This window comes from Taudactylus pleione, unplaced genomic scaffold (assembly GCF_031769625.1).
Source record: "Taudactylus pleione unplaced genomic scaffold, aTauple2 ptg000017l, whole genome shotgun sequence".
NCBI lineage: Eukaryota > Metazoa > Chordata > Amphibia > Anura > Myobatrachidae > Taudactylus > Taudactylus pleione.
Genome location: NW_028284419.1, coordinates 15022641 through 15077500, shown reverse-complemented (window position 1 = coordinate 15077500; position 54860 = coordinate 15022641). Strand labels below are relative to the sequence as shown.

The window sequence follows — 54860 nt, the reverse complement described above, 5'->3', positions numbered from 1 at the left end:
CTAGAGGTCAAGTAGGACCTCTAGCATCTGTCTCCTCCTAGCGGCGGCCCTTTTTGGAAGGACATTTTCAGCAGATTCCATGCAGACTGCTAGCCTGCATAGAATCTGCATAAACACTGCCCCCAAAGCCACCGTGCTCCCCAAGCCACCACGCCTCCAGGCCACCGCAAAGTCTGCTAGGGCCATTGTTACCCCCCTGACCTGGGACCAGGGCATACAGGGAACAAAGTTTTAGCTACATAAGCTCAGGGGCCCCATACCAATAGGAAGCTTATATGGAGCCAACACTGGTGTTCGGGTTCTTCCCAGTGGCTGGTCCCTCCCCACAGACCAGCCTCAATATTAAATGTGATTCTGTAGGCAGCAGTAAGAAGCTCTTATCATGGCAGTCTCAGCCTCCTGTCTATCAGCCTGGAGCAGTATGCTTAGGCTGAAAGCCAGGTTGCACAGCCAGACAGTCGTAATTTCATTTTATTTAATGTGAAATCATATTGACACAATGGTAGAGATGGCCATTGACAATGGATGGTGGTTTGCTACCAATGGTAAATTGTTCTCCACCACCGATGGTGGAGGACTGATGGTTCTTTGCCATCTAAGTCAGAGATACACAAATGTTTTTTTCAAGGCCTGCATTACTTAGCCCACAGTGGCAGATGGGGAGTTTGACTGGGGCGGTACACCTATCAAACCGTAACGCAGGTGTCCTAAGGCGAGCTCAGACAGAAACCTCCCGTGGTGCAGAAGGGCAAAAGCTTAGTCACTTCCATTCCCTGATTGGCCTCAGCCTTCCCGTGACTGCCAACAGGGATGCCCATCGATGGCTTAACCCATTGATGGTTTTTCATTAATGGTTTACTGTCATTGATTTACAACATAGATGGCACCATTGGTTGAAGACCAACAATAGTAAAACTATCGATGGCCACCCTAACACAATAGTTAGCTTTGGTGCATCTCAGTGCTGGGGCCACTGGTTCTATTTCAGTTAGGACACAAGTTGTGTGGAGTTTGTATGTTATCCAGGTGACTGGTTTCCTTCAGTCAATGTTTTGTTTTTTGTTTTTACTTCTGATGAAATTACTTTTCGTGTGTGTGTGTTGAGTTTGTATGGTAGAGAATTTAAGATGTAAGCTCCACTGAGGCAGGGACTGAAGTAAATGATGAAACAATCTCTGTAAAACACAACATGATATGCTTACACCATATACATAAAGTAAAATTATATAATCTACATAAATAATATATAAAAACCGAGGTCAGTAAATAAAACATTTATTGCTACAACAACGCCTGTTGGACAGCAAAGGTTTTCACATAAACATAATTAACATTTTCTTCCCTTTGCGTCTCCTAGAGAGCAAACAAAGTGTTCATATTCCATTGATTTATTCCAATTATGGTGTGTGTTCCTGTGAGTATACATACTAGCAACACATGCAATCTGTATGCAGCACTTGACTATTTAAAAGACACGAATGTCTCATTATGCTAGAAATCCCAGGGTGCTAGTCACAAATTAGGGGAATTTCTAGCAGCAAGTTAAACATATTTTAAAAGGTGGAGTTTGTAATGGTGATTACTATTTAATTTATTATGCATCTTTATTTTATCTGTCCTATTTTCATACGACAGATAATAGGTTGATAATTACTATATTTTGAAAAGTGATTCCAATTTGAATTTCGCAATGATTGAAAGCAAATAGTAAATAGATTGTACTGACCCTGTGAAACTTCATGTTCAGTTACTTATGATATGGCCTGGTATCATATTGCCGGCCTGCAAGTACTGATGGTTATATTTACAGTATATTGCATAATTATGCTGTCTACTCTACTCGAACCTATATTGACTTAAGCATTTCTCCCAAAATTGGAGATGAGCAGATCAAGAAAGGGGCCGTGGTCATGTCACAGCGTGGGCATGTCCACATCATGTCGGTGGTACGGCCACTAATGGGACCTGGGGGCGTGCCCAGCATTGAAAACTGATAGGCTGCCCTTTATGATCCTTTCACTGCAGTATACACCAGTAGTAGGTGCACGGAACACATATTCATTGCTGCTTTGATACATGATCAGCAGTCAACTGACATACAGCTCCAAGTCATTTCAAGAAATGTTCCTAATTTCAAGTATTGGGAGAAAGGAGGAATTTGAAGGATCACTGGAGTTAACTCTATAAAAAGATATAATAATAATCAGAAATGTACATGTATCGAAAATCTTGACAAAGCCTGCTACTCTCTTCTGTTATCAGACAGATCAGTAGAATAGAGGGAATAGACTACCTTCACCTGCCTTATCGCTTTGTTTTACTCACCTTACAACTTTGAAAGTATATTATTTTATCTTTCTAGGGTTTTATTTTATCAGCACTTTTAAGCAGTGGTGGATCAAGTAGAAGACATGGAGGGGGGCAATTTAGCATAGACCAGCCCCGTCTTGCCCCCGATTCGTGGTTGACCATTGCCATCTGCCAATCACTGTGCTACAGGGGCCATTAGTTGCATGGCTGTGGCTAATATGCAAGGCAGAGGATCAGGGAGGCTCTAGGGGTGTTCGACCAGTGTGGTCAAACAGGGGCGTCACCCATAGAGGGCGCACCCTTCCCCAGCATCCCGATTTCAGCGGGACAATACTGTCCCGCTGTTCCACCCATGAGGTTGGGGATCCCCACCATTGCAGCTGTGCAGCGGTGCCAGACCCTGGGGTCTGAATGGATGTTGCGTGCATCTGTGGCAGAAAAAGCATTGGCGTCCCCCCTCCAGCCAATATTCATATAGAAACATAAAATGCGCGTCCATAATGGGGGGGTGGCCTAATGGGGAAGGAGCATGACAACTCTGATCCCATTGTACCTGTTATCCAGGTGTCACTGCCAAATTCAGTGTGAATCCAATGGTTGCAGTGATGATACACAATAATTATGCAGTATAACTCACCAGTTTGCTTGTAGTGTACATGCAGCAAATATCAGCATGTATCATCACTGCAAGCCCTAGAGCATAAGTGTGAAAGAGTCCTCAAAAATTGACAACTAAACCTTGTTGCAGTCTAAAATGTACATGTCACCTACACACAATGAGGAAGTTATTTTATGGTCTGAAGCTATAATAAGTAGGGATGTGCACCGACCCCCGTGTTTTGGTTTTGGATCTGGATCTCCCCTGGTTTTGGATCTGGATTGGTTTTGCCAAAACCTCACCTCCGTGTTTTGTTTTCTGGTTTTAGTTTTGGAGCTGGATTTTTTCTTAAAAAATCCAAAAAACTGCTAAAATCACATAAAATGGGCCTTTTTTTGTTCATACAGTATTAATAACCTCAATAACATTTATTTCCACTCGTTTCCAGTTAATTTTGACCCCCTCACAGCTCACAATATTGATTTTTTTTCATCTAGTTAAAGGGCCAGTTTTGAGCTTGCTGGCTCAAAACTGATTGATATAATTATTAATAGAGTTGAGGACTGTGCAAAGATGTTGGTTGGGATACCCTAGAGGATTGAAGAATTGATAGGTGATAGTTAGTGCAGCCCCTGGCTGTAAAATTGATAATAAATTATTTAAAAAACAATTCATTGGTGCAGCCCCTGTCTGTAAAATTGATAATAAATAAATTAAAAAACAATTCATTGGTGCAGCCCCGGGCTGAATAATTAATAATAAAAAGAAATTCATTGGTGCAGCCCCTGATGGTAAAATTGATAATAAATTAATTAAAAACTATTCATTGGTGCAGCCTCCGGCTGAATAATTAATAATAATTTAATAAAAAAAAGTAAAAAACAATTCATTGGGTGCAGCCCCAGGCTGAATAATTAATAAAAATAAATTCATTGGTGCAGCCCCTGGCTGTAAAATTGATAATAAATTAATTTAAAAACAAATCATTGGTTCTTAAACCAACCATACATTACATTTTTTTTCGGGTCCAGAACTTGAGTGCAGAGCACAGATTGATGACGACTGGAGTCGGGCAGCACTAGGTTGCAACTTGCGTTGCTGTATCTTGTGCAGCTAAGCCTAACACGCACACACAGAAAAAAAATAGACAAAAGACACTTTTTTTTTCCGAGTCCAGAACTTGGGCCCAGAGCACAGATTGATGATGACTGGAGTCGGGCAGCACTAGGTTGTGTTGCTATATCTTGTGCGGCTAAGCCTAACATGCACACACAGAAAAAAATAAAAAAACAATATATATATATTTTTCTTTTTTCAGGTCCAGAACTTGGGCCCAGATGGATGCAGCAGACAGCACGGCACCAGCCCAGATAGATCAGCACCAGCCTAGATGGACGCTGCAGACAGCACAGCACCAGCCCAGATGGACACAGCAGACAGCACAGCAGTGAGAGCACCAGATGGATCAGCAGTGCATCAGCTCAGGACACAGCAGACAGCACAGCACCAGCACAGGTAAGTACTACCTCTCCCAGCCCTACACTACGCACTCTCCCTGTTCAGTCACCACAGCCGGAGTGAAATGGCGACCGCCGCGTGGTCCCTTATATACATAGAGATGAAAGTTCGCAAGCAACGAGATTTCGTCTATATGGTTTTGCCTCAGTTTGAGATCCGGGGCCGGCGAGGGCACCGGACGCAAGTTCGGTTCTCGCCCCGGATCTCAAAATTCGGGTGGGTACGGATCTCTGAGATCCGAACCCACTCATCTCTAGTAATAAGCCTATGGCTGGGTGAGAGGGAAGAAGATCCTGTCGGCTCATAGAGGCATTGAGGTGGGGTTATCGGGGAGGCTCATGAAGACAGGGGTGGGGGGGGGTTATCTTGCCGGGTAGGGTCCCAAAATTCTATACAGGGGCTCTCCTCCATTACTGCAGACCCCCCCTTTCCCCGCACATGGCACCTGGAGCTAAATGCTTGCATTGACCCCAGGAGTTACATCACTGCTTTAGTTCCTTATCCACTAGAGTTACATTTGCATCAAAACTCATAAGGCTTAATCAGAGGTGATAAAGCATATAAATGCTGTGCTTTTGTGCATGCATCAGGAAATTGTTTCATATGCAGCTCGCAAGCGATAAGAAGCTTTTCCCGTTAATTTTAATAGTGCATTTGCAACCAGTCCCAGCATTAGATAGTCTACACTGGAAGGTGCCCTGCTGCTAGATTGACAATCAGCCTCAAGGTAGACAGCAAATGTTGTTTCCCACTAAAAGGAGACAGGGGGGCAGGGGTTCCTCTGAAATAGTGGAAACCAATTCCAGATTGACAGCACAGTCTCTATGGGACTGCTGCAATAAAATACTATAGCCCATTCACTAAGACTACCATCACTGCGGCTTATAGTCCTGTGGGTTTTTCTGGGGCCCCCGTTGAGCAGTGGAGGCCTGGGTAATAAAGAATACTGAATAGTGGTTCCAGTATAATGGGAAGGGGTCTCATTCTACTAGGCAAAATGTTTAATAATTAATATAATAAAAAGTTCATATGAATTATGAACACATCTGTATGCAATTGCAAATGTACTCATATCTCTCAGTCACGCTCCTCTAAGCTTAGAGAGGTGAGAATGGGCAATGCCAATGTAGCCCAAGTACTGTGTTTTGCATAGCCACAGGTTTGCCTGTCAGGTAGTAACACAGGAAATGTCTGTCTGTCGGCCGCAGCAGGGCATACACTGACCAATGCGGGTAACAGTTTACCTCTTAAATATCGCATCGGACGGGCATGCTGGACAATACGGCATGCCCGAACGAGCGATATTTAACCCTCGGTCGCCCGCACACACGCTACAATTATCGGGTTGATCCGTGGATATCGTGCTGATTGCTCCGATAATTGTAGCGTGTATGGCCAGCTTTATGAATAAGCAGACTTGTGAAAAGAATGGGTTTTATTTTTAAGTATGCTTTGCACTTTTGTTACAAATTACTCTAAAAAGCCTTATTAACCTAATTTTGTGCCCTCACTCCTGGAGAACCTGTCCAATCTAAAAATAGTGACAGAAAAGGTCATAACAGAGATATTGGTGCATGTTTTCTATTTTATTGCACTAAAGCAGATCATTCTATGGGCCTGATTCACTACCTTACGCAACTGCGTATGCAAAAGTGACTACGCACGCAGTTCAACGGCGATAGTATGCTAATTCATTGTGATCGCTATTCCCTTGCAGCACTACACAAGAACGTCCACTTTAATTAGCTCACATCCGTAATGCAAAGCAAGACTGCAAAACCATCGGTACAATCGAGTACCATCACAGCCTCACGCACACTTGCACAAGCCCTGACCTTACTCAGAAATTGCTAACAACCACGCACGCTATCAGGCCTCAGACTGCGTAGGCCATCGCAGTGGATAATTTATGCAGGCCCCTGCAACGGTGTTGAAACGTACTGGCACGCCTGCGTTCGCCCGACCCCTCCCCACCCGTCACCACCCACAAACGGCACTTCCTGTCAAGCTCTCTGCGATGGGTCTGCGCAGTCACTGAGATCGCAGTCCCGATCGCAATAACTAGTCCAAGCACGCGCACTGAGTGGCATATGCATGTGCAGAACGCAACAATCACCCGATTGCGTGCGTATTAGCATTCTTTGCTGTATCAGGTCCTATATGTTCTACTTCCATATTAAATTGGTTGAAATTTCCACATTCCATTTATTACTTGAATATAAAGCAGTTTAAATAAATCTACAGGATTACATTTGTCAAAAAAAGCATGTGTTAAGCTGGTGTTCATCAGAATTATATACATAAAACCGGGGGGAAATGTACATGTATAATTAGACATACAAGGTTGAATATATGTGTCGGTATAATTTGCATTCTGGTGAACTACATACATTTCGTGATTCTGATTTGGAATGTAGCAAAGATAAAATACATGCAAGGAAAGGGGCTGTGGGTTGGTGATATGCACTATGAATACAGGGGACAAATAAAAAGATTAGACGTTTTGAAATTGAGTGCTTGTTGCTAGTACAGAATCACAGAGGATATGGGGTATTTTTACTTAATCTTTATAATAATGAAAATTTTCTAATAATGAAATCTCAAGTTACATTGCACTGTAGGCTGTTTTTTTATACTCATCCCCTCGCACTTCTGCTACGATACATGTGGACCTTTTAAATACATTAAAAATAAAGAGAAAACAAATGAAACCCTCTTGTTTTTGTATCTGTAAGCAATTCTGATTACTGACCATGTTTTTGGTGATTCATCTATTCCTCGCACACACAACAATTAAAGTGTAAACAGAAAATGTGGTTGCTAAGTGAGAAATCAGCAGAAATAAGGATGTAATTAAAGGTATAATCTGTTCCATTTGAACAGTTTCTGGCTATCTCTTTTTAAAATGACAATTAATATTATTAAGCTGTTCATTTGCAAGATGTTTGCTTCATTTATCAGCCTATAAAAGACTGACTGGTGCAGCAAAAAAAAAGAGACAAAAATGTAGAAAAAAAACAAACAAAGCAAAGTAAAAATAATGACAAAAGTATATGACACAAAACAACACTTCAGCATCATTTGTTTCTTTAATTTAGTATACTGTGGTATTATACTCCTATACGACTAGCCAAATGGCTTGAGTAAAATAAGGCTTTTTTACTTTGTTAATAATGCACTAATATAATTACATATATATAATTAGTGTTTATGTATCCATTAAGAATGCAAGTGAGCAGGCTTAGACAAGACTTTTATTGCGGGCCAGAGCAGTAACTAGACATTTTGGTACCCTGTGCAAGAAAGAGCATTGGTGATTCCCCCCCCCCCCCACACCTCCCCCCAGATAGTCAGGGCATGCTTTGATTTCTAGTACTAGCATCTGCACACAGTCCTCCACTGGAGTGGTCCCTGTGTAACCTCCTCCTCATGTCCCCATATAAAGCTGCAGTATGCTCAGGGCTCTGTGCTGTACTGTAACCAGGGGTCAGGGGTGTACCTAGGGGTCCGAGCGACCCTGGCAAACTAAGGGACTGGCACCCCCCTCCAATGATTGCTCCCACTGGAAATGAAATAACACACACTGATTCATTGCCCACACAGCCAGAAATAAATAAAAACAAACATAAATTCCCTCCAGCCCCCTACAGAAGACTGAGTAATCTCACTTGCTGGGCTGTCATAGATAGCTGCAGAGATAATTGCAGTGGACAAGCCTCCAGTCGCTTCAGAAAGTCCAGTTCAGTGAGTGTCTCCCTCCAGAGAGTCGAGGCCAGGCCAGTGGGTTGGAACTTGGTCCCACTCCCTCCCTCAGCACCTGATCACCGTCCTCAGCCCCTCATCATTGTCCTCAGCCACACATCTCTGTCCCCAGCCCCTCATCGCTATCCTCAGCCCCTTATAACTGTCCTCATCCCCTCATCACCATCCTCGGACCCTAATCACCTCCCTCAGCTACTCATCACTCTCATCAGCCTCTCATCACCATCCTCAGCCCATCACCATCCTCAGCCCACATCAAATTCCTCAGCCCTCATCACCATCCTCAGCCCACATCACCTTCCTCAGCCAGCTCCATCACCTTCCTCAGCCCCATCACCTACCTCAGCCCACATCACCTACCTCAGTCCACCTCATCTTCCTCAGCCCACGTCACCAACCTCAGTCCACAACCACATCACCTTCCTCAGCCAGCCTCCAGCCCCTAACACCTTCCTCATCCAGCCCCCAGCCCCTATCACCTTCCTCAGCCAGCCCCATCACCTACCTCAATTCACAGCCACATCACCTTCCTCAGCCAGCCCCCATCACCCCATCACAGACAGATCCTAACTTCCCTGGCCCGAGTCCTCGCACTGCTGTACACTCCTCCTGCCTGCTCAGTCCTCACCCCTGAAGGTCCTGGCCGACGAAGTCAGCAGTGCAGCACGTGCCCTGACCGCTCCCTGACCCCTGCTGTGAAGGGCATCTAGATGTGTCCTCTCTATCAAAGCACGCACGGTGTGTGATGTCACACGTCACTAAGGGGTCATGCGGTCACGCAGCGCTGCCAGATCCAGACTGAGTCTGTCACTCTGTAGTGAGTGTGACAGACTCAGTGTGTATGTGTATACTAAGCGCCGGGCAGCCGGAAAATCACTGGGGAGGGCAGCAGGGATAGAACTGACTGTGGGCGGCAACGGCGCCCCCCCCTTGGCCGGTGCACCTGGCAAGAGCCATCCTGGCCAACAGGAAGATATGCCTCTGCCAGGGGATGTGAGCTCCTGCAGCTGGCTGCACCATGAAGACTATCATCAGTGCATGGTGAGCCCTGGCTGCGGGTGGCAGAGAGGGGCTGGCAGATGGGTGGTATAAGAAGGGTAGCAGATAGTGGAGGTGACAGGGAATAGAAGGAGGGTGGCAGATAATGGGGACTGGCTGGGTGTGACAAAGGGAGGGTGGCAGATCATAGTGGTGACTGGCAAGGGATGGCAGATAGTGGGGTGACTGGCAGGGGATAGAAGGAGGGTGGCAGATAATGGTGGCTGGCTGGGTGTGGCAGATAGTTGGGGAGGCAGTCCCTGGCCCTTAGTGGCACGGATTGGTAGACTGCAATTAAAGAATTGGGTGAATTTACAAAGAATTATTAACTATGGCTTCTATAGATATATCCCTGAGGACAATGTAGGTCCTACAACAGCCCACGCCCTAACAATCAGTGCATGAAACAACACATCCATCTCTGACTATCAGAGCATTCACTAGACCCGGCTGCTAATCGTATATGTGACCAGACAGATTCCCTGACAGAGTGACAGTCACACTAACTGCAGAATCATGAAGCCGCTCTGCTGCGCCCAAGTAATGGCTCCTCACTCGGCTGAGTCGACACTGTGCCTGGGGGGGGTTTCTCAGGGATACCCACCCCTCTCCTCACCATTCACCTATCCCCCCTGAAACAGAGTGGACCCCTGAGCCATGCTAGACAGTGTCCTTCTCCTCTATCACGCTCACTAACTTCTTCATGCCTCTGTCACCTGTCAGCCACTGCCCTCCCACCCCCATACCAGTGGCTGCCGCCAACCCGCTACCTTGCTCTGCTATTGGCCCAGAGATCTGTCTATCAGGGCTGGTGCTGAGCTGCACTCGTGCCCTGGCATCACCCCAATACAATGTGGGTTGGGAGGCGGAGTTCTGGGCTACATAGAAGTAGCCTGGCGGCAACCATATAGAGATTGCAGCTGCGGCAGATTCTGCCCCAGGGTATCCTGTGCACTGTGTGGCGGAACCGCTCTAGTTACGGTCCTAATGCTGGCCATACATACGCAGCCCCAATTCCCGTTAAAAATTAAACATGTTAAAAATCCCCAACTTGACAATTCCAGCCATTTGGGGAATCGAGATTGTTCAACATATTGAATAAACCTGATTCCCTGATCCTGCCATCAGTAGAGGAGAGAATTGTCTTTTAGCAGCTAGATGTATGGGTCCCTTACATTGGCAGATCCAGAGGTGTGGCTGCAGTGCAGTCCAAAATTCAAATAGGGGAATGATTCCAACTGCCACTGAGTCCTGGCTGGCAATGTTTGGCAGCAGATGGGGTGGCATTTGTTGTGGCTCCCCTATATGAATTTTGGAACGCGCTGCAGCCCCACCTCTGGAGCCGCTACTGGTCCCTTACGTTACTTATTGAACCTAAAGGTCTACAAGAAATATTATATATTAATTCATTATTATTTATATTTCTCCTACACATAAAGCAGAACTTTTCAGAAATACTATTTATTCATACACATCTATCCCTGCTCCAGTGGAGCTAACAATCCATAATCTCTGTCACATGAATACACACAATAACAGGGCTGTAATGAGGGGTGCGCAACAGGTGCCACAGCAGAGCACACAAAGATAAGGGGTCGGCCCAGTCGCTACCCCAACAGAATCCTGATATGGTGTCCTACCTTGTTGTACGTCTGCTAGACAAGCTTCAGGGCACATTCCTAGTACTAAACTGGCAGCCACTTTTCTACTTGTCCACTGCTCCCTATTGGCAGAACCTATGTTGATAGTAGTCAGCGGTGTGTGATAGAGGTCAGTGCGCATGATGAATAGCTTAACAAACGTCACTAGGGAAGAGAGCGGGATGTAGGACGGCATTCTGCTTGGAGTTACGGAGTCTCCAGGACATGGTGATTGAGTAGACAAGAATGATCTTCAGTTACAAGAAACTGGTCTTGTCTCTATATTAATAAATATTTCCTATTACAGTGTCACATAATCTGGTCACACTTCCGGCCGCCAGCTCTGCAATTTGTGTAGACATGTTCTAAAAGAATGATTTACTCAAAAGCTAGACCTCAGTGGTTTGTCTTGGAAAAAGTTAATAATGGTTATATATGAAGTACAAAATCAGGAGATAGGGCTCATGTTACAACATACCTAAAATAACAGTAATAATGTACAGACCAAAACAGTATCATATAGTATAGTAATGGGCTATAATGTAAAACACAGCTCACATGTAGTAGAAATGCTTTTTAAATCAAGGATGAATCAATACATAATAGAGTCTTACAAGTTTTCATTTTCCTTCAGTTATGCTGCAATCTGGTAGCGGTATTGATTGTTTTGTGTCAATATAACGCTGTAATAAACCTAAGTAAACAGCAGGGGAAAAAATCACTAGTGAAACTATTCTTAAATTGGCAGTTGTACATGTGTGAGCATGATAGGTACAGTATGATGTCATCTGCAGAGCTTCCTGCACTGCTCCGTGAAATTAGCCTGAGCACTTCAACTTGTACCATATGGTTTTATTGCTTGAGAGCTAACTTAATTTGAGTGCAAGAAGTAGTGCGTACAGTGCTTAATTTTAACCCCCGTAAAAAAGAGGATCATGCCTCGATTTGCACCACGTCATCGGTTACAACCCTTCAACTTTGCAGAATTAATACCAAGCTTAATACTTTCTCTCTACAATCTTCAGTCTTCTTATTACAGAAATCATGTAAAAATACAGCAAGATAATAATCAAACTGAGAGTTTAAACTACAAGCTCAGCCTTGACTCATTACAGGTCTGCATGTCCAACAAGAAATCAAAGTGCTTCACAACACAAATACCTTTCAGTGTGACACAGATTTGACATGGAAATAGAAGAAAGTGCTGTCCTCGGCCCTTATGTATTGTTCAGCATCTGTGGCGGCAGTACTGTTTTTTACTGTTTAACATGCATCCGAGGTAGTTCTAAGCTAAAATGGCATCTCAGCAACTGCTTAATTATGGCTTAATGGAAACAAATTGGTAGTTATCTACAATAAGCTTTTGCCTCATTTGGATGACCTAACAACAGGTACAAAAAATAACTACATAATGAAGGCTGTTTTATCTATAATACCTTGGTAGGGGGAAAAAAACAATTTGCATCCACTAGCAAGAGAAATATGTTTATAAAATGTTCTTACAGCTTAGAGCCACTTGATGAGAATTACGTCAGAAGTTTTAAAAGAGCATCAGTTTATTTTCATATTTTGCATACACATGTTCAAGCTGTTTTACTTGATGAATTGTTATTCATTTTTAGAAATATGTAATATCTGTGTAATACTGTTTCTCTGTGGTAAAGGCCTGAAATTAGGTATATGTCTATTTATTGCTCCCATCTAGTCAACAAAAGCAAATAAGCATTGGCAGACTGGAGCCTGAAGAGTCCACAGGGGGACTGTAACAAAAGGGTGAGGGTCCCCTACAGAGGCCAATCACCAGATAGAAGTAGCTATCTCCACTTTCTCTGAGGGGGCAATTCAGCTGTTTGCTTCCGTGGCTATTTCTATTGGGCGCCCATCTGAATTGTTGCTCTGTTCACGTGCGAATAGTCGCTGGAGTACACAATTCTGCCGGTCGTCTCCCGAGGTGGCAAGCAGAGATGTGCGATAAGTCAGCAAACAAAAGTTTGGTCACCTAAAGCAGTACTTTAGATGGGTTTAGCTGCTTTGCACAGCTATACCCGGGTGCGCACATGCAGCACTTGTGCCCTATGGAGGGAACAATTGAAGTGCTCCGATGGGCGACCCTTATGTTTGGGCACCCCCAAAAAAATGTAATCGCCTCCTGAGAGAGAGAGAGAGAGAGAGAGAGAGAGAGAGAGAGAGAGAGATAGAGATATCAGGGCCCTACAAATTTTTCTAAAATCTAACAGCCGGCATAAAAGTTTAGGAGCCAGATCATCATGCCCATTAGAACCAGCCACATGCCAATGTCTGGTGCTTTATATTATACCACTAAGTAGTGCACCCCAATTAATACCATGCAACACAGTAGGCCATCCAATTCATAACTTGCCACATAGTAAGGCCCCCAATTCACAACATGCCACACAGGTTCCCAATTCATAGCATGCCACATACTAGGTTCCTTATTTCATAGCATGCCATACAGCAGGGCCTCCAATTTGCCATGTGTGGGGGCCTTTAGGGTTAGGCACTAGACTGAGGGTTAGGGTGCGGGGAGGGGGAGGTTAGGTTTAGGGTGCGGGAAGGGGGAGGTTAGGTTTAGCACTAGGGGGAGGTTAGGTTTAGGCCAGGGAAGGGAGGATTAGGGTTAGGAGAGGGGAGGGTTAGAATACCGAACGACAGGTGTCTGTATGCTAACCCTGTTGGGATGCTGGCACCGGAATTTTGACCGCTGGTAACCCAGAACGCTGGAATCCCATACCAATCCCGTCCTATCAAACATCTAAACCTTTAGCGTTGTTACACCCTTTTTCTTTATTGTTTATAATCAGCCTCGGCTGAGTAGGCTAACACTAACCCTCCCCTCCCGCAGCCTAACCCTAACCCTCTGCTGCCGGTTTGTGCACAATGTCGACATTTCACATGACGACATTATGACCATATTGGCATTCTGTGGGTGCTGATATGTTCAATGTCTACATTTCAACTGGTGACATTATAACTACATCTCAAATCCAGTTATACCTATTTGCAGAAAACTGTAGCGTGAAGGTAAGCTTGTCTTTCTAGGCAGATAAGTAAATTATGTTTTAAACAGTTATGGTCTGATTTAATAACGAGTGATATTCTTGTTATCACTCATTACTAATCTAAAATGGTGCTCCAACCAATACAGGGGATTGGAGATCACTTTCCACCGGTTGTTTTTATTTTTATTGTATTATTGTCAATTTTGTTCAATATATGACTTTTAGGATTATACCTTTTTAGGAATCCCATTTAGGGATAATTTATCTATATGTGTATACCAATATTCAACATTAAACATTCTAATTAAAGATATATATCTCTTCATTTTCTATCTGCTGTGAGATATTAGCGCCGTCTATCAACTGTTTGAGTATAGCTCCTAACTGTCATTTTATAGGCTGTGTTTGAAAAATGACAGGAGCTGATTGGTTGGAGCACCATTTAAGATTATTATCGAGTGATAACAAGAATATCACTCGTTATTAAATGAAGCCCTAAGTGAGGTGGCATATAGGAGAGATTTGTGAGCAAACAGCAGGCAGATCCCTGTACCCCATGGTGCCGACATTCTGGCTGCCCCTTCCGGAAGGAAGCAGCCAGATCGACATGGCAGGAGTGCGTGACCAGCGCAAGGGCTGGCACTGGAATTTTGACCGCTGGTAACCCCAAACGGCGGCATCCCATACCAATCCCGTCCTATCAAACATCTAAACCTTTTGCGTTGTTATACCGCCGGGGCCGCCGGGAGGCTTGCCTGCCTTTCCGGGGGGCCAGTAGCAGTACCCGATTTTCGGTAGGCTCCTGGTCGAATCGGGAGGGTAGGCAAGTATGCTCCAATTCCCCTGTAAGAGAAGTTATTATACACGGGTGTACTAGGGTTACCACCTTCTTATTGCAGGATTTCTGGACAGAGGGTTTGCGATTGCACTTAGGGAAAAGGTACAGCTGACAGTTCAGTGAAATAATATGTGTAGTACACCATAGTAAGCAAACCTGCCACAAGACATTATAAGGCCACTATATCTAATTAACAAAAAATATGTGTCACATTAAGTTCTTCAACTCACAGACATCAATGTGTATCACGTATGTGCATCAGTTTCTCAGGTAGGCTTGCCTCACCGAAACCAGATCAATCACGATCCCTTAGGCACTGACTGACATGTTGTCAATCAATTAGAGACAGTTTTGCCCTAAAGCATCACACACCCTTTTATGACAGAGGGTTGGTATTACTAAACAACTTCCAGAGCAGTTCAAGGGGCCCCACGCCCCAAAGTTTACCCCACAATATGTTCACCCCACAAAGCATTTATAACTATATAGCAAGTCAGTTGCAGGGTGAACTTTGGGGCGTGGGGCTGGACTTCTTTGGGGCATCACCACTTAACACTTATTTTTAACACTTTACATCACTCTATGTTTGATTTTTATTTATGTTACATTTTTACACATTTATTTTTCACTTTTCTAACACTTCTAACACTAAGCAGCTACTTTCACTTACCTAACACTTCAACACTTCACTGCTATCTTTCAATTGTGTGGTGCCCTGGGGTGGTTTGGCTGGGTTGGTTTGGGGGTGCCCCACATTCCAGACATGAACCTCTATAATGTTAGAGACTTACCCGACGAGGTTACCTTGACGTTGGTGGGTAAGCTCATAACTTATGCCAAAAACCTTGTATATGATGTATAATTATTAAATGGTTGTATGGTGTACCTGCTCTCCCCGTTTTTCTATGTTGTAGTACTAAGTCTCAGCTAGGTAGCACATCCCATTACAAATAGCTAGGGTGTGCTGTCCAGCCCCCCAAAACATTATAGGACTAAAGAAAGGGAGGGTCAGTTGCCTGAATGGGGTGTCCATAGCCAGCAACAGGAATCAACCACCCCTGCCAGCTAGATTTCTGGTCCCACCACCACATAACATGACCTATTCATGTTCAGCTACAGTGTAGTCTGACTCCACCCTATCCTCCTCACTGATGTCTGTGATGGGCAGCGCAGCCACAGTGTGACTCTTTCTGAAGTCTGACCCACCCCTGAAATCCTTAATGGTGCAGGCCAGAAGAGCAGTCACTGACAGCGCCTGCTGGTCACTGGTAATCTATCAACAATTGGGCCAATGCCCTGTAGCAGTAGGGCCCACTGAAGATATCGAAGGACCCCCAACAGGCCAATCTGATGCTGCAAATAAAGCTGGATACACACCTGGGCAACTTGTCCGACGACCCCAGGATCCGCAGGCCAAGTGGCTGATTGATGAACCAATACACACTTACTAATCTGCCGCTTGATATGTCTGGACTGACATCGCATCTGGGTGGCCATTCAAATTTATCCGCGAGGTTAGGATGTCAGTGTGGCGGTCCCTGTAGCAAGTGGATCGGTGGTCGACCGGTCACCTGCACAGACAGCCAGATGCACCGATATTTTTGCCAGATGTATTGGCATCGGTTGTGCTGCAGGGCCGTACACACTTCTGTACACACTTCCAGATCCTATGCAACATGTTGTTCATCGGCAGATTTAACGACATATTGCATAGTGTGTATGCAGTATAAGACGCGTTACATCTGTTATAGCTTGTTTGTATATATGACACCATACCATATTTGCCTACCATCCAGGAATGGCCAGGATGCTCCCAAAAATTGGGTGGTGCTCCTGGCTGCCCAGAAATAAGGATGAGTCTCTCGGATGCTGGTGCCACCTGACCGCAGTCAGAAGTGCTTATTAAACTTTTCCAGTGCATCAGACCTCTACCAGTAGATGGTCACTGGAACTGCTCCTGAAGTTTCTCCCTCACAATAGTCTCAATGTCTCTATAGCTCTGCCCACAGACAACAGTTGAATGTGAGTTCATTTTAATTAACTACAGACAGGGCCATATATTAAAATGTAGGGCCTTGTGCAATTTCCATCCCTGAGAAAGGGCATGACTATCGGTACTTCCATTGTACTCTCTCACTCCCCCCCACACATACATCCTTTAATCATTCATTCTCTCTCTATTCTTTGTAACGTCATGACTTCTCTGATGCTAAAAAATGGAGCCATATCTCTGCATTTGTTTTTATTACTGTGGCTTGCATTATTATCACAATACGGGTGGTGGTACCTTAGTCCTTTATAATGGAATGGAATTGTTTTACCGGTGGCTGTTTAACCGTCGGATCAAATCACGACAGGGAGGGCCTGGCAGGACAGAATACCGACAGCGCAAGTAAGTCAGTCTAAACCCCCCCACTCCCCCTTAGTGCCTAACCCCCTCTTCCCCTAGCCTAACCCTAACCTTCCCAGGGGGTGCCTAACCCTAAGTCCCCCTGGGATGCTGTGAACCTAACTCCCCCCCCCCGCAGCTAAGTACAATGTGCGCCCGTACTTACCTCGATCGGGCCTGCATCGTTCTACTTTCCGGCGTTCGGGATTATGACAGGCGTTGGAATCTTGACGCCTGTCATAACTCCTTAGCAGGCGTACCGGCGTCGGGATTGTGAACGGTGGCCTTGCGGTATTCTCTCCGCACTCTCATTTATTGAGTTATGGTTAGTGTATTAGCGCATTAACAAAGTCAGCTCCATCTCTCTCGATGGTTTTGCAATAGGATAAAGAAAAACTGAGGAACCACTGAAACACAGGATAACATTGTTTTGATAACAGCTGCTGCTCCATCAACTTTTCTGGAAACTCAGGAGCATCTGCCTTTGGCTAAATTTCCTTTATAAGAAACATTTTAACAAAAAAAAGTAATGATAAGTTCATACTTGCCAACTCTCCCTGATTGTCAGGGAGACTCCCTGAAATAGTAGCAATCTCCCTGAAGAGTCTAGCAATCTCCCTGATTGCACCTTACATCCATTAAGTAGCTGTTATTAAATAAAAAACAACAGAGATATATAGATTCAAATTGGATAATCAGTGCAATTTCCCTGCATTGGATATAAGGCACAATGATCCCTGTGGCTGAAAAGTGTCAGTGTGTTTTCATCAACAAATAGATGTTACTAACTGATTTGGGGCTCACTTATATTTGAATATAAATCAGATTTATGACACGCCTCTCAGATGTAGCCGTACACGTCCACTTTACCGCCACGCTCATAGGTGTTGCTTTCACAATCTCCCTGAAAACCTTTTTCAAAAGTAGGCAAGTATGGATAAGTTCCCTTTAATAATACAGTGGCACCATGGTGACTATTGCAGCAAACTCAACACTGCCATGATAATCTTTTCTAGCAATCAATGGAAAGAGATAGCTGCTTCCTGGTACAGACTTTCCTGTCATATTGTCCAAGTGTTTCACTTTTCACTTTGATGTATAGTTCTATACAGTTGCTTCCAATGTGTTTGCCTGGCCCTTAAACTTCATTTAATCGAATCCACACAGTTTATTTTTGTGAGCTGTAGCTCTTTGTAACTTTGCACAGCAAGCTGTTTCATCTCAATCTAAAAGTCTGTCAGGGTTGAGTGAGAGTGTTTATGAATGCGAGCAAAAGTGCATTTGTTTACACAAAACTTACCTACTTGCCGACCACCAATGAATTCTGACAGAACTTTTGTAAACGCACTGCCAAAGTAGTGGCTGGCCTGTATCCTCCTTAATTTGAGCATGGAACCAGACTATGGTTTCTGTATTGCACCCGGAAACCACTTTCTTTGGTTCTCAGTTACCTGAATGCAGCACACTATCTAAATTCTGAGTCCTTGCCTCCTATGAAGGAGGTATGGTGGTATGAATAACTGAAGCTGGCACAACGCTTCCACTGCATACACATAACAGGGAACACATTGTTTATACTGTATAATAAATGTAGTACGACATCTTGTTAATAGAAAAGTTAAAAAAAATATTTACTGTATAAATGTAAAATAAAAAATGCCAAGTGGTGTAGGTAGTAGCCACTGTAGGGTCTTAGAGGGTGAGCCTAATGGAGTAGGCTGCTGCACCTCTTGAGTGGAACCTTGCGTACCCTTTATTTATTGCGGGCCACTGCACCAACCCTATTGTGTTTGGCTTCCATGCCTGCACTTGTTAATCCAGTGAAATGGACTAAGTAACTGAGTTCTTGGTGTCCCATGAGGCAAAACACTGCAGTAGATCTTTGGGTCTGTCTTCAAACCTCTTGGAGCCAACATCAGTCTGGGCAGGAGATCAAGAGATTAGTCCTTCTGCCTAGAGTTAGAGGAGGCTGAGCTCCCTGACAGGTGACTGCATGGGAACATACACACACCTACTGCTGCAGCAAATGTAAAGTGACCAGGGACTAAGGGCTGGTTTACACACAGATAGCTGTTTCACAAAAAAAAGTATAAAAGAAGGGCTTTTAGTCCAAGTAAAGGTTCGTCACCCCGATCGCTTTGGTAAGCATACACATTTACCAATGGGCCACTCTATATGTCTGGCCAAACATCACAACTGGGCAGGAATTTAAATTGCCCACCCGTGTAACGGGTCGGTCGGCAGGTCGCTCGTACACACAGACGGATGTACCGATATATCTGCAAGCTATATCGCCTTGTGCAGTGCTTGCAGGGCCAACGCAAAATGTCATAGAACGACGCCATTTACAGACATATCGCTATACACACAGACAGATGCACTGAGCGATAAATTGTTTGTCGGCTGTACAAAAGATACTGTACAGGTTGAGTCTCCCATATCCAAAGATTCCGAAAAATACGGAATTATTTTGGCATGACTGATATAATGAAACCTTTGAGTTTTGATGGTTCAATGTACACAAACATTGTCTAAGGTACAAAATATAAAAAAATAATGTATAAAATGACCTTCAGGCTGTGTGTATAAGGTGTATATGAAACGTAAATTAATTTCATTTCTGTACACAAACTTTGTTTGAACCACAAAACTATTGAATATATTGTATAAAATTACCTGCAGGCTGTGTGTATAAGGTGTATATAACACATAAATGCATTCTGTGTGTATATCTGGATCCTATTCCCAAGATAGTTCATTATGGTATGCAATTATTCCAAAATACGGAATATTCCGTTATCCAAATACCCCCGGTCCCAAGCATTTTAGATATGGGAGACTCGTATATTGCATAATGTGTTCCCAGTTTTAAAAAATATTTTAGGTGTTCAGTGTTTTAATCTTGAATTAGTTTGTGAAGATAATAATGCTATTTAGATGCCCTTTAAAGAAATCTACTTTTAAAAACTTTCCCCATGCTGAAAGCTCCCAGCATAATAAGCTTTCAGTGGCTCTCCGCTTCATTAATTGGTCCTCACGGGGATTATCAAGGACATGTTCTTTAAAATGTATCTTTAATAACTAATGCTAATTTCACATTAAAAGAGAACTGCAGGTAAATAAAACATTTTATCAATGATATTGGATTGCTGGGACACACATATTTCCGCACTGGTAAAAGTTGCTTTAATAGGCATAAAAGCTTGATTGTATAGCAGCAGCTTGTCCAAGCAGCTAAATTCATAATCATTAAACACAGTCATTAGACTTTAAAATGTATTCATCATTTTCTGGCCATGTGACATCAAGCTAAGTGCAGAATTTGACTCTTAAATCAGATGCCAAATCTGGCTCAGCTTATTATACCATTCTCCTACCAATGAGAAGCCTGGACACACACTACAGTTGCAATTTCCACCAATGAGGGGCCTGGACACACTATGCAGCCGCAAATTCTTACCAATTACTCCATATATGTAATGTGTAGATGTGCAAATGGTAACATACCTAGGGGCACTAATACAAATATGTATACATTACTTCATATATCTTCTCCTGTCAATAAAAATGCAGTATCATTAATTATATGAAGACTTCACTTAATATAGCTATACTGCACAGGCACCCTTTTTCCCAATACATTGCATATATATCTTTCATTATAACTACACTGAAGAGGACATCCACACTCATTGACAGCTATTCTGCACAGAGATTTCTCATTGCGGTACATACAATGCGCATGTGATGTTGAAGGTGTCTACTTTCATGGTCATCAGCACTATGACCACTTATCTGGGGCATGTAATACAGAGAATCTTTTATAGTGTGACTGACCCTAGAGGTTAAGAAGTCCAAATACTGCCAGTGGGACTCACCATGCCTGGGCCACTTCCCTTTCTTATAAGCTTTAGGGGTCTATTTACTAAGCAGTGTTGGGAAAAGTGAAGAGTGAAAAGTGATAAGGTGCCAGCCAATCAGCTCCTAACTGCCATCTCACAGGCTGTGTTTGAAAAATGACAGTTGGGAGTGGAATGGCTGGCACCTTATCACTTCTCACTTCTCCTAACACTGCTTAGTAAATAGACCCCTTAATCCAGTGCAGTGCAGTGAGTCACTACAGCTTGTTACAAGTTAGTAGCCTTAGGCAATTTTCAAACCCTAGGAGAGGGCCTCTGTTTCCTGGTATTCTGGTACTGAGAATGTCATTCATGATCCAAAACTAAACTGTCAAGCTAATGTTTTTCTCTTGTTATTGATTTGGAATCGGTATGTGCTGATCAATGTGTTTCAACAAGAACCTTGCAGTGCTGTCAGATATCACCTATTCATATCCTTAGTTGTTATCACTCAATTAGCCTGACTCAGGTCATGTGAACTGTAGACCAACAATCTGTAGATAAAAACATACATACATGATACAAAAATAAAAATATAAAAATGTAACAGAATAAAGAAAAGAGAGCTGAGCATTGGTTATTAGGACAAGTAGTGATGCATTAATCAAATGCTGGAGTAAACAGACAAGTCTTTAGGCTATTTTTAAAGATTTTTACAGAGGAGTCCCTAGATTGGATAGTGAGTAGACAGCTAACAATTGATTTTCAGCATACTCTGAGCAACTTCCCACAGTGTTCTGAAGTCTGAGTAGGGAGTAGGGACACAATCTAGTTAATAAGGTTTTGCTATCACACTAGAATATAATGATGACATTGAGAATAACCCATGGTCCTGACATTGCCCTTGGTGGAACAACTGTGTAAACTAGACCAGTTTATTGATCCATAGTAAAATTACAGTTAGGTGACCAAATGTGACCGTGATACCACTAGAGCATGATACATAATGCGACCATGTAGGAAAGCAACCTTATACACTAATTACCCTCGGTGATGCCTCTGGTTCTAAACAATTAATAGGCGGCATTATTGTGAATATGGCTGGTCCCACTCTTTGTTTGCAAAGTAGGTTCCAAAACAAAATAAACATACTAAAGAGCATACTAAAGAGCATACTAATGAACACAGTAATGAATGAAATACATTTCAGTATTCAATTATTATTACTGGATTTTGGTTGTCATTGTTTATTTTTTGGGGAATTCCATAATATTAATAGGATGAGTGCTAATGTCTTGATACATGTATGTGTACATATATCAAGACATTAGTGCTCATCCTATTAATATTATGGTTTAGTGACATTTTGTGGATTTTAGAGCTGCAGGTATATTGCTATTGTATATTTGGGAATTCTGTGTTTAGCATTCCTATTTTTGTTCACATACAGGAAAAAAAAAATGTTTCAATATAAATTTAATAGATAACCTATAGAAAAATTAAAACCTTTGATGTCTTGTTTTTATCTAGGAGTAATATAATTTATCATCATCTTAGAATAATGGAAAAGAGAGTGTGCCAGAGGAGAGTCTCAGGGTAGAGCGAGTGCTAGTTGAGAAGGGAGGGTGGCAAGGACAGCATCCTAGGAGACGGAACAGGTAGCTAGTAGATGGGTGTCAGAGGATAGGATTCCAGGGGAAAGTATATCAGGTAGCATGGTGTCCCAAGGGAGAGGCAACAGATTGGAAAGAGTCACAAGGGAAATGCTACCAAGGATGGGAAGAGGAAGCCTGGAGAGTGGTGGGTACCAGGAGAGGAGATAGGCTACCATACTGGTCGACAATGGACATCAAACTGTTCTCACTCAGTAGTGCTTGCATAGGAACCTTTGAGTCACAGGAGGCACCTTTCAGAGTTATAGGGGCCTTGCACAGAACCCAATGCTTATTTATATATTATTGTGCACAGCATTTTTATGGTAAAAATGTAATCAAGATGCAAAATATTTGATGTACCATGCCATTAGCCTTAATTACAATATAATCGCAAAGCCCTACCGTGATATGACTTTTAAAGCTCTTGTAACAAGAATGCATTCTACACTCCCATAGTGGCTGTTCTGACAACAGCTTGTGTGCAGCATAAAAGAGTCACCTATGTAATGTATTACTGATGTACAACATAGGCCATCCTTCAGTTCCACTAGCAAGAAAAGCTAAAGTCTGGTCCAAGCTTATTGTATGCAGTTGTGTGCATCCTGAGAACTGTCTGCAGACATCTGTCAAACACGGAACTGGAATGTATAGCAAGGTTTTCACAAACAATACCCTGTCAAGGGATCAGCTGTACCAGGCTGAGCATGCTTTAGGAAGCCATGCATCTATATTAGAGAGGACTGATCATTTTAAATGCTTGTGGTTGGGAAAGAAAAAGTCTGAAAATCATTCTACTAACTACTTTAGTATGCACTATTGTATATTAATAGTGCCATTAGCCCGTCTCCAATTTAGCACATCAAAGCAAAACCTTCATCTCCTGCTGGTGGATTATAAGAAAATGAGTGACATCTGTAATCTTATAGGTTTGCCATTTAGGAAATGCTTTTAAATCTTCCCATTAACTGAGTAGCAGTTCTTCAAGAACCCAGGGATATAATGGCTCATTTAAAGCGTTATCTGAACTTTGACCCTTACAACACTAAATACCTTTTTAGGATACGTACTAATTGTTACCAGTTATGTTTAGCATTCCATGCCTGTCATACAGGGTGCTGGATTTTGGCCAGTCAGAGAGCAGGATTCTCACTAATGCCCAGGAATTTTCACTAATTAGCATATGATATATGTAAGCAAAACTGAGTGCACTGATGCGGTATGGGTAGAATCTGGGATTGAAGGCTTAGTGAACGACTTAGGAGTTTAAAGAGCCTGGGCACACAAAAAGCTCTATAAAATGACTATTAAAGAAGACTACACTAGAAAATTATGCATTAAAAAATATTTTTGGTATGTTTCTTGATCACATTAAATGAATTTCAATGCTTTGTTTAAACATTAAGAAAAACGCAGGTAGCGTTCTATTTTTCATGGTCTTTTGCCCACTGAGAGGCACTGTTCTCTGGCTGTTTTTGGATGAGATTACAGTTTTATCTAGCCAATGGAATCAAGATTGTAACCCTTAATGATATTTGTAAATCCAATTATCAAAATAATTAAAAGGGACCACCTCACTCCAGTTTTGGAACATGAAAATCTACAGTAAATTCAAATGCATAGGTACGATATGTGTAGGTGTGATCATGGCCTTAGGAGTACCCCATCCATAGAGTCCTTTTTTCCGCATATCCCCTATTCTACAGTAGATGTTTGAATATTACAGACTGCCGGCATCCTCAATAAAACAGTTAAAAAATGTCCACAAACGCATTCCTCCGATTATACGACCGGTTAGCCAAGATAGAAATTCTCGCCCGCTGCCGATATCGAGCAGCCTGTGTGCATTCTCGATAATCTGCTCATATTTCCTATCACTACGTCATCCACCTTGTGGGCAGATATATGCAAAATTCGTGTGGTGTGGACAAAAATTGTTAACTTCTCCCTGTTTGTCGGCCCAATCCAAAAAAGTGTGTATCTAGCTTTGGTCCACAATAGCCATATGAAGTTTACATAACAAACAAACCAACATCAGTGGAAGCATTGCCACTTGTGGGTTCAAATTCAACATGTGGTGTTTTTGGTGCAGATTTCACCTAAAAATAAAAAAAGTTCTCTGCAAAAGGCTCAAATTTGTCTTATTTTAAATAAATTTGACTCCTGAAGTGGTGCAAATTACTGTACCATGGGGCCTGATTCAGCAGTACACGCAAGTGCACTGCTGATCGTAGATGCCAGATTATCGGGAATCTGCGAGTGTGCAGAATGGGTCCTGCGTAGTCACACGCGGCCCCTTATGTGCCTCTGCCTGATTGACAGACAGAGGCATATAAGGGGCGGTTGGCGTTCCCGGAAGTGGGGGCGTGTCCATCCAGTTTTCTGCAAGTGGCCAGCCCAGGATAAACGCAGTGTCCTGGTGGTCGATGGTCGCAGTGCTGGGATCGCAAATGCAGCAGGGGGGCCATACAGACCATATTTGCATAATAGCGAGGATCGCAATTGAAAAGCTGCCTGTGTACATACATCATATATCTATAGCCTGTGTGCAGCTTTGCAATTGCGATCCTTGCTAAATCAGGGCCATAGTTGTGAAAATGAAAAGGTAATTTCCAGGGCTATTATGTGATGTACTTCCATGCATCAGCCAAGGAGCACTGTGCAGACCCAGCACTACATCGTCTACAGCCAACTAAACATAGATTTAATGTCATGTATTGTATATTAAGTAGTCATGTTTAATAAATATGGACATACTGTATGAAGCTCGCAGATTGAGACTAGTGAGAACTGCATTTTATATAGGAATACGGGAAAATGTACTGTGTAGTTCAGTGGTTCCCAAACTCGGTCCTCAAGGCACCCTAACAGTGCAGGTTTTCAGGATATCCATACTTAAGCACAGGTGACTTAATTAGTACCTCAGTCACTTTGATTATTCCATTTATGCACATGCATGGATATCCTTAAAACCTGGTCTGTGAGGGTGCCTTGAGGACAAAGTTTGGGAACCCCAGGTGTAGTTGGTCAACGTTGAAAAACAGGGACAAACCTTTAAAATCTGTGACTTGAACTTTAAGTTAGGGATAGTTGGCAACAGTGGACTATTCATGTATTTTGTTTCTATTTGCAGCCACAGACATACAGTGATACAGAGAAGAAAATCACACAATATCACAGTGTCTGCTTTGTTGGCTAACAGTGTACTAAAATGTGTTTGTCAACTCTGCAATCTATGGGCTATAAAATCTGATTATGTGAGCCTCTGTTACACAATGTGCTGGAAAGTGTGACTGGAGGTGTCGCAAATAACCGCTGAGTTTAGCTTCCCCATGGATAAGAGGACGTTTTGGGACTTGTGTATTTGCATTACTTTGTTATGTAGGAGGAACGGCAATGATATTAAATGCAAAACACCCCTGGTTTTGCATTTATTACTATTGCTGCTTTAAATCCCACAGGCAAAACTTCCGACAACTGGCAGCTTTGAAAACCCACAGATTAGTAAAAATACCACCTAAAGTTACGTACAGTACATCTGAGAGATTGGCCTACTCTCTTTTAAAGGGACCTGTCACCTGTACAAATGAGCTATTAAACAGATAACATAATCGTACACATATTGACTGCAGAGTAGGGATCCCAGTGTCGACAGGTTCTAAATATCAGCAGATATGTCAACATGGACTTTAGGTTGACAACGTTAAATGTTGAAATGTTCATGTCGTGAACATTTAACATGTCGACAATCTGTTTAGTGTTGCATATAGGTTTAGGCTAAAATAAAAAGAAAACATGTATGTCAACATCATGAACATGTCACATTCAGAATGACAAGTCATACCACACCTGCATATTATACCCGCTCAGTTTGTGTTTTTACAGTACGGTAGCCATTTTCTGGGCTAGTATACAGTTTGTATAAAGGTTGGAATGTAATATAATGGCTAGATCTTACTTGCTGTGCTTGGAAGAATCGGTGACCTCAGAAGACTGCAATAGGATAGACACACTCCTGCTTATATCTAAATGATGACACAGGATTAGGGCCACAGAACCACACCATCCATTCATTCATTTCATTTTAACATATAGCTGGAACCACCAGACAAGAGGGATTTTCTAGCAGATTATTTTACTCAGGATTTACTATTGAAGTTTAATTGCTCAAGCCTGCATTACAAGTACAGTATATGTTACATAGCTAAAAAGCTGATCTGAGAGGTCTAGAAATGCATTTGGAAGCAGATAACTAAGCATGATCTGCTTTTCCATTTCAGCTGTTTGTTTAATCTGAAAAACGGTTAGATATATTCTGCAGACTGGCAGGTGTTACTTGGCAGCTACTGTGTTCTTTACGTCGCTTTAGCCTATTCATCTTTAACATTGTAATAGTGATATTAAAATAAGTAACGCTCATGCACATTTACATACAAAGCTTAATCTAGCAGTTGTGGTCTAACTTTTAGCTTGTGCAAGGAAGTAATTTTAAGAACTTATATGTCAGGCCAACTCGATGCCAGTGACTGTCCTCTATCCCGCAGTCCTGTGGATACATCTGGAACTTTCGAAAAGTATTTATGGTACATAAAAAGTTTCCAGCACTTTGTTACATGCATTTGTGAATGATACTTGCCATGGATACTACATCCCACTTGTCATTAAGGAAGTGGTCTGGTTTCAGTTTTGCAGCTCATGCACAGGCAGCCTGGCCACATCTATATTCAGTTTGGCCACAATTCTAGCACATTTAACTGTTTGTTTCTATGATCCACAATAAGTGTGGTTGACCAAGGACCACACACAATGTCGTATCTTAGCCGGAAACAATTACCTGCAATTTCCGCCAATCCCAACTGACATCTGATACATGCCGCAATTAGCATTCAATTAGGTTTAAAGGGGGAGACATATCAAACCTTCGAGATAAAGAGAAGTTGCAATCAGCTTCTGTCATTTTGTAGACTATGCTAGATCACAGGTTCTCAAACTCGGTCCTCAGGACCCCAAACAGTGCATGTTTTCCAGGTCTCCATACAGAATCGCAAGTGAAATAATTAGTTCCACTTGTGGATATTTTAAAATGTGTCAGTGAGTAATGAATACACCTGTGCACCTGCTGGGTGACCTGGAAAACATGACCTGTGTGGGATCCGGAGGGCAGAGTTTGAGAACCACTGAGCTAGATAAATGATATTTAGAAGATGATTGGTTGCTATGGGCACTTTTTCCACTTTACCTCTGTTAAAGGTTTGATACATTTCCCCTACAATTTCTTAACTGGCCCTTAGTGTGTATGGGTGCTTCAAGAAAGAGGTCTACTTTCTTTGCATAAAAAGTCCAAAATACCTTCCAAAGCTTGTACATATTTTTGAGGTGAGCCATATCATGTATATATGCATTAAGCCAAGATGAGTTTATGGAAAGAGATGCAGTCAAAAGGTCGACAATGATAATTTAGACATTCATAATGTTGACACCACAATATTGACTTTGTTAAAAGGTCAACATGCAACATATAGACATTATCAGAATGTCAACATTAGGGGTTAGTTAGGTACTAGGGGGAGGGTTAACAGAGAAATACGGACCAGAACGCCGGAGGATCACAGCTTTGACCCAGATGTCACATGACCACTAGGACCCAGAACCCGCACTGGACTCGCTGCAGCTGTCGGGAGCAGGTAAGTCACCGTCGGGCCACAGGTCAACATTTCATCACTATCTACATGATGAAGGTCAACATCGATATTAGGACCATGTCAACATTCTCACATCGACATGATGAATGTCAACATTATGGGCTGGATGCAGGACGCAATGCACCCGCCACCCTTCGCATGCATGCCGGCGTTAGCAACGCCGGTATACATGAAGAACGCCGCAAAGGACCGCTCTCACGTTAAGAGCGGCCCTTTGTGAGAGAGGGACTTTCGGGTCTAGGACCCAGAAGCCCCTCTGGCGTCCTTCTGCGCATGCCGCGGTGGGTGCTAGGATGGATCAGATTGGCTCTCTATCACAGCACTCTCCCGATAGAAGCCCATAGGGTAACACCCGGGGTGCATCTGAGAAATGCGGACAAACTAGCATTTTTGGGGTTTATCCACCTTTCTACCTTTGCTGCATCCCCACCCTATCACTGTCGACAAATACCACACCATATAGAAAAAACAGCTGTTGCCGGTAATGGGAATGACTATTTTACCAGCTCAAATGGAGAAATTCAAAACTGGTGCCATAAACTACAGACGTGCGCAGACCCCAGTGTGTCGGTTCTGGTTCTAAATCATTGTCCTGTTTTGGTTTAGGCAAAACCGCCCTCAAGTGTTTTGGTTTTCTTTAAAAATGGATAAATACAGCTAAAATCCTGTAACTTGGACCTGTTTTTGTTCCTATGGTATTATAAACCCCAACAACATTAAATTTCCCATCATTTCCAATCAATTCTGACCACCTCACAGCACCTAAAATCACAAGGGATGGACTTATATGCAATCCAAAATATGCAAGATCCAGCTTTTAGATCAGAGTTCCTAACTTGGCAAGAAGACCCGAGTCGGGACTTGGTTCGACTCGGAACCCCAAAGTTCGGATGATACGCTCATCTCTACCATAAACTAGTTGAGGAAGCGCAAGACCAGTTAAAAAAAAGGACATTAGAACGTTTGTCTTCTTTAGCTCTAGTTCATAACCACCTAAGAGTTCTGAGGGGTTTTCAGTACTGCATTCAAACACATATTCGGTAGGTTTAGAGATTTTGTGTGGAGAATACAAACAATGCTGTGTACAAAACCAAGATCCTGTTGTCATGGGTGTACAACTGAAAAAGTCCCTGTGCAGGCCAAACAATAGGTCATTGTGGGAGTTGCCATTTAACATCAGCTTTGGGGCATGTTACAGACCACATCAGTTAATGTATTGTTGGTGTATCCCAAGAGCAGTCCCATAACCCGCAATTCCTTTCATTAGAACTTTCAAAACCCAGTCTAACAATAGCATTTTAATCTTTTATTACTTAAATACACCATACTAGAGCAAGTCTCTGAAAATATCACAAATAAAAGATTTTCTTCAATCAGCAAGTAGGTGAAAATTTCTACACAATAGCAGATTTCTTTTCCCGTATCTTCCCCCTTTTCGCTATGGGAAGTAGCAACAATAGGACAAACAAAAACAATAAAAAATAATAAAATAATAACACATACATGCATACGTACATTGTATTTTACAGAGAGATACAATAAAAGTGTTTGTGATAAAGTACCACATTAGCTACAACTCCCCTTTATGTTCAGTTTGATTGGAGTATTCTTCCTCACAGCACGTAAAATATACAAAGAGTGAGTAGAGTGTTATCAAGGGAAAAAGGGTGCAAACGCCGGACAGTGCCCTGCTAATCGTAAATGAGAGTAATAAGCAGTTTCTGAATGCATCTTCTAATTGGTTTCATTAGTCCTCGTCATCCTCTGCTGTACTGCTCATTTTATTTTTCCAAGAGTCTCCCCCATTCGTCCAGGTTCTAGGAGTCCTGAATATGTGTCTTCAGTCATTTTCATACACCAACAAAATGTGGGAAGGAACCGAGAGGAGAAAAGGTGCAATGGCATGAAGCTGGCACGGGTGCTAGCTACAAAAGGTGACTTGTCTAGTGGAGACATATGGGATCCATCTGTGATGAACAGAACTTGAGATGAAGGCACGCATTCTGTTGTATTCGGACCTTTTAACAAACCTAGGAAGCAAGAAACAAAAAGGTTAAACACAGTTTTTCTAATGCAATCACAGTAACCAGTGCTTGAAGACAAGAGAGGGGAAGGGGATCAGTGATAAACTTTACATAAGTAAATAGGAGCACTAGTAGTGCTTTTTTATGTATGCTCTCTGCTCTAACATAGGTATCATTTTCTATACCCTTCCTGGAGAAATAGGTTAGAGGATACTACAGTCTGCAATCCTCTGGTCTATCCTATAACTTTTTACCTCTCGTCCCTTTCCCTGTATTTTTCTTTTTGACAGGACCTTACATGCGGCAGTTATAAAAACTTGATATACACTGTATGAACAGAGCCAAGCTTGCATTCAACATTTAGGGGTCTATTTACTAAGCAGTGTTCGGAGACAGAGTGAAAAGTGATAAGGTGCCAGCCAATCAGCTCCCAACTGTCATTTTTTCAAACACAGCCTGTGAGATGACAGTTGGGAGCTGATTGGCTGGCACCTTATCACTGTCTCCTAACACTGCTTAGTAAATAGACCCCTTAGTATCCCCTGTAAATCCAGACACACAACACATGCTGCATGGAGTTTGTACTGTGCGGGCATATAGCATGTTTACAAACTGACAGCACAGATGTAAAAAGCAAGAGATTATGCAGTACGTGTAAACACAACAAGAGTTACCTGGCTGATCTGTATGTACAATGTTGTTAATACAACTACCGTTTGTGTCTTATTTGTTGATATTCTGTTACAATTTCATTCAAATGTTTTCAGATAATAAAAACAGTGAATCCACAGTTCTCTATGACACGCAGTTGTGGTTAGAGTAATGTTACAATATGATGGGGGCCAATACTGGTGATTACTGTCATCACTTTCCATAATCATGCTATACAATCTCATTCTAACAATTATCTATAAAAGTTAGCCACACTTTACACAAGGAAATTATTATACACAGGAGTTTTAGGATAATGTTCTGAACTTACTAGTGGCACAGAGTTAGTAAAAGCAGAGGTCTATGAATAAGTTCAGGCTCCCACCCCCCTCCATCAGGAACACCACACTTTCAAGCTAATTAAAGTGGTGGAGAAGTGGAGCTTCAATTCCCAAGAGTTGAAGCTCAGTGTGAGAAAGGTAATTTGGCTGTCCAGAACAAAGAGATTAGAGAGCACCGAGTGAGCATATTTAATAAATGAGCATCAAATGTCCTCTGCTATGGACACAGACAACTCCAATTATATAGCAACCAGGGAATTGTTGAGTGATCTATAAACTAGATTTTTTTTCCTTAATATCCAGTAAAGTGAATGCATTCAAAACAATCCAGAAAAGATAACATAATACACTAAATGTTGATTGATGGTACAGGTGAGTTTGCTTGCAGTCACCACTTTCCACCGCCCCTTTGCCAAACACAACAAAGCACTGTTTACGCTCCTGTTAATTAAATTATTTGAGGGGTACAAATACAGGCAACAACTGTAATGTTGTGTTTAATTACTGGTCCAGAGGGTCTGTTAAGTGTCTGACTTAATATATAAAAGAGTTTTCTTGGTGCTATATAATTAAAAATAATGTTGTTTTTCATTTTTCACATTTATGTTGCAATAGGTTTTAGTTCCTTTCAAAAGCATAATGTGAATTACTGCTGAGATATTTAGAACTTTTGTTTGTACTATTTTTTTTACTTGTAGATCTTTGAAGGCGTTAAGAGAATTATAAATAAAAGAGGATTTGCAGGACCTCTCTTTACTGGCACCAATTTAGATTACATTTTATTCTTCAGCTGTACAGTACAGTAATTGGTTTTAAAAAAATATTCATATTGCATGTTGTCTATTACAAAGTTTTAGAGAAAAAAAAAAAAAAAAAGTGTACAATTTTGATGCCCAGGTGCTTATGTATGCGTTGCTTAAGGAATATGCAGCTGGCACATACACAATTTACAGCCTGTGACACTGTCCTTGGCATCATAATGTTCTAACTAAATTTAGCTCACTCAGAATGCAGTTTACCAGGTAGATATGAAGATTGGGTCAGGAAATAACTTTCATTGGCACTTCTGTGTGGTCACCTGACCCTGTTCCAACTGCGATTGACTTGTAACTCGAACAGCCAGATCTGTGCAATCCATCCTTCACATGTAGTGACATAGTCCACTTTCAGGAACAGCAGGATGTATGGGCAAAGTGTTTAAACTCTAAAATCATGTTTCCTAAGTATGCGTTTTGTGGTTTTGAAATAAAAAAAAAAATCATACACCCAGCTAAGGGCCCCAACGGAGATCCTCTCCTACTGCAATCTGCATGGGATAAGCGTGGTCTAAAACTGTATTCTTAAAAAAAGAAAAAATTCTCGCAATTACCAAGAAGTGTCCGGACAGATATTACCCAGCTAGTGCCACACAGCAAGTAATTGCTTTCCTTCCTCCCTTCATTTACCTCATAATTGCAATACTTAGTCACAAAGCATTTATAGCATCTGTGTTTTCCTGATCTACTTTTGATTGTTAAATTAGTGCATCCTACATTGTCCTATTATATTGGTTATTGTGCTTACATGGCGTCTGTGCTACACCTAGTGCTAAGTATTATCATCACTCTTTTAAATAGTGCCGCCATATTACATAGTCGCCTGTCCATTGGAGTTTACTGTCTAAGGGCCTGATTCATTACCGATCGCAACCGATTACGCACGCAATTGGCCGATTGTTGCGTTCTGCATGCTCGAACCGGCAACTGCGGTGGGAATTGTGACTACACAGACCCACAGTGATTGACAGGAAGTGCCATTTGCGGGTGGTAACAGAGGGGGTGGGGTGGGTGTCAGAGAAGCACAGGCGTGCCAGTGCGTTTGAACGCTGTTGCACGAGCGTTATCCACTGTGATGCTGCGCGCAGCCTGAGGTCTCATAGAATGTGCTGAAGTTAGCACTTTCTGAGTAAGGTCAGAGCTTGTGCAAGTGTGCATGAGGCTGCGATGATACTCGATTGTACCGATGGTTTAGCAGTCTTGCTAAACATTATGGATGTGTGTAAGGTAATGCGGGCGTCCTTCTGTTGTGCTGTGGCGACATAGCGATTGCAACGGATTAGTATACTATGGCAATGAGACAGCGTGCGTAATCGCTATTGCAATCGGTAGTGAAACAGTCCCTAAATTCACAATTCAGGTCCATTTTTATCACCAAAACAAGTGATACATGTCACTATGTATGATAAATGGTGCTCCAGCCAATCACCTCCCAGCTGTCATTTTTCTAACAGTTGGGAGCTGATTGGCTGGAGCACCATTTATCATACACAGTGACATGTATCACTCATTTTGGTGATAAAACGACTTCGTAAATTAGGCCCCAACTCACCTACAACTATTACCGGTAATAGTCATCGTGGAGATCTGTGCCTATAGATGGTCTTGGGACTCCTTGGTGAATTAGAATATCCTTATAAATGTACATAAGGGAGAGGACTTTATCCAATATATAATGGCACTAGCTCCCAGTGAGTGGACTGAATATCTGTTCAGCCTCCAAAATGTCTGCCTCCACAGGAAGCAGACAAGCCCATTTTAAGGAGAGCATAGTAATATATTTTGCATTGATAAAACTCTGCACAAAAGTCTAAAGTTGTATTTTAGTGTATTATTGTGCAGAAAGCAGCCACTATGATAATAGATCCTCGCTCGCAGTCACAGCAGCTTGTCATGTTTCACTGTGCTGCAAACAATAGGCAGCTGCATTATCACTAATTAGTTGATAGTGTTGTCGGTAGCCTAGTGTCCTGAGCCAAGCTACATGTGTGTATGTTACAAAGAGATATCACCGGAACGGACTATTGTGCAAAGCTTTTAAAGAGATCATGCCAAACCAATAAGACATTTTCATCACACAGATTGTTAGAATATTGATGGCCGGACACTAAACCACCATTTAAAAGAGTGTCAAATATTTAACTTGCAATAGTGACCTTGTAGGACAACTTCCTCAAATGGTTTAGCAAATCGTTCACGTAAAATCAAAAGAATATAAAAACACAACACGCCAATAACATATATAGGAAATGTTTTCTACAAAAGAGCTCCAAATAAAATAAAACAAATAAATAAGTACCTCAAACTCTAATCTATGGGACCAAAATGTCTTTAATAAAATGGTCCAATGCTGGGTACACTAAATGATGTGTGTGTACCCAGCGACGGAACGTTGCGATGTAATGATACATTGTGCACGCCATACACGATCCGTGTACGACAGTGAGATGTATTGTTCCAGGCTGCATGTTACAGCACAGCATTGTTCTTTGCATTGTCCCATCTGTTTCAGAAGAGACGATGCGATTAAAGACTATCGCGAATGACAGATCGTGCGTGCACACTGACCACGTTCCGGACAATATATCATTCTGATCCGCAACAGAACAATATATATCGTACGATGGATCGTATAGTGCGTGCCCAGTTTAGGAGTACACTGACATGGATGACCTACGTCATTATTATGTAATACTTGCCCCTTGCATTATACACTTACAGAGGACGCATTTGCTCTCCGCACAATATAAGATCAAATTATCTGACTGTTTAAAAAGGATAATATTGGCTTTCTCTTCTTCACATGTAAATCTACATACAGTTAATTGTTCCTTGGAAATAGCGAGAAGATATTGGGTGTACATATTTCTAGTAACACATGTATTGCCCTACTGGAAAGGTTTTACAATACAGGGGATGGGGGGGGGGTTTACATTTCCACCTGGCCGAAACAGCACAGTAGAGAATAGGAGCGTTTACCTTCTTTAATTCTAAGCATATTAATGAAGTTTCTATTCCGGATCTATAGAGTGGCAGCAACTGAAGCATGCATTTTTTGTTTCACTGCAATAACTCAGTGCAGCGTGATTGCTTGGGTTAATGATGAAAAAGTCAAATACGCTATCAGAGCTGATGGAAAAATCTATCACCAATTTGAAATTAAAATTCATATGTGGTCAATAAGATTTACTACCCATGCAAGTGGAGCTGTAAAGAGTAAATGAATCAATGTCATCAATACATAATCAGTATGAAATATGATGCGAATACAATTATGTGCAGGAGTCCAGCATTCCTTCCCTTTCCCCCTGAACCAGTGTGGAATGAACAGACTTGGTGAGGACTGACAGTAATTGTTACAAATTAGACACAGCAGTTATCAAAATGCACTCACTAGAATAGCAAGGAGACTTATTAGGAAAATGAAAATAGATCTTAAACAGTCTCTTTCAGGGAGATATTGTACAACTGTTGATCTGAATGCTGGTCTCAAAACATGCATCATGGGCGCACTCTCATTTATATCTATTGGGCAACAAAAAAATTTTGTATAATGAAAAAAACAAAAAACAAGAACATATTTGTTTTAATTATGTTGTACTATTTGGCAGTACTTACAATATAATTATATTTGCAGACCACTGTTTAATAACAAAGGCTTCAGAACACGTTCTTTACCACATTTTGCAGAATGCATAACAAATAAATGGGGGGAGCAGGATTAAACATTCAAATTTAATAAATTTATATCTCTATGTATTTTAAATTTATTTTGTTCAGATTCTTTTTTTCCTCGCAAAAGTGGAACGTGATGAGTGTACCATATACTCTAAGCCTGGTCGTATCTACAAAATACTGAAGTAAACAATTATGTCCTTCTCATTAGGCAGGTAGATAAAGTTTCCATCTAAATCAAGTTTGCCCCCATGGCATTATAGATTATACGTAGAAAAAACAATAGTTCTAAGTAGACAGCAAGGCTGGTAATGACATTGATCCATGAAGTCACTTCCTGTAAGGAAACACATGCCGTCATATACTAGAGAGGTAGGAAACCACCATGTTATATACTACAAAACCTATCAATTCGTATGATATCTGAAATATATCCATACGTTTTCCTTCCACACAATGATATGGCTCCCAGTTTCCTTAACTGATCAGAAAATTGTCCACAGCCACCGCATTTTTCTTTATTGGTTGCAAAGTGTTCTAGGTCAGATATAAGAGGCCATTATGACTGAACTTGTCAACAAGGTTCAGAAATCTAGTTCTATGCCCTAAAGCCTTTAGTTGTCTATGTACTAATAATCACAGCACGGCTGTAATTATGTATCCAACTCGCCAGGAATATTTTCATTTTTAGAGGTTGCGGTAACCACTGTCCCCGCGAGTTATATCCCCGGCATTTAGGAGAAGTCTTTCACAAAAGTGGTTCTCCAGGGGAAGCTGACACTGTGGGGGAGAGAACGAAAGATCTCTCTCCTGCATCAGGAGACCCCATAGGCTAACAGTACTTTACGCCATCTGAAGATACATAGGCTCCATCTCTATATAGACATCACCTGCAATCCATTAGGTGCATTCCCCAGGAAGAGTAAAATGAATCCTACTGAGCATGCACATCTCATTTGGCAAGTAAAAATCAAACCTTCATCATTCTACATATTATACAGATTGCCTCTAGCCTGTAATCACTCCTGCCAGTTTTAATATGGCGTAATAAAAGTCTGGTTTTACTTATCACCTGGGACCTGCATGTTCAGTTCAATTGATTTTGAAATACTAATTGTTATGATCAACTGTGGGGTTTTGGAGTAGCTGACCTGTACAACACCAGCCAGGAATATCTACCATTCACTACTCCCATATCATACCTACAAACATTTTCAGACAACAGAGGCGATGAACGCACACCTTCACTTCATCACTATCGCTACATTAGAGTTTCTTTAACAGTTCAAATGGGATGACTTATGCAAGATGACACTAATGGCAAATACCTGCTGCTATCTCGGATCTTCTAGACTGAAGGCCTGAAAATAAACTTTCAGGGTTATATAGGGCTGATATCAAGGACTGGAGCCATCAGGACTATTCCTTTGTACAAGATGCAACACTGGCTAAAGCTAACATTACTAACCAGACTTTCCTAGTAATATGACATACTTACATTTTTCAAAAGAACCACAAACTGGTAGAGATAGCAAGAATGATGTAGCTTAATACTACGGTGTCCTTAGCTTTAAAAATCACAGCACAGTAATGAATACCTCTATTCCTTACCCCTGAGCATGTAAGAAAATTGCTAACAAGAAAAACTGCACAATATATTTGGCAGTTAGCATCCAGGAATAAAAAAAAATTAAAAAGCTTGTTAATAAAGAGTCATGTATTCACCTTCTGGTCTGGCAGTAGTGGATTGCTCTGAAGTGAATTCAAATGACCATTGATAAGAGCTGTAGGTCTATCATGTTCACAGAATAAACTGCCATTGATGTAGTGAAACCGGTCCCCGGGGACAAGGCGATTCCGACAGGTTGAGCACGTAAAACACTACGGCAAAAAAGGGGAAGGCAGTGAAACAAATGAATCAAACACACACAAAATGTAAAATAATATAGAGCATAGCTTCAGCCTAGTGACTGAGCAGAATCCAAAAGGATTGTGCCAGAGGCTGTCAGATCCCTAGTGTTACAGATGCTATGATTAGTGACTAAGACAAGAGTGCTGTTAGTATGCAGCCAAACTGACCAATTAAATAATGCAGGAGACCGTGAGGTACCTTAAGATGGTAAACGTTCCCTTGTGCCCTCATGACCAGTTCACTGGCTGGAATGGATTGTCCGCAAGCACTGCAAGCTCCGCTGTTGCCAAATAACCTATAAAAACAACAAAGTATACAAAAAGTTAAAGTATGTTGGTTACAGAGTACACCTCAATGTCATAAAAACATCACAGTGGAATAAAAGATGAACATTGAATAACATGTGAAATACTAGGCTTATCAAATATTACTGGGAGAAACAAATATATATATATATATATATATATATATATATATTACACACTACCAAACATGTCGTATAACAGAAAGACGCATCCTTCCTCCTATTTGCAATGAGCCAGGTGATTTCGAAGTCTCCGACTTATACCACAAGCAAATGCAGAACAATCCTGTTATACATACACATCATATCAGATTTCCAGGTTCATCTTAAAAAATATATAAATAGATACGATTCATGACTAGAGTTTAAATGCATTGTGTCCTTGAAATTATTTGAAGAACTCTTTTTTTTTTTGTGCTTTAATCATATCAAGAGATATGAGTCATCAAAAGGGTTAAGGGGATTTGATTGTATATCTAAGAAGACATCATGCTCTGTGTATTGAAACTCCAGCAAACCGCCATCAGAGCACAGTTTCCATTAGGAAGTCACTGCTATCCAGGTTGATATATAATGTGTATGGGTTAACCTTTTCAATCATAGTGTCAACACTTTAGATTTGCCTCCGCTCATCTCTTTCATTCTAACCTTCTCTCTCTCTCTCTTGATAATGAAATGCTTGCTCCGACTTCCCTCTATCTGCTCCTGAGTCCACAATTTAGATTACTTCATCTCTGCTAGCAACAAACTGAATGAAATTTCGATTTGAGCAGAAAGTAATTTACCGGGATCTGGACCCATTTGTCATCATATCTCTCTGGGTGTTTGTTGTATCACTGCAGTTTTCCTATGCAATCAAATGTGACCACAACATCTGCTATAGGGGGAGTGAGGAAGGGAAAGTGAAAAAAAAATAAATATACATATTTTTTTTTTAATACATTTAAGCATGTGCCAAAACAGTGCACATGGAAGTTAATGAAGATTTCACTTTACCTCCACCACGCATGGGATAATCTAATTCAGTTTTTAAGTTACAGTAGGACTTTGGTAAGGTGCTAGTCAGCGACTGGGATGGTTCATCTCAAAATGAAGGATAAGGTTTTCTTCCTTTGACTGGCTAGATACTAACTAAATCCATTTTGTTTTATGCAAAAGTGATAATGATCTGAACTCTAGGCTATTAGTAAAATTTGATTCACCATTTCTCCTGGACTGCATGGGAGAGATTATTAAAGGGTGTTAAAATCCAAGTACAATTGGTTCAGCCTGTGTTGTTTTTAAAACACTAAATAGGAGATGTACCACCCAATCAGCTCCTGTAATTTTTCAAACACACAGGAGCTGATTGGTTGGTACTTTATCACTCTCCATTTTACTTTTCAATTCTTAGTACATCTCCCACACAATCTGGAGTTTCTGGACAGTGTACGACAAACATGCCACACAAATCATCCCCGCTGAGCAAACGTTGGGCAGCTTGTGGATCTCAAAGCAATCAAAATGTGAGCACATGGGTCAGAGCAGAAAATAGGTTTCAGCAATTGGTCTACGTGTACTAAAGTTCCCAGATGGGAGAAGCAGGTGGCCACTGTGGAGAGCAGGGCAAATCACTGTGCTGCGCCACCACGCAGAGTGGGTAGAGCCATGACGTTCATCACATTCTGCAGACTTCACTAGGAAGAGGGAGGGAGATGCGGGAGGGTGACTTGTTCTCACTAGAGTCTGGAGGACTCCCCAAACTTTGTGAGCCTTCTGGATGATTAGGTAGAATGCACTGACCACATCCCTCTATTGTGCAAGAAGGCAATACATGTTTTTTTTATCATCCTTCCCTAATGTTCTATAGAAAAGGATAATAAATTATATTATAACATGAAGTTCATAAGATATGTTTTAAAGTAGGCCACTTACTGTGCTGCACAAAAAGTTAGTTTAAGATCTTCTCTACTCCAGCCTACCCCTAGGATCTTTGATCCTTTTGTGTAAAAACACTGGCCTTGCATTAGATTCATCTAAAGTTTGTATTTCAAGGCACAGCTTCTTAAATGCTGCTTTTTATGTGAAACTTACACACATTCTGAAACTTTCTAGCACAGGCAGCCTGCAAGAGGAAAGTCTGTACTTCATCAGCGGTCTGTTGTTTAGAGATAGGTTTATGTTAATAATGCGGGACAAGGAGCATAAAATGTATCCTTTTATTAGCTTAGCATGAACCAGAGAGATCAAAGCTAATATCCGATTGGTTGCTGTGGGTTACAGAACTTTGAATTTGGAAAATATGAGGACTTTTTACATTTTTATACAGTAAACTGGGTCTATTACATAAGGAAAAAAAAACACAACTAAAATGGACAAATATTTTAGTATTTATATGTGAAGTCAATTTTTTTTCACACTCATCCCTTAATATTATTTCAGACATGCAAAGGGGTTATTCTCACCCTTCCACCACAAACAGCTTTAGGTAACCGTCCAGCTGATCAATGGTGGAACGCGGGTATGATACAGGTTAAAACTTAACACTTATGTTCCAATTATTCTTTTTGTGACATCACTGGCAATACCGAAAGTCTTTACTATTTACTTTTGTTACCGAAAAAAAAAAAAAAAAAAACTTGCACGCCAAATCACATAAGGTCTGAGCTATCTATTGTCCTACAGTCAGTAACCCCAATAATTACAGGGAATTCCCTAGTTTGTAAAGATTTGCCCCATAACGCAGGCCAAATCACATACAGATCTCACCTAATTTAGCTGTACTGACCAAAATGGCCCAAAGTTGCACAGTGTAGTCAATTGTTTGTTCTGACCAATGGCAGAATTTGATGGGCAGTACAAAAAGGCTGCTCTGCCAGAATCTTTTCAGTTTGTCCAGGATGCACCATGGGCCGATTTCCCCAACAACTGGATCTGTCCTTAAAATAATTGTACTGCTAAACTGGCCACAAATCCAGTTGTTCTGTTATTGGACCAAGCAACCAGAATGAGCAATGAGGGCCAGGCATTTGCAGCAGTATCTTTAAAGGCTTATGGTTACAACACACCAGCTGAGCATCAAGTGCCAAGGGAGAGGATCATCGTTCATTCAATAGCTAGCTTGCCTTCTGGTTTCCAGGCCAACTTCGTTGCAGCTAAAATGGGCCACACATCTTTCTGACCAGATTTTATTCCGATGCCCAATAATGATTCTATCAAGTTTATTGGGCTTGGCACCTGGCATCACAGTCATTATGGACACTTTGATGCCAGTTCAATAAGTCACAAAGCTCCATAGAAGCCTAGAACACGGTTTCTGCGCACATTACGGGCATTTACGATAATGAAAACATTGCTCATTTATGCTTGTACCATTGCGGCGCAAGCAAAAATGAGTGAAGAGCACATGGAAAAACACTTAAGCTACTATCAGGACTTTTTAGCTTACTGAATTAGCCGCAAAGATCATATCCGGCTATATGCTCAATATTCCATCATGAGTGGCCACATTTAATGCAAGATATGCAATGTACCCATCTGCACAGGAAAAGAGGCAAAAATACATATACTCTAAAGGAGCCTACTTATTAAACATCGGTTTTCACACGAGTCTGGCAAAATGATGTAACTTTTCTATTAAATGCAATAATGGTGGAGATTTCACCGATATCATCACTGATTACTAAACTTTCATTAAGTAATGGGCTATATAACAAGCACCAAACAGCTACACTGTTTCAGTTAGCCAATGCTGATGGTGAAAGGCAAGCAGAGAGTTATCTTCTCATCCTTCCTTAATAGGCTGAAGCTCCTCCATTTCTTCTTAGCAATTTTGGCCCCCCATTTATTAACGAGTTTTATCACCAAAATAAGTGATAAATGTCACTGTGTATGATAAATGGTGCTCCAGCCAATCAGCTCCCAACTGTCATTTTTCTAACAGATGACAGTTGGGAGCTGATTGGCTGGAGCACCATTTATCATACACAGTGAAATTTATTACTCGTTTTGGTGATAAAACTCATTAATAAATGAGGCCCTTATTTTGCTATAAGCATCTGCAGCCCACAATGCCACGGCCAAGTTCAAACCCAGCAGTATAGTGATAGCTAAACTTATCACTGTACTGTTTTCTATCCACTGGAGCACCATTGAATCAGATGCAATGTCCAGCTGGGAATTCTTGCCCCTAAGCTTTGCAGCGATAACAGATAACATTTTTCGGGGGGGTGTTTGTCAAAAATGTATTCTATATTAAATATGCCCATAATTCTGTTACATTAATAAACCATATCAAGCCAGATATTGGAACAGTCCAGTTTAAAAAAAAATTAAAAAATAGCGAGGACCCAGTACACATCTGGTATACAATAATTCCCCGTGTGATTTTAAAGATGTTCTGCAGCAGCCGTGGTGTTTGAACGAGACTGTTTAGAAATAGGCAGCCTCATGGTAGTGAACGGTAATCTAAATGAGACACAAGAGAGACTGTATGTGCGCCTTTGGAATGCATTGTGCTACCCTGCAGCATAGCAAAGGTTAATAATTTGTCTGCACCAGTCCAAGTGCTTCTCATTACTGCTACATGCTTCCTCCTTAGGAGAGGAGAGAAAAAAAAACTAATTGCCCAGAGTTTTCTGAATCTGATCTTGCAGGAGGCTTGTCATGTTCAAACTACTAATTTGCTGTCGCCACTTTATTGAAAATAGCCTGTAAGTTGTTATTAAATGTATCGACTGAACGACAGGGAGAGTAGTAAAAACTGCCCCTTAAGATGGCTTTTAATAGGAAGCCCGAGAAACAAATTTTGCAGCGGCATCGATTTGGACAGTTCAATCAAAACTCCATTTCAAAACTAATTAGTCTGAGGCCCGGGATCGCACGCTGACACGTTCCTGCAGAATGCTCAGGGTGGTGGGAGCGGGGGAGGGGAGCCTGGCACACGTGGTTCTCTGGACACCAGAGCCTCTAGCTGCTGGGCCCCTCACAAGACAGTAAAGGACATTAACTTATCCTGACACACACATCAATGCAAGGTGTTCATTTACTAGGTTAACTTCTAACTACTTGATTACAGGTGCTATCACAAAGAGGACTACGACTCCCAAAGCAGCATTAAGTGCAGTAGTCACTGGCATAGGATCCCCTCAGTTGTAGATGTGCAGATATATGAACCTGCCTGGTGCCCCTGTGATGGTGTTTGTGTGTCAGCTGCATATGGAACAGGAAAGAGTTTTACCATTGCAGGCTCAGGTCCTAGGTGGACACTGTAGAACAGGCCTGGCCAACCTGTGGCTCTCCAGCTGTTGTGAAACTACAAGTCCCAGCATGCCCTGCCACAGTTTTAACATTTCCTAATAGCAAAACTGTGTCAGGGCATGCTGGGACTTGTAGTTTTATAACAGCTGGAGAGCCTCAGGTTGGCCGGGCCTGCTGTAGAACATTGACCTAGCTCATACTGCCTGCGGCCTTTCAGCTGTTGTGGGACTATATAGAACAGCATGCCTCAGGAGTGGGGCTTTCAAAAATATACAGTGGACAGCCAACATGATATAAATGTTCCAAGCTAGGATTCTCTAACTACTGTGGAACTAAAAGTCCCAGCATGTCATGCCAGCCATCATAGATGATGGCGGCATGCTGAGACGTTCCAAAACAAGGACGCCATTTGAAAGACCAGCAAACCTTAGGCTATATACATACTGGCATTAAAAAGGTGTTATAGTTGCAATTCTAATTTACATACTTTTAAATTGTGTTATTCAGGATGCGTAAAAGGAGACAGAGTTGGGACAAGGAATCAATTCACTGTGGCCCCACCTACGCTGTGGAGTGCCCGGATGACGCAACTCACTGCAAATCATAACGTCAAGCACACTTTACAGATTGTAAGCACAGTAGGCAAGTACACAGGTATGAAAAATTACTCATTGCCCCAAATGAGACTTGTACATATTTGCTTTTACCTTATGCTACTTTATTTTTTTTATGCTTCATCCATTTAAGCAGGTCTGACATTCATTAATATAGTACAACATATACTGTACATTCATGTAGAGAAAAAGAGCTTACATATACATTTGGCTTCAAAAGATGACAAATCCCTGTTTTGCATGCTTCAAAACTAACCTAAATGCAGACAGAGAGCATATTAAAGCACAATCTTTCTATGTAAAAGTGACCACTGAGCCTAAGTACTTCTCACATTAAAGAACTCCTATCATAATTTGCAGCTATACATGTAAAATTTCCCAGAACTAAAGTTTGGCATGGTATGGATATTTACTATGTAGCTGAGTGAAAGCTATTATTATCCATCATCAGTCTATTCGGTATGTCCTTCAACAGAAAGTGCATATGAAGAAACACCTTTTCCGCCATCACATTTATTTGAAACGCCTTCACATAAATTTGCAAATGTTATCAATAATTCTTCTATAATGCACAATCTGTGAGATATATTCAGGTCCTTTAACAGCAAAACTATGTCACTGAGGCAGGTAACTAGCTTGGCAGGTTTATAGAGGGGTTCTACAAAAGTGGGCAACCCTCTATAATTTCATTGGTAGGATGTAGAGTATACACCACTGTGTAGTTTGTATGCTGCAAACAGTGCTTCCAATACTTTTATTTGACCACATGCAGGGCAAAGGCTGGTTTTGTATTAAAATATTAAACTTTCAACAATAAGAAAAGTGATGAGTTAATGGTTAGCACCGTATGTACCAAAGAACGTATCATGAAAACGGCAAGTTGGTATGCATTACATGTCCTATAAATCGCTGCAACATGAATCATCTGATTGTAACTTGTTCAGGGTTATATTGCTAAAATGTAAACAAATGCAAGTCGACAAATGCAGCTGTCATAACGTATTACATATAAAATCATCTACAGTGTTGTTGAGAATTCATTAGGAGTCATTAAAATGCCATCTTTTGTTCCACAGTTGTCAGTTTGTCACTTAATTGAATCATTGGACCTATATGAGCAAGTTTATAAGTCACATTAAACTTATGCAGGATGGCTTTCTGCATGATGCTACAGACAATGTGCCTCATTGATGTGTCATACATCAGACCATAGACTTTTAGTCAGAAAAACTTTATTTATATCAGCTAGTTTTAAATGTAATCAGCCAAGAGCAACTGGTATAACAGTAATAATGTAAATGGGTATATAAACTGGGTAACAGTGGACCTTCGGGGGCTGAGCCAGAATGGCACGCAAGTCCGCTTTGCCGACCGATCTTTGGATTTTCATCAGCAACTGCACATGTAGACGGAATTGTGCACTATTCAGAGGTGAACATAAGCAGAGATCAGCTGGATCTGCACCAATGAGTGCCTATGAGCCCAGGGTATCTGGTCAAACGGTCATCAGTAATCATGTTGACTATGGTGTTGACATTAGAATATCAGTCGACATACACCACGTACACAATGTTGACATATATATATTTATATTACAGAGAAGACAACCTGTAGCTGCCTAGCTTTTGGGGAACTACAAGGTCCTGCATGCCTCCCTATACTTGAAGTTCCACAGTGTGGTGGATGGCTTGAGCCTGATGTACTAAAGTATTTAAAAGGGATTACCTAACAAGGGGACAGCAGTCTGTGCCTTGTACTCCTATCCCATCATTAGCATTGCTAATTGGAGCAAGCAAAAATAAAGAACACATAACTAACATAATTAGAGTTTACACTGGATTGGTCACTAATAAAAGCCAATAATATTTATTACGTGGCACACCTTTACCAAAGCACCATAATGAGCAATCACTGCCTTATTGGGGAGAATGGTGGCACATGCAATTATTAGGCAGGAAAGACAGTTATTACTTGGTGGACCACAGAATAGCCCTTAGTGCTTTTAAAACAGGGTTTCTATTGTACTTCTTATTTTGTCCTCACTTCTTTGTATCAAACAACCACCCAAGACTATATTGGCTACAAAATACAATAAGGTCTATTGTTCTCATCTAATTGACTGGATGTTGGTTATCAGTCTTAGCGCATGAAGGTCGTTTGTAGGTCAAACCCAATTTCCCTAATGTTGTCCAGTACGGTATGTTTGCGTTTCCCTTTCTCACGCTCCCTTACATAAGATTGGTCAATTTACTTTCATGGGAATGCTCCCATTAGTGTGTATGGTCAGAATATTTAATTATATCATTTTGTGGAAATTGAAAAATCTCAGTGAATGTAAACCCTTGTAAATTAAGAGAAGTAATTGCTTTTCATTTTGAGCCAAGAAAGAAGGCAACTATGTAACTACAGCCTTTCCTAAAAACTTGTTTTCACAGTTTCTGCAAGGCAGGAGAGTTAATTATCTAACCAGGGGATTGTGCAGGACAGTGTTTGATTTAAAAGGCTCGAGGCTTTAGGTGCTCAATTAAGTAGCTATCAGTCTCAGTCTGGACTTTAATGGGCTTCCACCCCCCCACCCTTCCTCTCAAACTCTAGCTATGGAGGGGAGATACACCCCAGGTCAGGCTAATTAAAGCCAGGGGACTCCTTAATTGTGATGACAGAATTGGTTTCAGTTTCCTCTGTTAGGGTCTTTAGACTAGAGGAGATCATTAATATTTTAGCATTTGGGGAACACAATCAATCATAAAAAAAGGAAGATGTACCTAATATTGTGAGACCATTTACAATTACAGGCAGATCACTGTTCTGAATGTTAGATCTGACATAAGAGATTGCTTACAAGTAAATATTTTATTTAAATCATCTCGACTGGTTGATGTTACTGGATCTCATGAAAATCGACAGATGTAGCCAGAGTTATAGTACTAGAGGAGACAGACTAGAGTATTTGGCAGCACACATCTGCTGGTGGCACCAAAATCTAATGAATGTCAATTCAGTTGTGCACATTACTCCTGCAGTACAAGTCACACTGTAGATATTCAATTAAGGGGCAAATAATCAATTAAAATGATTGCCACCTTATACTAACCAACCTTTTTTGTGCAAGTCAACACCCTGTAACAGTATTTTTAAAAGATAGCAGAGGACAAGAAAAAAAAAAAAAAGTATATATATATATATATATATATATATATATATATATATAGTGTGTAATTGGTTGTTTCATCCAGTAATATTTTATAAGCCTAGTACTTCACGTTATTGATTTTTTTTTTTATATAATTTAACCAGGCCAGGAAGGTAGGTATACTATTACATTCAAAAAAAATATAATATGCAGTATTTATTATCAGTTATAATTTATATTGAATACACATTCCACTGAGAATATTTTGGCCATTCACAATATCATATCTATAAATATACACACACACACACACACACACACACACACACACACACACACACACACACACACTGAGCTATTGTCAGTTTCAGATCAAATTGTATTTTGGAGATGTATATTAAGAATTTTTTTGCACACAGTAGCTTGGTTTTATACCTTAAAATTAATAACAATCCCTAATTTTGACAGTTGTTAGTAGTCCTTTAAAATAGTAATGACATCTGTTTACAATACCTACCCTATAACCAATATAAATTTCCCAGTGTTAATAAAAACACTGATCTTCTCTGGTGCAGTTACAGCCATTCTTAAAATAACATTAACACAGTTGTGCTAGTGGTTGTGGATAATTTATGGTCTTCAAGGTCATATGCATTATTTAATTTCTTTAGAAATATATATATATATATATATATATATATATATATATATATATATACTCTGTCATTAACTGTTTCCTAAGCAATTATCGGCGCCTTCCCTTTTAATTTAAGTCCCCTCTGCAAAAGAGTGCAAAACATTAACCTCCAGCTCTCCAGGGGTTAATGGGAGGTGTATTAAACGCTACAAAGTGATGCCAAGAGCCAAGTCCATTAAAGGTACTTCATACTAACTGGATACCAAGGCACCTTAAAAGGTCTAGGAGCTATTGATACTTAGAAAAGGGCTGTGCATAATGGCTGCTGCTACATTAGAGTAGAAAAAAAAAAAAATCTGCCAAATTACGCTTGGTTAATTCAGAGTAACATATCTGCCCCCAAGTGAATTGGAGGCCTTGAATTAATTCTGTTATGACAAATCAAGATAAACGTTCCCCCTAAATTGCATGCGATTTAATTAATTTTTGAGATCCAGTTTTTTTTTCCCCTCTCTCCCAGCTAATAGTTCACATGCTCCTGTGCTGTCATTGTGCTTGAGTGGGCAGACTTCAAAGTGATATTAAATAACCAACTATTAGATTTACCTAGCACGTCCTATTGGAAAAACGCCATTTAATTACCTAGCCTGTTCAATTAAAGGGACAGCATTCCCTGAATATAGCAGCTTGCTGTTGATTACCAGGGAAATTAACTCTCTGCATGATGTCTCTTGGATTCCTTCTAAACCATAGCAAAGAAAAAGGAGGGGCTTTGGGGAGAGCTACCAGACTTATTCCAGCAATTACAGTGAAGACCACTATCTAAACTAGGACTGAGGAGCAGGGTGCCAGAGACTGCCCTCATAAACCTTTAAACTCTCATGCCAGCTTAAAATTATGTTACTTATTTATCTAGGGGTGCCCACAGCGTCCTCAGGGGACGATGTCTGAGCAGGGTTTTCTTTAACAATAATATAACTGTGGTTTGGGAAAGGGAGCATGTAAATTACCTTTTGAAACCTTCACCTTGGCTGTAACTCATATGGTCTGAGGGGGACCATGGGCAGCTGTAAATGGCTTATTAGGCCCCCGTTAGCGCATAAGGGTTAATGCAGCAACTCTCCTGCAATCATTGTTGGGACAATAACACAACAGGCATTAAACTGTCATTGCCTATGCGACTTATCAAGCAAGGAGAATTGATGGCAAAGTGCCATCAACAGAACCCTATAGTACTGTAGATATGCAGGTGAACCGCTTCTACCCTATTTAATATCTTGTTGGCAAATACGATGTACGACTGCCGAGCAGCAATGTTTACGGATGTGCAGAATCGAAGATTCTCTAATCACATCAACGTCTCGCCAAATCCTTTTAATGTTTCCCAGTGATCAGACTCTGGCCCTTTAACAGTCTGAATCCTCAGCCCTGGTTAATAATCCCCTCTCTTACAGGCCAATTTTGTTAATTAAATGTTTTGTTTGCGATGCAGCTCTCATTCATTTCGGACACGTCATTCCGAGCAGATCTAAGCCAGGGCCCAGATCTCATTAGATAAAACCTATCAGGACTAAAAGAAAATGGAGGAGTCACTAATTAAAGCTTTTAATTGTGTGTATTCACTGTCAGGCTGTTTTATCTCGAATCTATGATTGTAAGCTGCATGTCAGTCTCCCACCAAAAGCACTTTCATTAATGGAAGAGGTGGATTCCGACCCCCCTCATGCCTAAAACGAAGGGGACAGCTGAAGCACTTTGTTTGGTCTTCCTCAGAAGGTGCATTTCAAAGGCACAATCATAGCCTCACATCAAACTCTTCATAGACATTTTGTCCAGCCCTCTATACCTTTGTACTTGGTCACTTTGGCAGGCAAACCGACGTTAAAGGCCAACACACCTGACGTGAAGCCTCTTCACTTTAACCAACAGGACCAAAGCCATCATGTTACTATATCTCTGCCCTATCAGTTATTCTAAAAGTTGTGAGATAAAATTGTGAGATATATATCACCAACCAATCAGCTTGTAACTTACATTTTGCAGGGTGTGTTTAAGAAATGATAGTTTGGAGCGGATTGGTTGGTGATACATATTTCACATCAAGCTTTGACACATATGCCCCTAAATACATTATTGTACAATATTAGATTCAAGTATACACTTTCCTGATAGCACCCAGTTTAGCTCTCTGATATGCCAGGCTTCCACAGATATGTCTGAATGCCCCCCATACATCAGCAATTAATTGCAACAATCGTGCAATTTGCAATCGATTGTGTATAAAAATCTTTCCCTTTTTCAATCGATTGTGGCAATTCTGCAATCAATTGTTGATGTATGGGGGCCTTTACTGAGAAAAAAAAAGCACAAAAGAACAGTTTTGTTTCATACCAATCTTCTGCCCGAAAAAAAAAACAACATGAATAAGACCAGAGGATAACACTGCACACAAACTGTAATTAGTAATAAGCAAAAGTTAGTTTCTGCTGAATTGTGTTTACTGTCAGATGAATCTGTAGCATAAAAGGACATTGGGACAGTGGTGTCATTTTTTCCACTTCAAACAAATGGCTCTTCCCGATGTTCTGCACAATTTAATTAAAATTATGTCAACCTTACAGTTGCTCTTGCAGACACGGAGAGAGGCATAAAATAGGAAGTGGTTTGTTAAAGCATGTGCTGATTTTCTAACATTTAAAGTCAGTAAAAAAAAAAAAAAAAAAAAAACACTTAGTGAAATTAATGTTCCAATCCCTCAATGGCCTTTTCACCAGCATATTACTTCTATCTAGCTGATTGAGGACACAGGGGTTCTACAGGCTATAGTATATGGACTACATCAGTTTAAAACTAAATAGATTCTAAAGTGTGGTTAAAAACTTAACTTATAGTGTAAATACATTTTTTAACAATTAGATACAAAATTGGCCAGAGTTAGACAATTCAAGCTGTTACTCAAGTACATTTACGCTAATCACTAATTATAAAATATTTAGACTTTTTTTGGTTGCTTATATTTGATTTCCCAAATTGGTTGTTTATAGAATAGTTACAGTAATCCTGAATAGGACATAATTTAAAGTACAGGGCATCCAGGTGCATCAGTGTATTAAACCGTTCACTTACATTAAATATGTAATCCCTCAAATGCCTTTCAGTTTAATGACTTAAGAAGCTTGATTTCACCTGGAAAGATCACATAGGCACACTACCTTATTGATTCTCATCTTTAAAATGACATTAGGATGTATGATGGGCATCTAATTAATCTGTGCACACATCTTGTGCAATTAATGGGTTATTACTTTGGATGATTACATCCAGGAGTCAGGAAATGGATCATTTTCTTAAGGAAGGGAATGCAAAAGATGCCTAAACCAGTTTGGTAATTAGGATATTCAGCATGTCCAATCATGTGTGAAGTTGAAACTATGTACAGATAAAATCATGCAATATTTAACTTATTTCATGATGAACCTTTGCCTAGAATGTCATCACATGATTTGGCTCACATAGTACATGTTCTGCAAATGTTAATTGCTAGAGAAAAAAAAAACTGGATTGTAAACAGAAGATTCCTGGCAATTTAAAACAGACTTATAAGAATGTTAACAGACACAAACCTAATGTAGTCATTTCTGCAGAGGATCATCCCACTCTTCGTATAGCATGAAGTGCCGATTTCCCCAAGTTGAGCTTGACAGCAAGAGCATTTAAGACATCTACTGTGCCAGTAGCTGTCCATGGCATACAGCAAGAATCGATCTGCAATCTTTCCACCGCACCCAGCACACCGTTTCCAGGAGAGGGTGCTAGCAGTCACCGGAGGAGGCTGAGCACTACTACCTGGATTCACCATGGTCTAAGAAAATATGAGCAAATAAGAAAAATTTAAAAAAAGTTATTCGGAATTTTGTTCAAACTTCAGTCAGGTTTTCAATACAGTAGCAAATAGCTAATTAATGGAGACCTGCAAGTGTTTATTTGTTTTGTTTAGGGTCAACGATCCATCTCTCTCAGAGGTGCCACCACCCACCAGATCTCTTTACTGATAGTCTAGGAACTGTCCGAAGTTGTGTCAGGTCTTCATGACAATACTATCCTTGAAATGTAAAGAAAGGTTGAGGATTCTGTGTAGACACAAGGGTACATTTTGATATGAAGGGTGATGGCGCTATGTTTGCTAAAGATAAAGTGGTAGATAATTAGAGTAAAAGGCGATAACTTTATTGGTTTACTAAAGAGGATTAAAGTACAAGCTATTAAAACTATTTAGGTCTCTTGTCTAGGGCAGGTCATCTCCAAACAAAACATTTTTAGCAAATTCATCACCGTGCATATAGAGAAGGGAGCACAAACTTGTTGGAACAGTTTTTCATATTTGAGAAATTCTTTGTTATGGTGCTTTTGTACTCAATTTCTCATTATTATCAGATCAGCTTAAATAGAATTGGATTTCAAGCAAATCAATGAATGTCACTATGCAATTTGGTTTCAACAGAACTGAAGTTTAGGAAGCCCTTTCATGTACTATACAAAACAACCACAGTTGCAGTAATTAGTCCCAGATCAGTAATTTAAATGCAATGAATCTACACCTTCAGAAGGAATGTATTCATAGATAAAAGTCCTACAGCTGAAGCTACAGTCAGAATTAAAGAACATCTGACTGTCAACACAATTGCAAAATCACCTTATGTGAGTACTCAGCAGACATGGCACATACTGCCAGGGACAAACTGGTTTCAAGTGGCCTCTTGACCCCTGTACCAAGTGGACTATAATTATTTGGACCATTGTTAGATGCAAGACCAGATAAATTCCAAGAACCAGGTAGCCATAGCACTTAAAACTTTATTGCTAACATAAGTCTTTCATTGCTGCTGACAGTGTCCACCTGATTTCCAAATCTTAAACACCACCTTTCAATGGGACCAAAAAGTAAACAATAAAAGGTTCTAACCAATCTTTGGTGATATGTGACAGTGGTTTTGAATCACTCCAGTAGGGTTCCCAGGTCACAATGAGAAATATATATATATATATATATATATATATATATATATATATATATATATATATATATACACACACACACACACACACACACAGTATATATAGATGCACATATATAAGTTTGCAGTCGGTGAAGTTGGTGGCAGTAGTATTCTAAGACATTTTGCAAAGGACAGTAAATAAACCACACAATCTGCCATAATCAGAACTGTACCTATTAAGCTGTAACAAAACACTAGGGCTTGGGAAACGGAACCACTCTAAAAGCCATTATCTTCGTGTACCCGAATGCATCGTACCTTTATGTAAATTGATTTATCTGATGCATTACTCAACAAATGGCTTTTGGTAACAATTTCATCTCCAACCCCTAAATGAATCTGCATTTCCTGCCCAGAGCATACCAAGTGTTTTCATCTTTTTTTTTTTCCTCTCTCTCTTTGCTTCAAATTTCTTTAGGGAGGATGGTCTATGACCTGCCCCAATCCTGGTTGAAAGGTAAATAAAAAATAAATAAATGAAACGTGACACTGTGCCAGGCATCCAGTAACCACATTAAGTAAAGCTCTTAAAGACAAGCAATACCTTAATGCTGATTAAATCTACTAGAGATGAATCCTGCTGCACTGACCAGAAAGGGACTCGCAGGATAACTTATAGGGAGGGCTCTCATCAAGTTTCATTGCAGTTGAGGAAATAAAAACCTTTTAACTTTAATAGAGCTGCTGCATAAGTGATATAGGCAGACAATTTAGGGGATGTGAGTGGGAGCCAGTAGTGGCAGCTAGAGGCAAAGGCGACGTCTCCTGTTTAATGGAGATCTCTGATGAGAAGGGGGGGGGGGGGGAGGTAAATTCTAATACAAAAACTAGATTCTTAATTCAAAGATGGGTTGTAATTAACAAGTCACTGGTTTTCCAGTCCGGGGACACAAAGACTAGTTGAGTCCACTTTGATCTTTCTGCCACTGTTTCTTATAAAAGGATTTCCCAGTTACCCTGTGTAGTGAAGGGAGGCGAGTGGCGATCCCCCACTATACAGCCATGCCAGGGAACCTTTCCCATAGGGTACAGAGGTGATGAGGGGCTGGAGGGGAGAGCTGGTCTGCGCTTGCCCTTGTACATTTATTTGTCTATTTAGAGCCTCTAGATATCGCCGCTTCTACTACCAAGGGCATCATTGTATAGCTGCGGAGGCTGCAGTCAGGGGCACCCGGGACTCTTGAGGAGCAAGTAGCCGATCCCTGCCAGCTGCACTCCTTCTACCCCGGGCATAGTTGTGAACGGGAGATCCGGGCATAAAAGGGGCACAGGAAGGCCGGGCAGGACAGTGGTAGGAGAGCTGGGCATAAAGGGGGCAGGACAGGAGCAGGACGGGGCAGGAGAGCTGGGTAGAGCCGGAGAGCCGGGCATGCCGCCAGCACAGGAGAGTGCTGCTAGAGGAGAGCGCATGCAATAGCCCCGGAGAGTCAGCCTGCCTTACCTCTGCCGTCCTCGCTCTCTCACACACAGCCACCGCCGGGATCAGTGGGGATGGGCGCAGTACGGAGAACGCACAGGTCCCGGAGTTGCTGCTGCTGTAGGTAACGCTGCTCTGCGATCCGAGGTGCAGTTAGTTCCCCAGGCACAGATCCCGGCTGTCCCTGCTGATGCCCAGCCGCAAGTTTCCTCCCGATCGCGGATCAACTCCTAGATAGCTCCTCTGTGACCGGCTGCACAGGGGGGAGAGGGCGAAGCTCCCAAGATGGGATGTCAGAATTGTAGACGGGTTGCTGCTGAGAGGCCCAGGGCTAGGGGTGCTGCTGCTGTCTGTGTGGTGAGCTCCGGGCTGCTGCAGCTCTCTCCTTCCCTCTCTCTCTGTATCCTGCTGCTCTGTGCTGCTGCTCAGTGCTGACATGTGTTAGTGACGGAGCTTAGCCCAGCTCTCTGCTGCCGCCGCTCTGGCTCCTCCCAGTCCAATCCCTTCTCTGATTGTTCAGGCGGAATAATAAAATGAGCCCAGGGCAGGCCGACGCCAGGGACCGGGGGCAGGGCCACAGCATGATGGACAGATCAGGTGGCAGTACTCCTTTTCCGAGCGGATATTTTATTTCATTCTATTTGAGCCATAGGAAGCTCCAGACCAGAACCCGGAGAACTGCCCCCAGGCTGCCTGTGACAACTATCACCCAGCCAGGTCACTAATGCCCAGCTAA

General features: G+C 41.3%; 1 protein-coding gene across 3 annotated transcripts; it reads right to left on the bottom strand.

The window, feature by feature from the left end:
• Positions 1-29597: 29597 nt before the first annotated feature.
• LMO4 (LIM domain only 4) lies at positions 29598-54629 on the bottom strand. Of its 3 annotated transcripts, XM_088482203.1 has the most exons (6): positions 54149-54629; positions 53071-53153; positions 51274-51512; positions 37923-38019; positions 37538-37693; positions 29598-30336 (listed from the first exon to the last, which is right to left on the bottom strand). In XM_088482203.1, exons 3-6 carry the CDS (start codon positions 51507-51509, stop codon positions 30328-30330), a joined length of 498 nt encoding a protein of 165 aa, XP_088338329.1. In that variant the 5' UTR covers positions 51510-51512; positions 53071-53153; positions 54149-54629; the 3' UTR covers positions 29598-30327. The 3 variants fall into 3 exon arrangements, with proteins under 3 accessions (XP_088338329.1, XP_088338328.1, XP_088338330.1); XM_088482202.1 differs by lacking the exon at positions 53071-53153; XM_088482204.1 differs by lacking the exons at positions 53071-53153; positions 54149-54629 and adding an exon at positions 51621-52561.
• Between the last annotated feature and the right edge of the window lie 231 nt (positions 54630-54860).

What these genes read in the sequence shown, in the direction of transcription:
- LMO4 (XM_088482203.1), bottom strand. Translation starts at nt 51,509, where the DNA reads ATGGTGAATCCAGGTAGTAGTGCTCAGCCTCCTCCGGTGACTGCTAGC. An exon ending in TGCAGAAATGACTACATTAG is followed by an intron (nt 38,020 to 51,273) that starts GTTTGTGTCTGT and finishes TTGTTTTTATAG; the next exon opens with GTTATTTGGCAACAGCGGAG. An exon ending in GGAACGTTTACCATCTTAAG is followed by an intron (nt 37,694 to 37,922) that starts GTACCTCACGGT and finishes TTTTTGCCGTAG; the next exon opens with TGTTTTACGTGCTCAACCTG.